The sequence below is a fragment of the Cavia porcellus genome, unplaced genomic scaffold, assembly GCF_034190915.1.
Source record: "Cavia porcellus strain 051 isolate PalLab524CR breed Dunkin Hartley unplaced genomic scaffold, mCavPor4.1 scaffold_528, whole genome shotgun sequence".
In the NCBI taxonomy this organism is placed as follows: Eukaryota; Metazoa; Chordata; class Mammalia; order Rodentia; family Caviidae; genus Cavia; species Cavia porcellus.
The window spans coordinates 1-54,000 of record NW_026948011.1 but is presented as its reverse complement, the minus strand read 5'-3'; the positions used below and the strand labels follow the sequence as shown (position 1 = coordinate 54,000).

The window sequence follows — 54,000 nt, the reverse complement described above, 5'->3', positions numbered from 1 at the left end:
TGCACCTTGAGTTCAGTTTGTGAACAACAATATAGGAAGACAAGCAAACCAATTGAGAAATGTGGAATTTCATTAGCTGGTCTCAGAACCACTTGTATACAAAACCCCACCCCAATTTCAAGATCAAAACAAGAGGCTCTGAACTGGAAAGTTACAGATATTTTAAAAGATAGAATCACAAAAAGATCCTGTTGGAAATCATTTAGCTAGAATCTTATAATAATTTTTGGATGACAAATGTATTCTGCTTCTTTTGTTGAGCAGGTTAATTTTTTTCTTTGGGTACAGCTCATTTTGCTTTTCTCCTGGGACTTCTATCCTGAGTGATTTTCCATTTTTTTCTGGGTGAAATTTTTTCTTGGCACTAGTTAAATGCAAAGCTCAAGATGGCATTTATTATGCCAAGCTACAACACAGCTAAGTTACAAGCCTCAATGTTTTTTAGGGTAAAAACACACATATCTAAAATCCCAGCACTCAAGAGGCTGAAGCAGGAGTGCTGCTTTGAGGTTAGGGCAATTCTACAGTCCATAAGGTGTTCAAATCTAGCTGATATACATAGAGAAAACCTGTCTCAATAAAACAAAACTAAACTAAACAAATAAAACCAAACAAAACAGCTGAATGGAGACTGAATTCTTCAAATCTTAGCTCCATATCCTTGGGATTAATTTTTTATATATACAAATTTTTTGAGACAGCAAATTTGCAACTCACAGCTAATGTAACAGCCAAATAGGAGCACTGATTCTTATGCTGATTCACTGGGAGTGACACTGTGCATGGTCTCTAATGCAGAGCTCATAGTGAGAGCCTGCAGGATCAGCATCCATAAAGCACAGAGGCAGACAAATATCTCATCAATCACTTTGATGTTAGACCAATGATATCTCTTCAAATCTCAGTTAGGCCACTGAGTCCTTTGTTCTTAGTATACTTAAGCAGCATTTTGATATTTGAATTTGTTTAACAGAACAAAACATAAATAACATTAAATATGGTACATAAATAGTAACTCAAATGTTCATGGAAAACTGCTGTATGTAAAAAAAGTATAAACAATGAAACCAGGTGCAAGCTTCAAATTATAGCTCAGTGTCAACAAGTGATCACTTTCCATTCAGATATAAGAAATATATCTTGGGAGGCTGATGCAGGAGAACTGCCTTGAGTTTGGGGCTAGCCTAAGTTACAGAGCTGTCTGAAATAGAGAAACCCTCACAGAGACACCCCACAGACAATGTGAAACTTGAAAAGTGACTGCATAAGACACCTTTGGTTTGCTTTAAAAAGTTATAGCCATACAATACAGAAAAATTCCACAATATTCAACATTTTCTGAGGAACAATGTTGATATCATCCATAATATACAGAAAACACTTTCAGAGCTGGGTATTTAGCTAGCAGCATGAAAACCTAACTGGAAAGCTTGAGATCATGAGTTCGATCCTTGCTACAAAAAAATTTCAAATTTTACCTTCAAGTTACTGGGTCATAATTTAAGATAATCAAAACTAGATCTCAAGTGAATAACAGAGAACTCATGGGTTGACAGGGATGTGGAATACTGATTGTTACCAGAGCTGGTGTTATTCACCTCAAGGAAGATATCATAATTCAACTTTAACTTCATGCTTAGCCTAAGAACTACCTGACTTTCAGTGAAGACCCTCTCTGTTGTATGTCCTGCTATTTGCACACTGTGTCCTGCCGGTCACTTCCACATCCTTTCCATGCTCGTCTGATCCACCCTAAGCAGAAAACCCTTCAAGCCTTAACTATTGATATCCCTGCACAACTTCAATTTAGGGCATCTATTTACACAAATTAGTAAAGTCCATTACAGAGCATTTCCATATTTAAACAATGTATATGATCAACCAAGCTAATAAATCAGCTCTTAATTCAGAGATGACACCCATATTCCTTTCCATTTAGAAGGATATCACGTGTATATGTTCATGCAAACGACTACATTTAGGCATTTTTCAATGAGAATTTAATAGGCAGCCCTTTCTGGAATTTGTCCTTAGAAAGCACACTTTACCGTGCCCTTGGTGACATTTTATATCTGCTTCATTTTTCTCCAAATTCAAACCTCTACCTCTGTTCTCACAAACATAGTCTATGAGCACATGTGTCACATAAAGTATGTTCAGAAATTCTTTGGACTGTTATTTATCATACACAGTAGTTCACCAAGTGTTTGGAAAGCCTTCCCCACTGAAGCACATCACTACACATCTCTGAATTTTCATAATGTTTGCCAACACCTGTCATGGGGTTGGAAATGCGAGAACATAGCATAAATTTAGGCAGTCCCTATAAATACAAAAAAGTACAAGTTTAAGGAGTGCCATTGTGGATATGAGGCCCTGCATTGCATACATTTAGAAACTTTAGAAAATCAAGATTGCTGATCCCTGGAATGAGAGCAGAGACCAAGCTCAGTACTGCTGCTCCAGCTACAAAATGCATCAGAGTCAGGGGCTTCCCAAGCTCCTTCTTCTGCTCCCTATGGTGGAGGTGCCAGGGCAGTAGAAAATTTCAAAGATGATCCTCCAGTCTGGTGCTATCATAGTTAATTCAGGGTTCTGGGGACACAGAATCATCCTTGCTCCCAGCAGGAGAAAAAGGGAAAGTGGACGACCCAAGGCCAATGCTAGAAGACCTCAGGAGCTGAAGCTAACTAAATGCCTGAGTCTACAGACACCAGAACTTCTTCTAACCACTTGTAACTGGTTTCTTCCAATTCCACCCAATTTCTGGGCTCCCATCCAAAGCCTCACCATTCCGTGACTTAGAGGGTCTCACAGGTTCTTTGCTAATCAGGCCTCAGGACATTGAAACAAGTAAATGAGATCCAGCAAGCATTCTGCTCCCAGTTTTGTGTTCCAAACTGGTAAACAATGTCTACGCACTGGAAGAGACCCAAGAGACCTCCTGCCATGGCTCGCTTGATTGGACATTTCATACAGCCCGCCTCTTCATCACTGATTCACTGCTGCTCTACTGTCCTCCTTCTAAGTCAAAAATAAACAGGGAAAGGAACTCCTTCCTGCAAGAGAGGATCCCAAATTATAGACAGTAGTCAGAGACTTCTGTAGCTGGTTGTCTTCAACAGAGTTGATCTCAGCTACACAGAGTAATATGTGTACCAAAGTGCCGTACCTCAGTCTTTTCATTTCCAAATCCATTTCATTTCAAGGATAAAAAGAAAAAATAAACTAAAACTAAATTTCAAAATATGTGAATCAGGGGGCAACACTGGTCTATACATTGAACACTGTCACCCCCAGATCATTCACCCAGAGCACAAGACACCTGTATTCAATTTTCCTAAAATATTGTTATCAGGAGCTGTGTTAGATAATTATGATTAGCAGTGAGACAGGGCTAGGTCCTCCAAGGAGCCCATCCAGAAACCCAGATACAGTGCAACTATGGAGAAAATGGACAACTCCTGCTATGGGCTAAGCCTCAAGGCAGAAGATCAACTAATTCATCCATATCCTATGGACTGATATTCTAAATAGTTCCCTAGCACTCTGAGGAAGTCAGGAGTCACCATTCAAAGAAATGTATCTTTACCCTAAAGACTGACATTCTAAATAGTTCCTATCATCCTGATGAACTAAGGAGTCACCCTCCCATACCCCTAAGGGAAGATTCACTGCTGACTAATAATGCCTGCTTTCTACATGACTCCCTTCCCCCTTTGTTCCCAATTTAATCAACTTTACCTGAACTATTTATCTTATTGGCTACCACAGCTCTGTCCCATCTTATGCCCATCTGCATTGTGAGTTCCCAGTTTTCCCCACCTTCAACCCATCTCAACATAAGATTTTACTCTATAAAAGTCCTTGGAAAAAGACAGTCTTTGCCAATCCAGTTAGGACGCACTTGCTCTCTCTCACCAGCTTTCTTTCTCCAATAATTATATTATCTTGACTTCTGTTTTTTCTAAAATTCATTTTTTGACTTCAGAGAACACATACTCATACCAGACATAGTAGACTGGGAGTTTCATTCCCCTATGGCAATACCAGTATAAATTTTTCTCTTTCTTGAAGTCAGAGAAATCAGTAGATGATTGTATTCTTAAATGTTGATCTCACCTCTTAAGGGACATTTGCACTGAAGGGCTTTATTCCTGCCTTTTAGTTAGTGCTGCTTCTGTTTTCTGAAAGTGAACTGATCTGTAGTTTTGTTTATGCTACCCACAATGCATTAAGGAAATGACTGGAAATTTTCCCTGTGAATTGTTTACCACTAAACATGGAAGAAGACATGTAGCAAAAATACTTTATTTTCATTTCTTAAACTGCAGAATGTACTTTAAACCGTTTTGCCCTAGAATAAATTATAGGGCATCATGGTGGTAGTTCATCAGGGTGAAATGTCAAATTAGGGATGCTTACCCATATGGCTACTTCCTCTTTTTTCCCTGTATACAACTTCCTCATTCCTTTCCCAGGGGCCAAAAGAAAATTCCAATCAGCTCCCTACATGATATCAATGTCAGTACCACCACCACCAAATTTCCCATATACCCTATAATCCGATAATCCACCGGAAAAAAAAGGCAAACCCTTGGTGGCTGTAGGCTCCTCTCCACATTCTTTAAATAGAAAGGACACTGCTACTTTTTCTTGTATTCTGTGAAAGGTTTTGGCCCAGACAGGACTCTGTAGCCAGGAAAGCCTCAGCGGAAAGCAGGAAGCCCCTATCTCTCTCACCCCTAGGAATTTACCAGTGACACCATCTTCCCGCCAATGGAAATTTACCTATGGTGCCAAACCTAAGACCAATGGGCTACCTGTGCATCCCTAAAGTCCTCCTTAGGTTCCACCCCACATTGAGGCTACTTACATAACCCCACCCCACATATCCACTAGAGAGATCACTGGACTCCCGCCGTGGGGGGGTGCCGGTCATCCCTCTCCATGTTCTCAGAATAAAGGCCTCTTTTTGTTTATATTTCTCTTCTTTTGGAAATATTTTTCATCTTTTGGAAATAATCCTATCATTCTGCTTCTCTATTGGGCCATAAAATCCTAACAGTACTGATTCTTGTCTATGTATGGAGCTAATTTACCTCCTCAGTAATTCACATGCTCTATGCTACGAGTATCCAATGGAAATTAATGCAGTGGGCTTTTGATTCACTCTATCAGTGTCAATGCAGTGTGAGTTTACTCCTAAGATAAAAATAAACCTTCATACAATTTTCAAAACAGAATTAAGCATCAAATTATAGCCAAGGTCCTAGAGGCCTACAGATCACTTTCAATAATATAATAAAAGCCTTCTAGAAACTGAAAAAAATACACGTTTTATCTAATTAAAAATTGTTTAAGCAGCCAAACATGTAGAAATTTTTCTGAACAATTATAGGTGAACCTTCTCTTTTATAAGATATAACCTAGTGCCATGGCAAAGTCTAGGTCTTGCTAAATAATACAGTCAAAGCTATTATTTTACACTTATAATGACTGTTGTATACAATTTTAGATATTGCCTGGACTATAATCACTGTGAGTTGTATTAATCACTTGAAACTGCAGGAAAAGAAACAAATTTCAGACATTACAAAAGTATAGTCATGTTAATTTGGCTCATGATAATGGTATAGGGGAATGAAACTTCTTACCTACTATATATCCGGTGTGAGTTTGTGTTCTTTAAAATTAAAGAATGAATTTTAGGAATGATGGTGTTTAAGAATGGAATATATTTACTGGGAGAAGGAAATCTTTTGTCTGAGAGACAGGAAGGGTCTCAGTGGGTTGCCAAAGTCTTTGTCTTTTTGAGGCACTTGTATAGAGTGAAATCACGAGGTTAGATGGGTCCAGGGCAGGGGAAAAATGGGAATCTGAAAGTTAAGCATAAGGCGAAGTGGAAATGTGGTCAACCAATAAGTTTAATTGCTCAAGTAAAATTGATTAAATTGGGAGCAAATGGGAGAGCAAGTCGTAGTAAGTGGGCATGTTTAAGAGCAGAGACTCTTCTTGTAGAGGGTTGGGATGGTGACTCTTGAGTTCCTCAGGGTGATCAGAGAACTGTTTGGACTGTTGGTCCTCAGCACTTCGTTGTATTTAATATACCTTTTGTTTTAAGATTTGGCCCACAGCAGGAAGTGATTGTCTCTTCCAATCCTGCAAGCAATGTGAACTTATTTTCTGGCTCCTTTGAGGGGCCAGCTCTGTTGTTATAGGCAGCTGAGTTAGTTAGAAATATATAGCCAGGGAGGCAGGATCAGGTCCTAGATGTAGCCAGCTCAGAAGCCCACATATCTTGCAGCTATGGGGGAGACAGATACCTCCTGTTATGGGACAGGCCTCAAGAGAAAATACCAAGCAAATGCGTCCATATCATAAGAATTGATTTTCTAAATAGTTCCCTGTCACCCTACTGAAGTCAGGAGTCACCCTCCCAGTCCCATAGAGGAGAGTTACTGCTCTGTAAAATGCCTGCTTTCTATGACCTCACTTCCCCATTTGTCTGCAGTGTAAATGATTTTACCAGAACTATTAATTATATTGGCTAAATATACCTCTGTCCAAAGTTTTGACCACCTGCCTTGTGAGTTCCCAATTTTCCCCACCTTAAACCCATCTCACCCCATGATTTTATTCTATAAAGTTCCTAGAAGATACAGACAACCCACTTATGACCCCTCCTGTTCTCTCAGACAGGAGCTTTCTGATAGTGTTTTCACTGTGGTAAAGGAGAGAATATAAATTAAAAATGGCCTTTATTCTAAGAAAGTGGAGAGTACAGCATGATCACTAGACATCTGCCTTTTTCTGCTGGATACATGGTGAGGGGGATTATATCTACTTTTTGACTTCGGTGGTGCATAAAGGTGGCATTGCTGATGTGCCAGTAGCTGATTGGGCCTCTTTTTATGCCACAGGTAAGTTGCCTAAGGGAGGGGTAAGTGACTTCAGGGTAAATGTCCCCTGGCCTGCTTCCCACTGCTGTAATATCCTATCTAGAGCAAAAATCTTTCAATTTTTTCTCTCAATAGTTTATTCTGCTCTTCACCTCCATTGTTCCTAAAATTCATTCTTCTATTTTATAGAACACAAACTCCTACCAGGCACAGAAGGTCAGGAGATTCATTCCATTATATCACTATCTGACTGCCTATATTTCTAAATAGCACAGATGCCTGTAACATTAAGAATTATTTATTTATTTCACTTAGCATAATTGTAGCAAATAAAATGTACTTAATTGATGTAGTGAAATATCCAATAAAATTGAAAAAAATATTATCACAGTTTCTCTATCTATCATCACCAATCATTTTCATCTTTCAACTATGTGGGGAAAAAATAAAAGCAGCTCTCAGCAAATAGCAATGGTATAGTGCCCAGTTTATTACTCATTGTAGTTACCATGTTATTTTAGGTAATTCATAGATGGCAACAGAAACATTGAGCTTTTTAATGAACAACTATCAATTTCAATAGTTGTACTTATAGCCCTACATGGTTGAAAACTGTAGATTTTTCTTTGGTACCAGGCATTGAACTCCTGACCTTGTGCTTGCCAGGCAGGTGCTTTGACCACTTAGCTCTATAACCAGCCCAACATCTTTAGATTCTAAATATGACTAATAACATTGTTTAATTTGCCATTGACATATTTAATTAAAAATCTTGTTAACCTACATCTTCACAAGTAAAATTATTTTCTTTCTTTGCAGTTTAAAACACTTTTTTTTAGGTACCAGGGGTGAAACACACAACCTAGCACTTTCAAGGCGGGCAATTCTGCCTGCTGAGCTAAATTCCAGGCTCCCATTAAATAATATTTTATTAAATATATAAATATTACTTTATCCATTCAAATAGTATTGTTATTTTACTAGAGGAGACCAAAGTAGAGAGGAATTGATATACAGTCAGAGAGGAAATGGAACCTCAAAGAAGTCAGTGTAAAAACTAAACACAAGAATCCCTGCTAGAGGCAAAACTGAAGAAAGCCAGAAAGGGAAGATGTAGTGACCATGTCTACATGCCTCCTGAAGAGAAAAACAATAGCTTGAAATTTACTACAGTTACCACCACCTCCTCCAGGAAGTCCAGAGAGGCATCAATTACCATACTCAATGACCAGAACAGCTGGACTATTGTTCCCAGAAAATCCCTTGGCATTTTTAACATGCTTTTTCTGGGTGACTTCTTCCAAGTTTGAATAATATTAGTTAAGCCACTACAAGCTTATAGGTTGATTGTAGTTTGAGACCCACACTGTACCCAGATTGTGAGTTTCCTGTATAAATGACCCCTGACAATATGTCTGTGATTTAGACACTGAAGAACATTCCTGAAAATCCAGGACTATCCTCCTCTCTTTTTTCTGAGAAAACTTTTTGAACATCTTTTGTTTTGTGCCTTCAGTCCTCAGTGTTGTGAGCCAACCAACTTGGTGCATTTGACATCAAACAGGGCAGGATTATATTTGTCCTATTTCAATTTGAATATGAAATATCTGCTAAAGGCCATGTTCCAAAGTCTTTGTGTGAAGCTACTTGCTCACTCTGAGTTTAAGATTTCCATGAGCTTTTGGACCTCTTCATTCTAGCAAATTGCAGATTTGTTGGTCGAAGGTGGTCACTGTTGTGCTGTAGCACTATAGGCACCATTTCGAACTCTTTATTTTTCACTGCTGCCCAGATGCTACTACATGGCCAGCTTTCCAAAGTAACATCATTCCATAATTGCCAATTTATGTCAGCTTTCATTCAGCTCTATTGTTTTTGTTTTTATTTAATAGTCTCTCTCTCTCTCTCTTGGTTTTCTACATTTTTCATTATTATTTTTTGTTTTTAAAGACATAGTCTTACTTTGTAGTTCTGGCTGGCCTTTCACTCTCACTGTGTAGGTTAGATTGTCCTTGAATACATGGCCATTCTCCTGTTTCAGCCTCTTTAATGCTGTGGAAAAGAGGTGGGCATTATAACACATGGTGTTTCTCATTTTCTTCCCTCTTTTCACTATTATTCTTTCATTTCAGGGGCACTGACATTTAATCCAGATGCTTGCTTGTGTCAGTAAATCTTTCTGCATCTTGAGGTGAGTTTGTGAACAACAGTATAGGAACTCAATCATCCAAAGGATAAATTTGGGATTTAAGTAGCTGAGATCAGAACACACAACTTGTATACAGACCCCTTCCCCATTTCAGAATCAAAACAAGTGGCCCTGAACTGGATTGTTAAGCATTTTTAAAAGAGAGAATCACAAAAGACATCCTGCTTTGAAACAATTTAGCTAGAATCTTAAATGAATTTTTATTTGACACCTGTATCCTGCTTCTTTTTTTAGGAGGTTACTTTTTTTCTTTGGATACAGCTCCTTTTGTTTTTCTCATGGAACTTATACCCTGAGTGCTTTTTTAATTTTCCTGGGTCAAATACAGGGCACTAGATAAATGCAGGGTGCAGGACGGCATCTGTTATACCAAGCTACAATACAGCTGAGCTACAGTGCCAAGCCTTACTATTTTCTAGAGTAAAAAGCACATAATGTTTGAATATGTCATAACTTGTGATGTTAATCCTTATAATAAAATGTGATCTACAGTCAGGACAAGCTAATCTCACTTGGTCACTCATTGTTTTCCACTGGTCTTTTCCTCATCATCCCTAAATACAAGACTCTCTGAGTTCTTAATACTAATACTCACATTTGATTCATATTCCTACCTGTGACATCTCCTGTTTCTGCAGTAGTCTAGACTGGCATCACCAGCCCATAAGAGATAGAAACTTATCTTGTGATTCCCTATATTCCAATGAGGTTATGTGTTAAATTGGACATATTTCCTTTAAGAGAATGGCAGTTAATGAATACATGAGTATCTCATGACTGTTTCTTCATGTTTCAAATAACAGCATTAATTCTTTCAAGCGTTCGGTGCACACCTGTAATCCCAGGACTTAAGAGGCTGAAGTAGGACAATCTGTTTGAATTTACAGGACTAAGAAGTGAGTCCACAGTCATCCTGAACTGCATAGGGAAATCCTGTCTCAAACAAACAGACAAAAATATCATATTATTGTGGATATCCTTGGGAAGAAGAACTCAACAGTTTGAAACTCTTAGAATCATACCTGTTAGGTTTCATCTGGTGAGTATAAGAGACCAGTAAAACTACCTTCAAGGATATAGAGAAAACTCAAAAAATCTTACTTCAAATTGTCATATAGATGTAATGCATTGCCAAAAAAAAATACCATTAAGATAGCTCACAAATGTAGAGAAAACATTTCTAAAATTCATTTGGAAACAGAAATGCTCTAGGTCACCAAAGACATTGCTGGGCAACAAAGGCAATTCAAGAAGCATCACAATTCCTGACTTGCTATAATACTAGAAAGTTACTATCAGAAAATCAGAATTGTTCTGGCAGAAAAACAGACCTGAGAATCATCCAAAAAGTCTAGAAAATGCAAATAGAACTACAAACACACTCTGCTACCTTGTCTTTGACAAAGGAGCCAAATATGTTCAGTGGAAGAGAGACAGCCTCCTCAATAAATGGTGCTGAAGAAAATGACTTTCCTCCTACTGAAGACTTAAACTGGAGAAATGTCTATCATTATGAAATAAATATGTTAAACTAGATCAAAGATCTAAATATTAAAACAGAAACACTAATGAGGCTTCCTGAACAAAAAACACATTTTAAAGAATCAACTACGGTGACCCCATCTTATTAAAAATTATTTGTACATCAAAAGAAATCACTAACAGAATGAAAAGACAATGCTCAGAATGGGCAGGGGATATTTTTCTATTTTCTGATAATCTTCAATATCATTTCCAAAGTACTATAATTTTCAATATGTAAGTACTTTACTTTCTTTGTTAGGTTCTTTCCAAGTATTTCATTTACTTGGAGGATATTTTAAATGGTGTGGTTTCTGTAACTTCTCTCTTGGTGAGTTTGTTGATTGTGTACAGGAATCTATTGATTTTTGATTGTCAACTTTGTCTCCAGCTACATTTTTGAATTTGCTTATTAATTCTAGGACTGTTTTGGTGGAGTTTTCAGCATCTTCTATTTAGAATATCATATCATCTTTGAATAATGATAATTTAACTATTTTCTATTATATACTTATTCTTATTTCTCTCTTATGTCTAATTGTTTTGTCTAGTGTTTCCAGAGCTATATTGAATAGGAGTGGTCATAGTAGTCATCCATGTCCTTTTATAACTGTAGAATGAAAGTTTTCAGTTATTCTCCATTTAGTATGATGCGGGGTTTTCTTTGTCATTGTCTGAATTTTTTGTCATTTTCTTTTTTATTGGTACTGGTAATTGTACTCATGACCACACAATTGCAAGGCAGGTGCTTATGCCACTGAGCTAAATCCCCAGCCCCGTCATTATTTTATTTTATCAGCTTGAGGTAAAGGTCATCTGTTGTTATTTACTGTAGGGTTTTATCACAGTTCAGTGCTTGACTTTATCAAAAGCTTATTGTGCATTTATTGAGATGATCACCATGTGACTTTTGTTTTTGCCTGTGTTGATATGACATTTAAATTTGTTGATTTGCATGTACTGAAACATCCCTGCCTTCCTGGGATGAATCCAAGTTGGTCAGGTTTTAAAATCTTCTTTATTATTTGCTACATTCACTTTGCTAGTGTCTTGTTAAGGACTTTTGCTTCTATGTTCATTAGGAAAACTGTCCCATAGTTTTCTTCTTTTGGTTGGGTCTTCCTCTGGTGTTAGTATCGGGGTAATACTTGCCTCAAGGCATGAGTTAGGGAGAAGAGCTTCTCTTTCAATATCATTAAACAGCCGTGGCCTTAAATTTTTTTTCTACATTTATTGTAGAATCCAGCAGTAAATCCACCAGGACCTAGACTTTTTTTATGTTGATCATTTGCTTTTCTGTTGTCATTGTTTTTCTTATTTTTCAATGTGCTCATGAGACCAGCTCTCATTCAGTTCAAGTTGGCCTTGAGCTCACTTTGTAGCCTTGTTTAGTCTCAAACTCAAAACAATACTTGTACCTTAGCCTCCAAAGTTCTGTACCACCATGCCCAGCAGCTGATAAATTTTTATTAAATCTTCATTCTCATTAACTGATACTGTGTTTTTCAGAATTTTTATATCTTCTTGGAACAGAATTGGCATTTCATATTTATCTAGGTATCGGTGCATTTCTATATTTTCTAACCTATGAAAGTATACATTTTTCCAGTAGATTTTGATGATCTTCTGAATTTTCACAAGATCTGTAGTTATTTTATCCTTCTGATTCCTCAGTGCATGGTTTTTCAATCTTTATTTTTTTCTTTTTTGATATGATTGTCCAAGGGTTAATCAATTTTGTTTATTCTTCCAGTGAACCACCTGTTTGATTTGTTAATCCTTTGAATATTTTTCTTGTTCTGCATTGCATGACTTTCTTGTCTGGTCTTATAATTTCCTCCCTTGTATGGGATTTGTGTTTGTCTTGCCATTCTTCTTCTGGAAGATTGAGATGCAACACTTCATTATTTGTTTGTGTTCTTTCTATTTCCTGATGTGAGATTTGACTACTATAAATTTCCTTATTTGGACTGCTTTCATTGAATCCCATAAGGTACAGGATTTTGCATCTATATTCTTGTTAGGTTGTAGATATTTTTAAGTTTCTTCCTTTTTTCATCTGTTACCCATTGGGTGTTTAGGAGAGTGTTAAGTTTCATATACTTATGAAGTTGTTGCAACTTTTTTTTACCATTATTTCACAATTTAAATACATGCTTAAGAATACTATCCTTAGGCTGCAAAGCCAATCAAGTAATACAAGGATTAAGTTGTTTTTATACCTCCATTGCTATCAACTCAGCATGTCCTCTAAACCAGTCAGATGGTGGTGGGAGGAGGTGATTGTGGTGCTCCTCTCCCAGCCAATACAGTAGTTAGCTCACAGGAAGTGTAAGTTTCTTGCTTTTCTTCTGAGAAATGGAATAGCTTCCACAGAATCACAACATGGGCATGTTGGCTAGTTTTCCACCATTCCCCTTATGACTTCCACCAGCTCACAGGAAGGGAAAATTAGATTTCTGTTTCTCCTCTCTGACCTGAGATGGCTCCAGAATGTTAATTTTCTCATCAGGATGACTGGGTGGAGACATATCATAAAACCTGCATATCTATGTGTGTGTCCTACAGAAAATAATTCAGATGTAGGTCATTGATTGGATTGGAAATGTCTTGAGGAAAGTTGTGTCATGTAAGAGGATTTGGCATTGGTGAACCAAAAAAAAAATACAGTGCAAAAGAACAACTTCTATATACTTGAATTGTCTTAAACAGGTTTGATACTTGGTCCTGTCATCATCCAACAATACCAGATTTCAGTGCTGAGTCTTTAAAACAGATACATTTTATATTTCATGTTGGGGTCTTTTCTTAGGCACCAAGATGGCAATAAAGGGTCCCAAGAAGGCTCTAAGAAATGAGAAACACAACATGGTCTTCAGGGCTGCATGAGAAGAGTGATCCATGGCAGAGCTCATCACTCTGCTAGCCAGCTGGCCAACTCATGCTGGCAGGAGTTGAGTGGACAATGGAGGAAACCTGATAAGGATCTTGGTAGAGGTTCAAGACCCCTCAGAGAAACAGATGATGCCAACTGCAGAGAACTATCCCACAGAAAATATCTAGGTGGCCTCAGCTGTGGCCTGTCTTGTCCCAGGAGGCATCTCTTCATTCTCAGTTTAATCATGCCTGGGCCACATCACAGCCCTGCATGAGTATTCAGCTTCAATGGCTCTAACATATCCCTCCTTTTTGTTTGGTTAAACCTTAGCTGTTGGACATCTAGAAGAAAAGATTGATAACAATGCAGTATATTAGAGGCAGTAAGCTTAACATTACTATTTTATCTAAACATGAAACACCTTAGAATGTTAAATGAAATGTATTTTCTACTATCCATGGATATTTTAACATTTGAATACCTACAGTGTTAACATTGATATATTTTACATAGGAAATCAGAAATCAGAACCATACATATTGTTGTATCATGACATCCTTGCAATAATCTGAATTTCTATTTTGACATAAAATATGTTTTAGTCAATCACCCTTATCTAATACCCAAGAAGTTTCTTATGTATTATTGACCAATTTATTGACCTTTAGTGGAATATGAATCTTACAAGTCTTTGTTATTAGCTGAAGTATAAACATGAATCAAAAGTCTGCTACCATAAGTAATCCCCATTTTACAATCTTAGAGGTCTATGCCTCCATAAACATAAATATATCTAATATATCATGAATTTGGTGACAATCAACTGTCATAACAATGTGAAAAGTTTACTCAGGCATCTTAAATCAAAAAATGCATTAATTCTTTTGATATTGACCAATGTGAACATTGAGGAGTACATTTCATGACTTTAGTTAAAGTGTCTCCTATAAGGCTATGGAGATCATTGAGGTCTCTGATGAATAAACAAGAACTGGTTAAAAACTTTACCAGGCAGCCACTTTCTGATTTATCAATTAGAGCCCTGTCCAGCAATCTCAGTCATAAGGGACTTTGTTTATTCATCCTAATAATATCAATTTTAAGTAATGAGACTATCAAGTCAATGGTAAATAACAACATATTTCATTCATATACCCAGTCTTTGTGACATTTGGAATAGCTGGCAACAAGGTACAAGCATATTTTATAAATCAGTAAAGAAACAAATCTTTGATTATGTGATCCAGATATGGAAAAAGAGAAAGATTACTGAGCTCCAAATGAAAGGAACAGTTGTTCACCGAGTGGACAAGTGGATAAACGTACACAGACAATCTGTGCTGATTCAAACAAACACAGAAATAAGCAAAGAGCTTGTGGAGGTTTTTGAGAACAACTTAAGTTCCTCAGAGGCCATTTGTGTACTTGTTCAATACTCCTTTGTTAAACTAGCTCATCTCTTATACCCAGTGCTCCCAGTGCTGGAACACCTGTACACCCCAAGCACTCGGGGTCCTTCCCAGAGGTTTTGGGCCACTTGATCACTCTTGTATGGGCATGTTTGCTTTCTGCTTTATAAGCTTGAACAATCATTAGCTCAGGGACTCCCAACAACAGCTTACAAACAGACTAAACAAATACACAACTGATACATGGACAGATGGACAAACATCTTATAAAATCAGAGTGTACTTGAGCATATCCTTAAGCCCAATAACAAAACCTTCCTACAAGGTTAGAGTCTACAACTATAAATCAACTAGTTCACCTTTTTATAGACCAACTAGCTGAGATCCTGTAAAAAGTATCCAAGGCTTGATTCAGGGAGAGGTGAAATGGTGGAACTATGTTGTGTAGCCTGTGGTGACAACTCATTCCATGCAGAGCAAACACAAAGAGCAGAATTCCATACAAGGCCTTGGCAATAACACAGAAATGTTCCCTCTTCCCCAGATCAGCAGGGGCACCAGCCCCTGCCCACTTGAGTCTGGAGATGTTCTGTATAATACAAAAGGCTTTGTCAGAGATATAGCCTGGTAAAAACATATTTGAATTAAGTAATAAGCCTTTTTGGGAAAGAGAAGTGACTTACAGTAAATAGCACCATGGACAGAATAGTAAGAACCTGTGCAGGAAGTGCATTATTCTCCTTTAATTGTTTCAAGAAGAGATTTGAGGTTATAATGAGCTTGTTAAATGATTGCTTGGCCAGTGGCATTATAGGGGATAAAATTACATGAGAAATGTTCCATGAGGAACAAAAGGAAGCAAAAGCCTGTGAGGTATAGGCTGGACCATATTCAGGTTTAAGGAAGGAAGATACACCCATGACTGCAAATGTAGCCAGGAGATGTTGAATTACATGTTGGGCAGATTCACCATGCAGTGGTGAAGCACAAATAATACTAGAAAACGGGTCAACAGAAACATGAAGAAATGAAAAGGAAATCAAGAAACAGTGTGTGGCATGTTTACCAAGGTTCATTGCAGCAGAGGCCATGAGAGTTGACAGCATCACAGGGAAAAGGGTGAGGTATGGCAGCACAATGGAAACCAGTGGAAATAAAAGCTTTAGCTTCAGAAGGTACAATGTCAAACAATTTATGCAAGGAACAAGTGTATTGGTGAAAAACGACAAGGCTTTGTTTAGTGTTATCAAAAAGAGGATAGACTATAGAGTAAACCCAAGGCCAGACTGAACTGTATAGAGAGAACCTTCCTCAAAAAGGCCAAAGGAGTGGGGGGGGGGCTGTAGAGTATATGCAATCCTTGATCAGAAATCGCATTACCTTTTAAAAAGCCAGGTAGGGCTTAATGACCACATTTATGTAAAGGAAAAAGTGCAGCATTGTGAGGGCAAATAATTTGTACATGTAAAAAGAAGATACTAAGTGTGAGCCCATGGCCACAGGAGAGATAAAAACAAGATAAGTGAGATAAAAACAGAAGGAATAAAACAGAAGAAAACTAGCTCAATTCTTACACTCCACGCTCCCCGTGCTGGAACACCTGTTCACCTCCAGCACTCCATGCCCTCAGGACATTTCCCAGATGTTCTGTGCACCTTGAGCACTCCTGTATGGGCACTTTTGCTTTCTGCTTTACTGGTATGAACAATCAGAAGCTCAGAAACTTTCAGGACCTGCTTGCAAACCAACTGGACAAACACGCAACTGATATGTGGACAGACTGACAAACATAAAGTCAGAGCACGCTTGAGCATATCCTTAATCAAGCCAAATTATAATACTTTCTTAAAAATTTAGAATTTACAGCTACAAATCAACCAGTTGGATTTGTAATACACCAACTAGCAGAGATCTGGCATAAAAGGATCCAAGGCTTGATTCAGGGAGAGGTGAAATGGTGGAATTATGTTGTGTAGCCTGTGGTGACAACTCATTCCATGTAGGGCAAACACAATAAGCAGAAATCCACACAAGGCCTTGGCAATAACATAGAAGCATCCCATGTTACCCAGTTCAGCAGGGGCACCAGACCCTTGAGTCTGGAGGTGTTTTGTATGATACAAAAGGCTTTGTCAGAGATATAGCCTGGTAAAAACATATTTGAATTAGGGAAGAAGAAAACCTTGTTGGCAAAGAGAAGTCACTTACAGTAAATAGCACCATGGACAGAATAGTAAAAATTTGTGCAGGAAGTGCATTTTTCTCCTTTAATTATTTTAAGAGAAGAGATTTCAGTGAATAATGAGCTTCTTCAATGATAGTGTGGCCACTGGGATTATAGGGGATACAATTTACATAACAAATTTGCCATATGGAACAAAAGGAAGCAAAAGCCTGTGAGGTATAGGCTGGATCATTGTCAGTTTAAAAAAGGAAGATACACCCTTGACTGCTAATGCAGCCAGGAGATGTTGAATTACATGTTGGGCAGATTCACCATGCAGTTGTGAAGCACAAATAAAAACAGAAAATGTATCAAGAAAAACTTGAAGAAATGAAAAAGTTTTAAGGAGGAACACTGTGTAGCATGTTACCATAAGTCACTGGAGCAGAGGCCATTAGAGTTGACAGCATCACAGGGAAAAGGGGGAGGCATGGCAGCACAATGGAAACCAGTGGAAATAGAAGCTCTAGTTGCAGAAGATGGAATGTGAAACAATTTGTGGAAAGAACAAACTGATTGGTGAAAAAAGGTGGGGCTCTCTTTATTGTTATCAAATGAGGATAGACTACAAATTTATCTCAAGATCAGGCTGAAATGCTTATAAAGACACTGTTGAAAAGACCTTGCCCCAAAAAAGAGAGAATAGAATATTCAGTGCTTGATCAGTAATAGCATTATCATATCAAACAACAGGTAGGGCTTAATGACTACATATATGTAAAAAAAAAGAGTGGCATGTTAAAGGCAAAGAGGAGCCTGTGAGATGTAAAAAAGAGACAATAAGTGTGAGTCTATTGCTACAGGAGAGACAACAAGAGAAGAAGATAAGTGTGAGATAGTATTATGAGAGGCAGTAACTAAGTTAAGGACATGGGTTGAAAAAATTTGCAAAGGAAGGATAACACAGAGAGCTCACTGCATTGACAAGAGGTTTGTGGCAGTGAAAAAAGGTGTTTTCAATTATTACAAAAACATATGTTACAGCTTCATGATGGGGGGTTCCATCAGTGAAGACAGTGAGAGCACTATTTAAAGGGCTGCTAATGCAATAAGTTTGAAGAGAAAAGGGAAGTAGAGTAAATAGAGACAAACAATGATCCTGGGGCATATCAAAAGAAACGGAACCAACATAGACAGCAAAGCCACTTGCAGATTTTTTTTTTTTTGGTCCCAGGGATCAAACTCATGACTGTGCACTTGTAAGGCAGGCACTCATGCCACTGAGCTAAATTCCCAGACATGAGTCTTGCAGAGGGAACAGCAGAGGACAGCAAAAAGGAAAAGTTAGCCTTGGTAAGTGGTAAGACAGTATTGATTAAATCAATTCCAAGGACTATAGGTGTTCCAGTACATCCTCAAGTGATGAGAGGGAATAGCACTGACAATGGGAAATAAAGTATTGCCAGGTGAGTGGAGTAAAACAAAACCATCAGCTCCAGTGTGTAGCAATCCTGAAAAGAAAAGGTTGTCAATAGTTAAACAGAGGCCTCAGCATTCATCTCCCAGGGGAATAGCAGTAGCCACCACAGTGGAGCCAAGTGCTTGATTTCCATGAGTAACATCATAAGTTTTAGAGAAGACAAGGCAAGACAATTAGCTGGGTTACAGATTCAAAAAAATTAGTTGAATGTGTAAGAGAGATCACAACTGAAGCAACAATATGCCCGTATAACCAGCATTACTGAGGCCAAGGATAACAAAATGCCTCTTTTTTGATGCAGGTGAATAGGAAAGAACTGGCCAGCTGTCCAGGAGGTAAAGGATCATGAAAAGTAGTAGGAACTTCTAAAGCATACCAGGGAATTCCAAGCTAGTGTCAAGTATCACAGAAACATCTTTTAAAGCATTTTTGTAGCCTTGATTTGCATTTTTGTATGTTAATTGCTTTAACAAGATAGAGGCTACTGCCTTGTTGTCCACCTGGCTTTCAATAGCTTTATTTAATCTTCATAAAGTCAAGGAAAGGTTCAGTGTCCTCCTGTTTAATAGTACTAAAGGAACCTTGTGTGTCCACTGCTTCAGGGAGTCTTTTTCAAGCTTTTAAAGCAATTGAGGATAATAGCCTGAGGGTGGCAATTAACTTGTTGGCATATATCTGAAAAATCTCTCTCGCCTCAAAACTCAGCAGCTCCTATATGAATATAGCAATCAAAATTATTCATAACTTGCATGTCCTCAGCACCAGTATGCTCTTAAGCCACACCTGATGTTTGGCTAGAGTGATAATAGTATGCACTGAGAGTTTCCAGTTCAAAGGGGTCATTTCACAACCATGAACGATATCCTCAATAATGCCAATTACAAAAGTACTTTTAAGTCCATATTCCTTGACAGCCATTTTAAACTCTTTATTTTTCTTGGTTTTTTTTTTTTTTTTTTTTTTAGGAACATGGGATTGAACTCACAAACTTATGGGTGTCAGGCAGCCTCTTAGGCCACTAAAATTACCCCCTGTCCCTTTTAAATCTTTAAATAGAATACTGCAATCTTTCAAAGTGGGGCTCTTTTCCTGTTGATACAAAACAGGTCAAGCAATTAATTTGCCATGTTTACCTTCTTGGGCCATCTTCTGCATGGGAGGTCGAACAGATGAAAATTTGCCTAGAGGTTTTACAGGGTTTGCATCTTGTGAAGGCAGCAGCAAGTGGAAGAGGCGAAGCAGCACAAGTGAGCCATCCAAGAAAACTGGGAAACCAGCCGTTCCTCCCTGCCAAATGTCACAGCATCCCAGCAAAAATACCAAGTGTGCAAGACAGAAATCAGAGCTCAAGGCTCCTCAGTGCAGCAGTTTGTGTATTTTTTCCCAATCTGTCACAGTAACCACACCAACCTCAGAACACCAAGGACAATGATCATGAATAGCCCACAAGATTTGCACCAAACATGGCCCACCTTCCTAAGGAAAAGCAGTTTTGCATTATGTTTCTGTTGCACTTCAGACACAGAAGTCCCCATGACTTAAATGATGAAGGGATTTTTTTCAAAGAAAATAAAAGTAATTTCCAAACAAAATAAAATAGACATGCTTTTGGGTCCATTTTATGCCCCAGGAACACAGCAATGTGAAGTGACATTCCACAGCAGACATCCCCACTGTAGAGTCCCTGTTCAGGCAGTAATTGTTGGGGTCTGTGCCTAGACCCCCCACACCCCCAAACAGATGCATGGCCCAAAAGAGGGAAACAAGTGACACAATCTTTAGGGCTGCAGGAGGACTAAAATCCTTGTCAGACCTCAAAAATCTGTTAGGTGTATGGCTGACTGATGGCTGGGCAGGACCTATTTATTCAGAGCAAGCAAGGAGTTGAGTGGACAATTGAGTAAAGCTGAGCAGGATCTTGGGAGAGGCTCAAGGATCACTCAGAGCAACAAATGATGCTAATTTAGGAAAACTATCTAGCCTTATCTTGCTCCCTTAAATGTCTCCTCCTTCTCAATTCAATCATGCCCAGGCCATGCCACAGGCCTCCACAGGTATTCAGCTTCAATGGCCCCAACATTTTTACATAAATTTGCAGGATTCACAAGTGCATGTCATGCCAGTCTCATTCTAACACTGCCATTTTCTCTCACTCCCAGACATGGCCTTTCAATTGTACTGAATAGTGATAGACTTTGTCCTGTCTCATCACATTTATGCTTAGTCACCATGCTCAACAGAAGAGAATATATCATTCTGAGCCATGAGATGCTGAGGACAGAGTAACACTTTTCTTTTGGTCAATACTGTTTCTCAGCATGCATAATATTTTCATGATAAATGAGTAAGAAACTCATGGTGGTAATAATAAGGAACAATTAACAGTGCAAGATGCTGTAAGAAAATGAGAAAAGACTCATTAACTCAATTGAAGAGTAAAATTGCATTTTACCTAGAGTTGTTTGAATAACACAAATAGGTTAAACAGATAATGTTAAAATAGCATTGATGGCAGAAACAATAGTTTGATGCAAAGACATGAGGGCCTGCTGACCATAGAGACATGGCATTGTTACACACTGTCTAAATGTAACCAAAAAGGAGGAGGGAGGCTCTGAGAAACTTATCCCTCTTGTGCTTGTAGAAGTCTACTAAAATGTTGCTGAACCACTTAGGTTCAAAGCTAGTTCTAGATGGAATAAGGCTAGCCTACATTTGAAATTCCATGAGTTCAGATAGGTCTATAGAGCTGTGATAATTGATTATTGGGAAATCAAATTATGCATCCTACATTTTTCTTCACATCAGCAAAATCAGTAAAAGATCTGAGAGACTTGCAAATTAGTTTTTGCAGAATGAAAAATTTATGCAACATAGAATTTCACCACAAAACAACCCAATATATCAGTAGCTACCATAATTCTCTTTCCTTGAAAGGGTTGAATATACCTTCAGATACAATAGTAACAAACACGACAAAATAGTATAACACCATTAAAGAGAATGAAAGTATTACAGGGTATTCAACCAAATAATAGAAAATAAAAACTCATTACCATATTATCTCATTGGCCATAAAAGATTTGTTTATACTATCACACACAATAAAATCCAATAAAATACATGATGGAACCAATGGAAACAGAAGGACAAAAGAATGGTAGCACTTCAAAGCAAGATGATATTAAATTAGCAGTGCCTATTACAATATCTTGTTGTCTTCAAAATAGCTGTTCATGCCATCACAGATAATAAAATAAAACAACCCAGGATAAAACCATTCCAACTAAAGAATGGGAACATTATATGTCTCCAAAGCAATGTAATGGGGACTCATGATTACCTTAAACTCTTATGTACTTTTACCATTTTTTACAGTAGGGAGACTATACAGTATTTATACATGTGAGTTTGATTTATTTCAGGTATGAGTAAGGTCTCAAGTTGCATCCCTTTATTTATGAATATCTCAATGTGATCATTCTTAATAGCTGAGTAGTACTCCATTGTGTAAAAATAGCATATCATTTTTATCCATTTCTCAGTTGATGGACACTTAGGTTGTTTCCAAGATCTGGCTATTACAAATTGTCCTGTCATAAAAATGGGTGCACATATACCACTGAGGTATGATGTTTTCAGTTCTTTTGGGAATGTGCCTAGAAGTGAAATAGCTGGATCAAGTGGGACTTCCAATTCCCCTTTCATGAATTCTCTCCCTACCCCTATGTCTTCAATATTTATATCCTATTTATCTTCCAACAGATTTACTGTTTCTGTTATAATGTTAATATATTTGATCCATTTACATTTTGGTTTAGTACATAGTGATAGGCATGGGTCTAGTTTTAGCTTTCAGCCTATGGAGAGCCAGTTTTTCAGGCATAATTTATTAAAGAGACTGTCGTTCTTCCAGTGAAAATGTTTGATTCCTGTATCAAAGATAAGATGGCTGAGTGTGTTTGTTGTTGTGTTTGTACCTTCTAATTTATTCCATTGATCTATAGTTGAGAGTTTATTCCAATACCATGTTGATTTTATTATAATTGCTTTGTAGTATAACCGACTCAGGGACTGTGATGCCTCCCACCTTTTCTTTACTGCTTAGAATTTTCTTTGCTATTCTAGGTCTCTTCTGGTTCCAGATTAATTTTAGGAGTGATTTCTCTAGATCTATGAGGTATGTTGATATTATGTTCATTGGGATTGCAGTAAATCTGTATTACAGTTTTGGAAGAAAGGCCATTTTCACAATATTTTGTTTTCCCATCCATGAACAAGGGATGTCATTCCATTTTCTGGGATCCTCTTTGATTTCTTTTTCAGGACATTATAATTTTCCTTATATAGATTTTTAAAATTCTTTCGTGAGATTAATTCCAAAGTATTTCATTTTTTTGGATGGCAGTGTGAAGGGTGTGGCTTTTCTTATTGCTCTGTCAATGAATTTGTTGTTAATGTGTAGGAATGCTATAGATTTTTGAGTATTGACTTTGTATCCAGCTACATAGCTGAATTTATTGATTATATCTAGGAGATTTCCAATGGAGTTTTGGGGGTCTTCTATGTAGAGTATCATGTCATAAGTTAACTTCCTCTTTTCCTATCTTTACTCCATTTATATCTGTCTCTTTTCTAGTTGCTCTGGCTAGTATTACCAGTACTATGTTGAATACAAATGGTGATGAGGGACATAATTGTCTTGTGCCTGATTTAAGGTAAAGGCCTTCAGTTTTTGGCCACTTAATATGATACTGGCTGTTGGTTTGTCATAGATGGCCTTTATCATATTGAGGTAAAGATCATCTATTCCAATTTTCTGTAAGGTTCTTATTGTGAATGGAAGTTGCACCTTAGGAAAAGCTTTTACTGCATCTATAGAATTGCTCATGTGATTCTTACTTTTGGTTTTGTTGATATGGTGGATTACATTGATTGATTTACATATGTTGAACCATCCCTGCTTGCCTGGAATGAATCACACTTGGTCGTGGTGTATAATCTTGATGACTTGCTGCATCCTGTTTGCCAATATTTTATTGAGCATTTTGCATCTGTGTTCATTAGGGAGATTGGCCTGGAGTTCTCTTTTTTACTTGGGTCTTTCTCAGGTTTTGGTACTAGAGTAATATTTACTTCCAGGAATGACTTAGGAAGAATTACTTCCATTGTGACTTCATTGAAGAATTTGAGGTGTGTCAGAATTAAGTCTTCTGGTATTTCTTGTAGAATTACACAGTGAATCAGTCTGGGCCTGGGCTCTTTCTATGCATAAGCAGAACTATTATATTTTCAATTTCATTAATAGAGATTGGATTATTCAGCATTTTTACATCTTCTTGATCCAACTTTGGTACTTCATATGTTTCTAGGAATGTGTCTATTTCTTCTGTGTTATTAAAACAATGAGAGTGGATGATTTTAATGTAGGTGTTGATGATGTTTTATATTCCCCAAGAGTCTGTAGTGATTTTGTCTTTTTCATTCCTTATTGCATGAACTTGAGCCTTTTCTTCCCTTTCTTAAATAAGGTAGGCAAGGTGCTTATCCATTTTATGTATTCTTTCACAGAACCAACTCTTTGTTTCACTGATTATTTGTATTGTGTTCTTAGTCTCTATTGCATTAATTTCTTTTCTGATTTTTATAATTTCCTCCTTTCTTTTGGCTTTGAACTCCATTTGCTTTGGACTTTCTAGATATTTGATGTGTAGCATCAGATTGTTTATTTGTATTCTTGTGGTTTCCTGATATGCGAAGTCAGTGTAATAAATTTTCCTCTGAGGACAGCTTTCATTGAGTCCCACACATTCCAGTAAGTTGTATGTGCATTTTTGTTTGCTTTTAGACATTGTTTAAATTGTTCTTTAGTTTCCCCTGTGACCCACTGATTGCTCAAGAGTATATTATTCAATTTCCATGTGTGTGTGTGTGATTTTTGCAGTTCCTAGTTTTATGGCACAATGATCTGATTACATGCATGGGATAATTTCAAGTCTTTTGCATTTATTTAAAAATATTCTGTGGGCTATTATATAGTCTGTTTTAGAGAATGTCCCATGTACTGCTGAGATGAATATATGTTCTGATGGTGTTGGCTGGTACACTCTGTATATGTCCATCAGGTCTGTTAGTTTACAGATGTGATTCTGTTGTGTTATTTGTTTGCTGAATTTTTGTCTGGCTCATCTGTCCCTTGGTGTCCAAGGTGTGTTAAAGTCTCCTGTTATAAATGTATTATTGCTTATTTGATTTTTCATTTCTGTAAATAGCTGCTTTTGCATAATTCTGTGTTCTAGAATTTGGTGCATATATATTTACAATAGTTATCTCTTTCTTTTGATGTTTTCCCCTAACTAGTATGTGGTGACCTTCTTCAAACCAGGAATGATTCTAAGACATAAAGAACCCATGTCAAGGACTGTCACAAGTTTACCTGGAGATCTAGAGTCACTGCCAATTTCTCGTGCATGTCTATATCAAGGTTGTGTACTAGGAAGGGTCAAAGCTCAGCGCTGGAAGCTACAAATTCTGTGTCCTTGGGTGCAAGATCTGTGCCATCAGGCTGAGTGATCAGTACTGGAGCCAAGATATAAAGCTCATGATAAGGGCCAGAGTTCTGTAAAAGAGAACAGTAGCTATGCAAAGTAAAATGGGGCCCTGACTCCTCTAATGATGATGATGGCTGAGTTCATATCTGGAGAATCACTGCTACCAGCTTCTCCATGAGAATGAACAGCCTAGCACCTTCCTTTCATTTCTCCTTTGATGCTGTTTGCAACAATTCTTCAATGCATGCTCTGTTCCCAAAACCATGATGACTCAGTTCACTGGCTGGTCCAAGTTGACCATTACTAAGTGACCAAACCACCACTTATTTAGATACTTGTCTTTTTCATTCCTTATTGCATGAACTTGAGCCTTTTCTTCCCTTTCTTAAATAAGGTAGGCAAGGTGCTTATCCATTTTATGTATTCTTTCACAGAACCAACTCTTTGTTTCACTGATTATTTGTATTGTGTTCTTAGTCTCTATTGCATTAATTTCTTTTCTGATTTTTATAATTTCCTCCCTTATTGCATGAACTTGAGCCTTTTCTTCCCTTTCTTAAATACTTATTTAGATACTTAAATTCTAAAACAGACTTTATGGGGGATGAGGACTTATCTCAGCGGCATGAGCATCTGCTTGGCAAGTGCAAGGTCATGAGTTTGATCCTCAGTACAAAAAGAAAAAGGACTTTGTACCACTTCATATCTTAAAGTATTCATCTGGTCCACCTCACATAAGCAACAGTGAGAACATGTGAAGTTCATTGAAATGAAATATTAAGGAACACAAACCTTCACAATGTATTCTTTACATGTGCCTTCACATACTCACACAGAAACTATTTGGTCCATGTCCCGTCTGCATTTGTTGTACTCTAATTAACTGCGGGAATTTGTGTGAAAATGTAGATAGGGTTATCAACTCTCTGATTATACAAGGAAATTTTAAAAATCTTATTTAAGACAAGTAGAAAAACAAACCAATATATACACGTGTACACGTATGTTTCACTGCAGGACACTGACAGCACTGAACGTAGGACAGAATGTCATGAGTCTGGTGTTATGCACATCACCACCTCAATAAGGTTACGGTGGCTACAGATAATGGGCCTAAATGTGCCAATATATTAACAAACAAAATAGTTGGAATGAAATGTACTGAATATGCATTGTATTTAATATACCAAATCTAAACTGGACCTGGTGGCTTGTGCGTGTAAGCCCAGTACTTGAGAGGCTGTGGCAAGAGAATTGTTTGAGGCCACTCTGGGTTATAAAATGATCTCAAAGCCAGCCTGAACAGCATAGCAGCATGCTGCCTCAAAAAGAAAAATATATCAAATCTAATGAGCACAGAGTAATTGTGATGGCCTTGTTACATTACATGCTTATACTGACCTGTAGTCTACTAGGAAAAAGCTAATTTAGGGCCCATTTCATAATAAAATATCATATCACTTACTGAATGGAGCACACTGATGAATATTTGTTATTTATCGTTGGTATTTGGTGGCTGACAGAGCAGTGCTTGCTGCTGCACTCCGCAGAAAAAAGTGACTATTGCTGCAGGAAACAAGACTGCATGAATCACTGCAATATGTCCTTAACTCTCTGGGAAAGAGACCCACTAAGGAAGCACTGCACTGAGCAGACTTACTACATTTGGTCTTTTGAATACTTTGAACACTAACTTCAGTAGTGGAAGATCAATTCACCTACACTTCCACCAACAAAGTTAAATAGTTCCTTTTCTCCTGCAGTCACATGTACATTCTTTTGGTCTTGTGGTGATTTGTTCTCCCTGCAATGAGATGGTGATCCTATTTGCATTTCTCCTTTGTATAAAAATGCTCAATAGTTCTTCAGGTATTTCTTGGCAATTTGTGCCCATTATGAAAAGTGTGTATTCATTTTATGTTCCTATTGACTATATGCTAGCTGTCAAGGAGTAACATGCAAAACTTCTCCCATTCTGTAGATTATATTTTCATCCTTTTTTATTTGAATTCTGTTTTTGGCTTCTATTTTTGTGCAGGAGTATAAAATCTTACATAATCATTTTTGCTTGTTTTTGTCACCCTATCTTATTTTCTATACAAAACATCAGCAATAGCATTAAGTAAAAAACTTTTTTTTAATGCCTCTACATTCAGAACATGGAATGCCTGGCTCATTCTTCTTTCACTATGTTTTACTCTAATAGAGGCACATTTGAGACTGCTGCACAAATTATCATAAAATGTACATTTCCTGAGTGAAAAAAAATCACGATTTACAGTAGTGATTCTTTGGGTGAGGAGAACAAATCCTTCACTTTCTTACATTTAATAAATATATTCTGCTCTTCACTTTTGTTGTTTCCAAAATTCATTCTTTGGTTTTGAAGAACGCAATCTCATAGCAGACATAGTCAGTGAGGAGTTTCATTCCCCTATATTACTGTCTGGTTGCCTATATTTCTAACTAACTCAGCTCCCTGTAACATTAAGAATTGTTTATCAATTTCACTTAGCATAATTTTAGCAAATAAAATATACTTAATGAAAATAGTGAAATATACGATTAAATTGAAAAAATGATTATCACAGTTTCTCTACTTAGCCAAACATTTTCACCTTTTAAGTCTTGCAGTACAAAAATGAGCCCATCCAAATGGTGTCCAAAAATGGGGCAAGACATGTTTTTCAAAAAAATGCAAGCTGAATTATTTTGCCTGGTACCAGGGACACAGTACAGCTGGAGTTTGCAAAGCTGTGTAACTCACTTAAAACTTTTTCAGGCTTATTGTAGAAAAAAGAATTACAAAGTGAATGGTTTATGGGTGTGGATGAAGGAATGAGAAATCCTTGATCCACTAAGGAATGTGGAAGAAATTTTTTTCACTTTGCAGAGGATAGAGAGGTCTCAAAACAATTTGCAATCCTTTGTCAACTAATTTTAGATAACATCTGTCCTTTGCAGAGGGTAACCATGTTTAACATATCTATTAGTTCACCCAGGAAGATGGCACACACAGAAAAGTATGATGGCACTACAAGTTGTAGAAAATAGTTGCGTTTGCAAAGGTAACCAACAGGCAATTTGGTCATACAACTTGGGTATTGGCAAACACAACACAAATATAACGAAGCTCTGTTTGTTCATGTATAACATCAAGCATGTGGTAAAACAAACAATAAAAACAACTTTAAGAAAATTGCTATAGTATAGGGGACAGTATATCATTCACTTTATTTACCATGTTATCTGTAGGTATTTCTTAACCACAAAAGAAACATTGAGCCTTTTAACTATCAATTTCAACAATTGTGCTCATAGCACTGCATGGTTGAAAGATGTAGATATTTTTTATGGTACCAGGGAATGAACTCAAGACCTTGAGCTTGCCAGGCAGGTGCTTGCAACTCTGAACTCAATATCCTGGCCCAATAGCCTTAGATACTAAATATGAATTTTAGCAAAATTTATTTGCCATTGACATATTTAACAAAAAATCTTGTTAATCTACATCTTCACATGTGAAATTATTTTATTCCTTGCATTTTAAGTTATATTTTGTTTTCTGAACTGGGTATCAAACTCACATGCTAGCACTTGCCAGGCATGTGCTTCTGCCTGCTGAGCTAAATAACTGGTAAATAATATTTTTTAAATGTATAAACATCACTTTATCCATTCAAATAGTATTGTGATTTTTTCAAAGGAGGTCAAGGTAGATAGAAATTGATATACAGTCAGAGAGGAATTGGGAACCTCTAAGGAGTCAATGTAACAACCTAAACACAAGTATCACTGCTAGAGGCACAGCTGAAGAAAGCCAGACCTGAATGAGAAGATGCAGTGACCATGTCTACATGCCTCCTGAAGAGAAAAATAATAGCTTGAAATGTACTACAGTTACCACGACTTCCTCCAGGATGTCCAGATAGGCATCAGTTACCTTACTCAATGACCAGAAACACTGGACTATTGTTCCCACAAAATGCTTATCTCTTTCTACATAGCTTTTCTGGATAACTTGTTTCCCTGCTGGATAATATTAGTTAAGCAGCTATAAGCTTATAGATTGATTATAGTTTGAGACCCACATTGCACCACATTGTGACTTTGCTGTATAAATGAACCTTGACAATAGGTCTGTGGCCAAAACACAGAAGACCACTCCTGAAAATCCAGGGCTAATTTTTTTTCCAAGAAAACTTCTTGAACTTCTTTTGGTTTGTGACTTCATTTCTCAATGTTGTGAGAGAACCAACTTGGTGCATTTGACATCAAACAGGGTAGGATTATATTTCTTCTATTTCAATTTGAATGTGAGACATCTGCTAAATGCCATGTCCCAAAACCTTGGTTATAAGCTGCTTATTTGCTCTTAGTTTTGCATTCACATGAGCTTTTGGACCTCCTCAGTCTAGTAAATTGCATATGTATTGGAGGAAGGAGGTCACTGGTGTGCTGTAGCACAATAGGTACCATTCCTAACTCTGTATTTGTTATTACTTCCTGGATGCCACCACATGACTAGCTTTCCTCTGCCACATCATTCCATAATTCCCATTTTAGATAAGTCAGTTTTCATTCAGCTCTGTTATTTTTGTTTTCTTTTAACAATCTTTCTCTCTCCCTTGTTTTTTTCAGGTTTTAGGTGCACACCTATACTACCAAAACTTGGGAGGCTGAGGAGGGCTAATTAGTGTGAATTTAGTTGACTAAGAAGTGAGTCCACAGTCAGTCTGAATGGCATAAGGAAACCCTGTCTCAATCAAACAGAAAAATTGTCATATTAATATGGATATCTTTGAGAATGGGAACTCAATAGTTTGAAACTCTTAGGACCATATCTATTAGCATGCATCAGGCGAGTATAAGAATCCAGTAAAACTACCTTCAAGGATTTGGAGAAAATTCAAAAAAATCTTATTGCAAACTGTAATATAGATTTATTGAAATTCCCATCAAAATACTATTAGGAAAACTCACAAATTCAGAGAAAACATTTCATTTGACTTTTGTCTTTGCCTGTGTTGATATGATATTAAAATTTGTTGATTTGCATGCACTGCTGTTGTCACTGTTTTTCTTTTTTTACATGTTCGTGAGTCAAGGTCTCATTATGCAGTTGGTGACATTCTGCTCACTTTGTAGCCCTGGTTAGGTTGAAACTCACAACAATCCTTCTACCTCAGCCTCCCAAGTCTGGGATTATAGGCAAGCACCACCATGCCCAGCTGCTGATAAAATTTTAATTAGATTTTCAGTCTCATTAACTGAAATTGCATTAACAAGAATTTTTATTTCTTCTTTGGTCAGCTTTGGCAATTCATATATATCTAGGAATCGAACCATTTCTATAATATCCAACATAGGAAAACATAAGCTTTTTAAGGAGATACTGATGATCTTCTGAATTTTCACAGGATCTGTAGTTATTTTACTGTTTTCATTCCTCAATGCATGGTTTTCAGGTTTTCTTTTCTTTTTTGATAAGGTTGGCTAAGGGTTTATCATTTTTGTTTATTCTTTCAATGAACCAACCCTTTGATTCATTCATTCTTTTATTATTTTCTTGGTCTACATTGCATTAATTTCTTCTCTGATCTTTGTAGTTTCCTCCCTTGTGTGGGTTTTGGTTTTGTCTTGCCATTCTTTTTCTGGAAATGAGAAAACATCAGATTATTTTTTTGTGCTCTTTCTATTTCTTGATGTGTGATTTCACTACTATAAATTTCCCTGTCAGGACTGCTTTCATTGAATCCCATAAGATCCAGGACTTTGCATCTATATTCTTGTTGAGTTGTAGATATTTTTAAGTTTCTTCTTTTATTTCATCTGTGACCAATTGTTTTTTTAGGAGGGTGTTATTTAATTTCCATATATTTATGAAGTTTTTTCCAATTTCTTTTACCATTATTGCCCAATTTTCTTGCACTATGGTGAGGTAAAATGCATGGTGTAACTTCATTTCCTTCATATTTACTTCAACATGTTCTGTGGACTAGTATATATGGTCTGTTTTAGAGAACCTCCCATGCACAGCTGACAAGAAAGCTTTTTCTGATTATGTTGGGGCACATAGTTGGTAAACATCTATTCAGCTCATTTGTTCACAGATTTGGTTCAGCTTTCATATTTATTTGCTGGTTTTTTGACTAGTTCATCTATCTGTTTGTGATAGTAGGGTATTGAATCTTCCTGTATCAATTGTGTGAATTATTTGATTTTTCATGTCTTTTAATAATTGTCTTATGTAGTTAAGTGCTCCTGTATTAGATGCATACATATTTGTGAATGTTATCTTATCCTTTTCAAATTTTTCCCTTAACAAGTATGGAGTGAGGTTCTTTATCTTTTTGGTCATTCTTGGTTTGAAGTTCATATTGTCTCCAAAGAGAATAGCTACTCATGCTTTTTTCTGGGTCCTTGTTACATGAAAGATTGTTTTCCATCCTTTGACTTTGAATTTCTGAATTTCTTTTTGCCTTAAACAAGTCTTTTGCATACAGCATATTTTTGGATCTTGTTTCTTGATCCATTCTCCCCATTTACTTCTTTTGGTAGGTGAGTTGAGGCCATTTACAGTGATATGTATTGGTTTGTCTTTGTTTTAATGTTGTTCTGCTGTTGGTTTTCTGCTTTTCTCCTAGGTTTAATTACTTGTCCTGCCTGGTGGTTTTTGTGCTTTTCTTGGAATTGTGGCCATTTTTACCTCTCTATGTAACTTTCATTATTTTTTCTCAGTTCAATTTGGAAGTTGTTCTTTGTGATGGAAGTATCTTATGTTTCCACTAATTTTGAAAGTTTTCCAGTATACATCAAATGTAGATTGGAAGATTTTTCTTTCAAGACTTTTACTTCTGTCCAAACTCTTCTTCACTTGGATATTTGTGTTGAGAATACTGAGGTAGGTTCATGAATAAAAATATAGGATTCCGAGCAGCCCAACTGATATATTTGGAATTTAATTAACTGAACTCTGGACTAGTCATATACAGACCCTGCCCATTTCAGAGCCCAAACAATTGGCCCTGAACCGGAAACTTACAAACTTTTAAACAGGGAAAACCAACAATGTGACATCCTATTGGAAACTATTGAAGGAGAATCTTCCATTGATCTTTGGTTTACACCTGTATCCTGCTTCTTTTTTTTTGAGCAGGTTAATTGTTTCCTGTAGGTGCAGCTCATTCTGCTTTTCTCATAAGACATGTACACCAAGTAATTTTCCATCCTCCTGCATCAAATACAGTGCACTAGTGAAATGCAGAGCTCATGATGGTGTCAGTAATGCCAAGCTACAATGAAGACTACTGTGATTCTGATGGGCTTTCAATTATTAGTGATCTGTGATTTTTCCCTACCCACTTTTAATATTGTGTTCATGTGCTGAAATCTAGAATCTTGAATATATCTTGGTGTAGTTTCAGTTTGGTTACATCTATTTGGAGTTCTATACGCTTCATTTGAATGTGTCAAATTTTTTTCTTTCTTTCTTTCTTTTTTTTTTTTTTTTTTTTGTGCTTGGCATTGAACTCACAACCTCTTCCAAGCAAGCACTTATGTCAGTGAGCTAAATCCCTTGCCCTATATGTCACATACTTTCTCCGTACTTGGGCTGTTTTCTGCCATTATTTTTCTGAAGTTGTTTATAGTATTTGTCCTGTGTCCAGCTTTCTCGTTGACCCCAATCAATCTCATATTATTCTTTTTTGCTTCATTTTGTACCTGTTGATTTCTCATAGTCTCTTCCTAGTTTTATGATAGCATTCTTTTCATGACCACTAGCAACAATTTTGTCTTCAAAATCTGAAATTCTAACACTCTCTTTTGTTCAGTCTTTTGCATATACTTTTAATCTCTTACAGGTTTATATATCACATACATTTTAATCTCTTGAATTTCTGATTGAATCTGTTTCATGGATTCAATTTTTTTTGCTATGTATGGCAATTTTTGTTTTTCATCATTTTTCTAAGTTTACACATTCTTTTAGTTGTGTGTTCTCTAACAAATTTGACTTAAAGCATTATTTTTAATCTGATAGAATTTCTCTGTAAACTTTTTGGTATTTACAATTCTGTTGTTATCATGGCAGATAGCTCCAGCTTTTGACATGCAATTTTATCTATCTCATTGTGCTTTGGGCTAATAACAAGTGGGGTGAAAGACTAGGGTTCGATTTTGCTTCTGTATCTTGTCATTTTCTATTTTCTCTTTCATTTTCTTTTCTATGTGCTCCAATCTCATATGATATATTGCTTTATTACTAATATTGAGGCTTATTTCAAGGATATCCTTCATATATGGTTGCATTTTTATAGCTATCCCAAGAATGCATCATCCTAATGTATATAGGATGCAAAATTCACCTGAAGTTTAGCCCCTAATTTTTGTTGGTGGACTGTGAAGCTGATTATGACTCCCTGCAATCACAGTGTTATCCTACATGAGAGAACTGTTTATAATATATTACTAACTAGCTAAAATAGTACAGTTAATAATAGCACTTGTCTCAACTTCAGCTTAACTACTAACTATGGCAACCATACCTGGCTAACTCCACAGGATGAAACTCTGTGAATATTTAATGAAATCAAAAATACACCATGCACTTTTATGCTTTTGTTTTCACGTTAGTGTAGTTATTTTACCATTTTATAGGGGAATAGAGCATTTATGTGGATAGAGGTTGTCTAAAGTGATGAATGAGGTCATACACAGCACAGTCAAAGCTGGAGGTCAAGAATGATTACCTAAGTTTTGGGAAATTTAAGGAAACAAATGAAATAGAAAGTGAGAGAATAATCAGAAAAGACACAGTTATGGTTTGTGTTTGGATAGACCTCCTCAAGCGTCATGCAATCATGGAGGCAAATCTAGTATTTGTGATTGGTTCATTGTCCTAGTGCTGGGAATTTGGTGTGAGTGCTCCACCTGCCCAGGTGTGGGAAGTCTTTTCAGAACACAATGTAAGAGAAGGAAGGAGACATGTGTTTTCCTCTTTTGTCCTTTAGCTTTTGTCATTTTCAGCCAACATGAACAGCTGACCCCAACCATGCCACTCTGCCTTTAAAGCCAGCTAAGTGTGAATTGTTATCTCCAAAATTTGTAGTTAACTAAAATTTACTTAACTTTGAACATCAGGAATTTTGTCTCAACAATAAGAGAAAAGTAACCAAGAAAGGCAGGGACAATATAACTCACTTGAAAGTTTAAATTCAAGACTAATTGAGGAAAAAGAGAAAGAGAATCAATTGAAGAAAACAAAAAAGAAAGGAGAGAAGGGTTATAGCTGCAGTTCCATTGGGTTGATTTCCTTAAGGTAAACTTGCTCTTGCCTTTCTAGAGCAGGTGTAGACTTTCCAAGTCAGACATAAATAAGTCAGACATTGCTACAGTTCTCACCTGGAAATACATCAATAAGTGTGCTCAGATTTCTACACTGCTTCACCTGGGGACAGCAGAACTCAGAGAGGGAGGGCATTTTACAGTATGTATGGTCAATCCACTAGTAGAGCATAATGTATGTGATATCATCATTGAGCAGTATGGAATGGGGCAGATAGATTCATTGTTAAAATTTTCTCAGAATTTTTAGCCAACTAGGCCATTTTACTTTTTACAGGTTAGAGTTCATATCAGAGCACATATACACATCTCCAGCTGTGGGGGATGAGGTGTCACTTTGAAGGCCCCAACCCCCTCAAACCTGCAGTAAACAATAGCCCCCAGTATGCGAGACAGAGGTAGGACAGGAATGCCTGTTCTCAGTGAGATCTCTCACCCTCTGGAAACCATACTGTGTGAGCTGGCTTTGCTTTGCAGAAGTCTTGAGGAAGTGGCTGGCCACCCTTTGTGACACTAGCAGCAAACAAAATTAACATCATTCTTGGGCTAATGAATTTCCTTCTGGGCTAGAGGAGTTAGGAGAACTGGTTGTGGTTGTTTACTTCACTTAGATAGTTTAGAATAAACATTGTAGTCTGTCACATTGTAGCTTGTCACAAAGAATGCCTTTTCACTACTTAATTGTCTGGGCTCTGTGAACTGATCCGGTTTACTATATAGGAATCTTAAAATAAAGATTGTGTGTGCAGTGCAGTGCAACGCGGTGCAGGCAGTAAAAGTGCCGTGTCTCTTCTGTTTTCCTTTCCGAGCGCTGCACCCCCCATGTCCCGGTCAGGCATGTTTGCGTGTTTGCCTTTCCCGGAGTCCAGAGTACACTAGATACTCACGATATCCAACCATATTTTCTTGAGAAATGTTTCAGTATGTTGCTATTGCCCAGCAATGCTGCAAACTTGTAAATGTGCAACTCCTTTGTGTAAGCTCCCCTGAATGCTAAAATTACAGGAGTGCACCACCACATCTCTCTATGGCACATTTAACTAAAAAACTAGGAAAACATAAAAGCAAGATACTAATTATTAACATATCTATTACATTCCTTGAGCACCAGTGTTCTACACAAGAATCAAAAGTGAGAAGAAAGCCACCTGCTGCACCAATGATCAAAGGACACATTCACATTCACACAGGTAAATAACTTTTCCATATAGAGGATGATATTGACTGCTGAAATGGTGTGCCACAGTGAATCCTGGTGACCATGCAAGAAGTAGTAAAATTTCAAATCTGGGATCTGACCATGGCCAGCTGCTCTCTTTTCCCACTGGCAAAATGTAACATCTTATACACTAATATTTACTAGAAGAAGACCCTTACCTGAAGTCTCTTTAAGGATCTCACTAAACTGCAAAATTCATCACACCTTTCTCCAGAATTTACAAGAATCTATCTCAGCCTGACAACAAATATTTCATGTATACAAATTAGAGATTTAAACCCATATGCATACGCATGTCAAAAACAAAAATGTAGAAAGCCCAAGGAAATTAGGTTCACAATCTCAGAAAGGAAATATGCACTCAATGGCTGTGGCTTCTGCCTTCTTCATGACTTTTACGTATGAGTCTAACATTCCAACAGTCTGAAGCATTTCATTCTTTGCATTTTTTAGTGTTCTGTTGTTGTTATCTCCAGCTGGAGGCCACCTACCTGGAATATGACTGTCCAGTCTGCACCAAGGGACATTCATTGCTTCTTCTCTGTCAGCTCCACTATAACCTCATGTTGAAGATGTAATCAATGCATATCACATCAATATTTACAGATTAAGGCAAGCATGTTGAACTCAAATCTTTGAATATCACTCTGTGTCCATCCATGATTCATGTTTTGTTACCTAATAAATTAGAAATAAAATACTGATACTATACATGGGCTTTAAAAGGACAAGTAGATACAGTTTTGAGACTATGAAGAGATCCACAAAAAGTGATATGTCATCAAACCGGTTTGGAGTACAATATCTCAAACATAAACTCATCTGCTTCCTTATCAGTAGTTTTCTAAAGGTTCAGGTGATGCTTGTGTAGTAGTGCTCTCTGTCTGGTGATACTTCTGTTGTCTTTGCCATTAGACGCTGTTTTTCTGCCTCATAACCATTACCATAAACCCACATATTCTTTTCCAGAGCATATACTGAACATCTTAAAAAGGCATTTTCCTTTCAAAAATGTATCCTTCTTCCAGGTTTATTCCTTCTCAGGTTCAATCATATCCCATATGAAACCAATGTAGTGATCTGAGAGTAAGTTAAAAAAATTTTAAGAAAACATGTGATATAGACTTTCGAATGGAAGAGTAGATATTCTTGGACAGTGTACATGCATTTTGTCATTTGACAAAGTGTTCTGTCATGTGACTTCTCCAGACTATTTCTGACTTTTCGTCTGTTGTTACAAGCCTGTAATGTAGGAGCAATGTGCCTTTCTATTAAACTAAAAGTGTAATGTCCCTTATTTGATGAACATGATTCCATGTGCCTAATGTATGCTTCCAACAGTAGATAGTAATGAAACACACACACAGCATATTATATACATACATACCTATCGAAGTTTAAATGATAAGTTATGCAAGGAATTTTACTTGATGCTGTAATGGTAATTTGAATTATAGTGTAACTGGTGCCCAGTGAATGTGCTGTCTTTCTATGAATGTTGCTCTTGCTACTGTATTCATGTTTCTTTTCATGATGTGACATCACACAGTAGCTATGAGATAAATTGAGACTAACAATGGATCATAGGGGCATGAAATTTAGTGGTACTGTCAATGGCACAAGATTTTAACCTTGTAATACTTGGTTTGGAATTTTTAATATTAGCTCCTGCTGCACTGACAGAATTAACATGTGCATAAATAGCGAATATGATTACCTTGGCTGCTTCCATAACACTCAACAGACCTACTGAATATGCCAGAGCAAATCTGAAACCTCAAAATACAGGCACCCCTTAGTCAAATTTTTTGGTAGATGAACCTGATACATTTTTTTTCAGGCATTGACTCATATGCTTGTGATCAACACATGTTTGCCCAGTGCACTTGTGGCTTTCCATTTTCACAGTTACAATGTAACTTCACAACCATAATTTGGGATTCTGTTTATTGGAATCAAAATCTGTGAGTTTAGTAGAAACACAGGAAGGATGATGAAATCTATATGTACTTGTATATTCAGGAAGCTGCTATATATAGTTGACTGACTTTACCTACACAAATACTGTGTATAATTTTACATTTATTAACAAAAACAAAGGATCAGTAATTGGAAAATGAGAGATATTTGACAAGTGGAAACAGGATAAGGAAATGATGGAAGGGGAAAAGGGAGATCAGGAAGTGAAATAAAAAGTTCAGATAGGCTGAATGCATGTACAATATTCTGATAACCAATGTAAAGATACAGTACAACTATGTATTAATATAAATTTTACTCAGATTTTCTTGCATTTGGATTATTAATCTTTTTTATTTCAAAGAAAATAAAACCAAATAACCCAGTAAAAAGTCAAAGAAAGCAAAACATGATAGTGATACAGGATTTCAAAACAGGATAATATGAAATCAACAATGGTTCACAATGGCTCTTGTTATCTTCAAAATTGCTGCCCATAGGTGCTGGGGATTAGCACAGGGTTTAAATGCCACTGGCAAGTGTGAGGCCATGAGTTCAATCCCTAGTACCAAAAAAGAAACTACTGCCCTTAGCATCATAAGATCAAACAATATGAGAGAATAAAACCAATCAAAATAAGATATTAAATAAAATAAGACAGAGAGGCCTGGTGTCCTGGGGTAAGTGCCCCTTGCACTTTCCCCCCAGCCCAGCTTGTTTGGTACCCTCGCATCTTCTGGGTGCACTGGAACTGCTAGGCAGGTCTGGGGTACCTGCATCTGCCTCCCCATGTGCTTGGAGGACTGTGGAGTTCTAAGCAACCAGGCAATGTCACCAGTTCCAGAGGCCCAGTGTCCTGGGTAAGTGCCCTGCACACTTTCCCCTGATCCCAGCTTGATAGGGACCCTTGAGCCTTCCAGGTGCACTGGAACTGCTAGGCAGCTCTGGGGTGGCTGCAATAGCCTCCCCGTTTTGGCTGTGCTTGGAGAACTGTGGAGTTCTAAGCAAGCAGATGAGCGCCACCAGTTCCAGAGGCCCAGTAGCCTGGGGGAATGTGGTGCCCGAGTCCCAGGAGCTGAGGGCATAGAAGTGGATTTCCAACAGACCCTGAGGAAGCTTTCAAATAATACTTGAAACACAGAAATATGGGAAAGTGACAAAACAAAAGACCAAATTACTATCTCAAACCTCCAGGCTATCTCAAGAAACTTTAGGAGTGATGTATACAGAAGAAAATATATGCCACACACCTCAAATATTAGACATAATAGCAACTGAAATAAACAAGAAGCTCTGGGAAGCTTTAAAGGAATTCAAACAAGAAATAATCTCCCAAGTAAAACAAGAAGTGACAAAAGAAATGAAAGAGATGTTGAATATATCTAAAGAAAACACAGTTTAAAAATTGGAGGAACTAAACAAAAAGATAGAATTCCAAGATGAGCAATATAAGAAACAAACAGAGTACACAAATCAGATGCACAGAGATATACAGCAAATCAAAAACTCCACTGAAAGCTGTAAAAGCTGCCTCAAAGAAAGTAAAGATAGAATTTCAGACCCCGATGACAAGATTGTAGCTAATGAACAGGAAAGGAAAGATCTTTTAAAAACAACAAAGAATCAGGAAATAACAATTCAACAACTGCAAGACAGCACAATGAAGAACAAAATAAGATTGATAGGGATTAATGAAAAAGAAGGGGATGACACAAAGCATGCCAAGAGGATATTTAGAGAAGTAATAGCTGAAAATTTCCCAAGCATGAGATCAGAAACTGACATCAGGTTCAGTGAAGCATAAAGAATTCCAAATAGTCATAACCAAAGTAAAACTACAGCCAGACATATAATAATCACCATCCCAGAAATCCAACACAAGAATAGATTATTAAAAGCTGTCAGAGAGAAAAGACAGATCACTTATAAAGGAAAATCTATCAGAATTAAAACAGACTTCTCAACACAAACAATAAAGTCAAGAAGAGCAAGGAGTGAAGTAGTCCAGATCCTAAAGGAAAATGATTTCCAACCTAGATGGATGTACCCTGAAAAATTATCCTTCAAAATCGATGGTGGAATAAGATACTTCCATGACAAAGAATAGCTGAAGAACTTAATGATCACCAAGCCAACCCTGCAAAAAATATTGAAAGACAGTTTAGATACACTTAGGAAAATCCACTAAGCAAAGCAGATAATTAAAACAGAATAGAAAGATAAAGATGCAACAGCAGAAGATAACATGTCAACAATAAACCAACATATAACAGTAATAACCATTAATGTAAATGGTCTCAATGCACCAATTAAAAGAAACAGACGGGGAGAATGGATCAAGAAACAAAATCCAACCATATGCTGTCTACAAGAAACCCATCTAACACAGAAGGATATTCTCAGACTGAAAGTCAAAGGATGGAAAACAATACTTCATGCAACAAGAAACCAAGAAAGAGCAGGAATAGCCATTCTGTTTGAAGACACAGTGAACTTTAAACCAATAATGATCAAAAAGGACAAAGAAGATCACTACATACTCGTTAGGGGAAAACTTCAAGAGGAAGAGATAACTATCTTAGATATGTATGCACAAAATTCCAAAGCACCCAGTTTTATAAAACAAGTATTAACAGAAATGAAAAATCAAATTATCAGTAACACAAATGTAATAGGAGGCCTTAACACACCATTGACACCAAAGGACAGATCAACCAGACAGAAAATCAGCAAAGAAATAACAGAACTGAATCACACATGTGAACAAATGGACTTGATAGAAATGTACAGTGTTCCATCCAACAACATCAGAATACACATTCTTCTCAGCAGTACATGGGTCATTCTCTAAAATAGACCATATATTAACTCACAGAACACATTTAAATAAATGCAAACAGCTGAAATTATACCTTGCATGTTATCGGATCATACCGCTTTGAAATTAGAAATTAATGATAAAAGATAACGCAAAAATCCCACAAATATATGGAAACTGAATAACACACTCTTGAATAATCAGTGGGTCACAGGAGAAACTAAAGAAGAAATTAAAAAATATCTACAAGAAAATGAAAATACAAATACAACATACTGGAATCTGTGGGATGCCATGAAAGCCATTCTCAGAGGAAAATTTATTGCACTCAGTTCCCACATCAGGAAAACAGAATGAATACAAATTAATAACCTGATACTACACCTCAAACAGCTAGAAAAAGAAGAGCAAATCAAGCCCAAAGCCAAAAGAAGAGAGGAATTTATAAAAATCAGAGCAGAAATCAATGCAATAAAGACTAAAAAAAAAAAAAATCCACAGAATGAATAAATCAAAGAGTTGGTTCTTTGAAAGAATAAATAAAATTGATAAGCCCCTCGACAACCTTATTTTAAAAAGGGAAAAAAACCTCAATTTAATGCAATAAGAAATGAAAAAGGTGAAATCCCTACAGACTCTATAAAAATACAGAAGATTATCAACACCAATTTGGAAAACCTGTTCTCTCAAAGGCTTGATAAAACACAAAAAGTAGACAGAGTCCTAGCAACATATGAAGTACAAAAGCTAAGTCAAGAGGATGTAAAACTGCTGAAAACCCAATGTCTATTAATGAAATTGAAAATGTAATTAAGTCCCTACCTACAAAGAGGAGCCCAGGCCCAGATGGATTCACTGCAGAATGTTACAAGAAATACAAAGAAGAACTAAAGCCAACACTCCGCAAACTCTTCAATGAAATTGAAGGAGAAGCAATCCTTCCTAAGTCATTCCTGGAAGCAGATATTACTCTAGTACCAAAACCTGAGAAAGACCCAGCTAAAAAAGAGAACTATAGACCAATCTCCATAATGAACACACATGCAAAAATCCTCAATAAAATATAGGCAAATAGGATGCAGCAAATCATCAAGAAGATTATATATCATCACCAAGTGGGATTCATCCCAGGCATGCTGGGATGGTTCAACATACATAAATCAAAAACTGTAATGCACCATATCAACAAAGCCAAAAGTAAGAATCACATGATCATTTCTATAGATGCAGAAAAAGCTTTCGATAAGGTCCAACATTCATTTACAATAAGAATCTTCCAGAAAATTGGATTAGATGGTCTTGACCTCAATATAATAAATGCGATCTATGACAAACCAACAGCCAGTATCATATTAAATGGCCAAAAATTGAAGGCCATTAGTTTAAAATCAGGCACAAGACAAGGATGTCCTTTATCACCAGTCCTATTTAACATAGTACTGGAAATACAAGGCAGAACAATTAGACAAGAGAGAGAAATAAAAGGGGTAAAGATAGGGAAAGAGGAAGTTAAATTATCATTGTTTGTAGATGACATGATACTCTACATAGAAGACCCCCTAAACTCCATTGAAAGACTCTTAAATATAATAAATAAATTAAGTAATGTAGCTGGATACAAATCAATTCTGAAAAATCAATAGCATTTCTATACACCAACAACAAATTCACTGACAGAGTAATAAGAGAAGCCACATCCTTCACACTAACAACCAAAAAATGAAATATTTAGGAATTAATCTTACAAAAGAAGTGAAAGAACTATACAGGGAAAATTATAATACACTGAAAAAAGAAACTGAAAATGTTCTCAGAAAATGGAAATACATCCCTTGTTCATGGATAAGAAAAATAAATATTGTGAAAATGAACATTCTCCCAAAACTCTAATTCAGATTCAATACAACCTCAATAAAAATACCATCAACCTACCTCATAGATCTAGAGAAATCACTCCTAAAATTCATCTGGAGTGAGAAGAGACCTAGAATAGCAAAGAAAGTTCTCAGCAACAAAGACAAGTCAGGAGGCATCACAATCCCTGACTTGAAGTTATACTACAAAGCAACCATAGTAAAATCAATGCTATGGATTGAGAACTGGTGGTCAACTTAATGCCAGCTGGATTATATCAGCATGGCACTGAATGAAGTTGCTCCACCTGAGGAAAGTTTTCAGGATAAATAGGTGTAGAAGAAGGGAGATGAGGGTTGAGGTGTTAGGGAGCCATTGTGGGTTCTCCTACGATTTGCTGTCTGAGCTGTTGGTTCCCTTGGAGAGGTTTGGTCCAATCGAGCATTGCTTCCTGGCTTTGGCGGGGGAGACATATGCTGCTTGGCCTCCAGGATGAATTTGTCATGCTGCTTCCTGGCACATACCTGACAGTGCTTGTCGTCGGAGGAGCCCAGGGCCTCCGTGTCACTGAGGACACCTGTGGTGCCTTTCAGGATAGCCCTGGTCTTTGTTGTGAGTGTGACTTATGAGTATGGTCTCAAGTTGCGTCCATTTATTTATAAATATCTCAATGTGATCATTCTTTATAGCCCAGGAGTACTCCATTGCATAAAAAATACCACAACCTTTTTTATCCATTCTTCAGTTAATGGACAATTAGGTTGTTTCCAGATCTGGTTATTACAAATTGTGCTGCTATCAACATGGGTACACATATATCACTGTTGTATGATATTTTCAGTTACTCTGGGAATATGCCTAGAAGTGGAATAGCTGGGTCGAATGGGAATTCCAATTCCAGATTCTTGAAGAATCTCCAGACTGATCTCCATAATGATTGCACCAGTCTAAACCAGTTCCTTTTCCCCCACAGTCACTCCAGCATTTGTTGTTGGTAGTTTTCTTGATCCTGGCCATTCTTTCTGGAATGAGATGGAATGTCAGTGTGGTTTTAATTGGCATTTCTCTAATGATCAATGATGATGAACATTTTTTCATGTATTTATTTGCCATTTGTATTTCTTCATCTGAGAACTGAGTATTCATCTCAGATGCCATTTTTGGATTGGGTCTTTGAATTTTTGGAGTCTGATTTTTTTTTAAAATTTCTTAACATGTTTTAGAGAGAAATCCTTTATCTGAGGGACAGTTCACTAAGATTTTTTTCCCAGTTTGTGGGTTTTCTTTTCACTCTGCTGAATATTTCTTTTAATATGCAGAAACATGTTAATAATATGTGATCCCAGTTATTGATTCTGCGAAGTATTTCCCATGCACTTTGATTCCTGTTCTTGAATTTTCTATCTACCCCAATGTCGTCAAGATTTTTACCTAATTTGTCTTCCAACAGATTTAGTGTTTCTGTCAGATCTTTGATCTATTTAGAATTTAGTTTAGTACATGGTGATAGCCATGGGAATAGTTTTAGTTTTCAGCATATGGAAAGCCAGTTTTTCCAGCACCATTTATTAAAAAGACTATTGATCTTCCAGTGAACATGTTAGGCCACTTTATTAAAGATAAAGTAGTTGAATGTGTCGGTAGTTGTGATTGTATAATCTAATCTATTCTATTGATCGTCAGATCTGTTTTTATTCCAAAACCATGTTGAGTTTATTACAGTAGTTTTGTCATATAACTTCAAGTTAGGGATTGTGATGCCTCCTGCCTTGCCTTTGTTGCTTAGAACTGCTTTTGCCATTCCAGTTCTCTTCTGGTTCAAGATAAATTTTAGGAGTGATTTTTCTAGATCTATGTGGTTTGTTGATGGTATTTTTATTGGGATTGCACTGAATCTTTATAACAGTTTTGGGAGAATGGCCATTTTCACTATATTTATTCTTCCTATCCTTGAGCAAGGGTTGTCTTTCCATTTTCTGAGACCAACTTTGATTTCTTTTTCAGGGTATTATAATTTACCCTATATAGGTATTTTACTTCATTTCTGAGATTAATTCCTAAGAATTTCTCTCTTTTTTTTTTTTTGGATGCTAGTGTGAATGGTGTGGCTTCTCATTTTTCTCTCAATGATTTATTTGTTTGTGTATAGGAATGCTATTGATTTTTGGTACAGACTTTGTATCCAGCTACATTGCTGAATTTATTATATCTAGGAGACTTTCAATGGAGTTTTGGGGGTCTTCTATGTAGAATATCATGTTATCTGCAAATAATGATTATTTAACTTCCTCTTTCCCTATCTTTACCCAATTTATTTCTCTCTTTTCTAATTGCTATGCCTAGTATTTCCAGTACTATGTTGAATAGAAGCAGTGATAAGGGACATCCTTGTCTTGTGCCTTATTTTAAGGTAAAGGCATTCAATTTTTGGCCATTTAATATGATACTGGCTGTTGGTTTCTCATCGATGGCCTTTATCATATTGAGGTAAAGACCATCTTTTCCAGTTTTCTGTAAGGTTCTTATCATGAATGAATTTTACAAAAGCTTTTTTCTCCATCTATAGAAATGATCAGGTGACTCTTATGTTTGGCTTAATTGATATGGTAGATTACATTTATTAATTTATACATGTTGAACCAACCCTGCATTCCTGTGATGAATCCCTTGTGGTCATGATGTATAATCTTCATGATGATTTGCTGCATCCTGTTTGCCAATATTTTATTAAGGATTTTGGCATCTTTGCTCATTAGGGAAGTTGGGTTTTCATTCTCTTTCTTAGCTTGGCCTTTCTCAGGTTTTGGTCCTAGAGTAATATTTGCTTCCAGGAATGACTTAGGAAGAATTGCTTCCCTTTCAATTTCATTGAAGATTTTGAGAAGTGTCAGCATTCAGTCTTCTTTGTATTTCTTGTAGAATTCTGCAGTGAATCCGACTGGACTTGGGCTCTTCTTTGTAGATAAGAACTTAATATACATTTTCAATTTCATAAATAGAAATTGGGTTATTCAGAAGTTTTACATCTTCACCCAGCTTGGGTAATTCATATGTTCTAAGACATCTGTCCATTTCTTCTTTGTTGATGAACCTATGAGAGTCGAGGTTTTGAAATAGGTGTTGATGATCTTCTGTATTTCCACAGAGTCTGTGGTGATTTCACCTTTCTCATTCCTTAGTGCCTGAGTTTGAGCTTTTCCTTTCATTTTTATTATAAGGTTGGGTATGATCTTACCAATTTTATTTGTTGTTTCAAAGAACCACCTCTGTGATTCATTGATTTTTGGATTGTTTTCTTAGTCTAAATGACATTAATTTCTGCTCTAATTTTTAAAATTTCCTCCCTTCTTTTGGCTTTGGGCTCCACTTGCTCTTGTCTTTCTAGATGTTTGAGGTGTAGCATCAGGTTGTTTATTTATATTCCTTGTTTTCCTGATGTGGGAACTCAGTGCAATAAATATTCCTCTGAGGACAGCCTTCATTGCATCTCCCAGATTCTGGTAAGCTGTACTGTGTTTTTTATATAATTATAATTGTTTTTATATAATTTAACTATGTGTTTATCTTGGGTGTGAAAATGCATAAAGGCTTTCCCACATTGGTGACATACATAGGGTTTCTCTCCAGTGTGAATACTTTCATGTTGCTTACAACGTCCACATTGGGTAAAAAGTTTCCCACGCTGCTTACATATATATGGTTTTTCTCCAGTGTGAATTCTTTCATGTTCCTTACATTGCCCACTTGTGGTAAAACCTTTCCCACATTGCTCACATACAGAGTGTTTCTTTCCAGTGTGAATTCTTTCATGGTTCTTACACTGTCCACATGTGGTAAAACCTTTCCCACATTGCTGACATAAAAGAAATTTTTCTCCAGTGTGAATTCTTTCATGTTTCTTACTATTTTCATGTTGGGTAAAAGCTTTCCCACATTACTTACATACATAGGGTTTTTCTTCACTGTGAATTCTTTCATGTTTCTTACACTGTCCATGTGCGGTAAAAGCTTTCCCACATTGCTTACATACAAAGGTTTCTCTCCAGTGTGAATTTTTTTCATGATTCTTACAATCTCCACCTGTATAAAAAGTTTTCCCACATAAATTACATACATATGGTTTCTCTCCAGTGTGAATTCTTTTATGTTTCTTATAATCTCCACATGTTGCAAAAGTTTCCCACATTGCTCACATACATATGTTTCCCTCTATTTTGATATTTTTCATGGATCTGAATATCATAGTTTGTGTCTGTTTCTTTCACAACCATATTTTCTGGAGTACAAAGGAATACTTCTTTATACTGATTGCAAGATGTAAGTCCATAGTATTTTCCTACCTTGTCATTTCTGTAAAGAAATAAATTACATATAGGACTGATAACTATATTACTAAGTTTTTGTTGGGTATTTAAATAGAACTCTTTGCAGTCTAGCTGTTTGAGACCCCACTTTATATGCTTCAATTTTGTGTCTTAAGCAACTACTTACAAGTGGATATCATGTAATCATCAACATGTTACTTCTTATTTATTTTTTTTCTTTGAGAGTAGTATAATTTCTACCCATTTTCTGTATTTAGTCTTTCTTTAAATAAAATTTAAAATAGGAAAAAAATCACACTGAAATGGGTCTCTGTACTAATGACTGCCTTAATGACAAGTTCAGTTTTGATGCCTGCTAAGAAATTCTGACAATGAAGTAACTGAATGCCTTGCAAGATATTTGGAAAACAACCATTTCCAAAAGAGTGGTATACATTTGGGAATCTTAAAAGTTTGTATATTTTGAAATGCAAAACATTTAGCTTCACTTTGGGCATGGGTCTATATGTGTATCACATATTGATCATTCTGATTTTTCCCCAATAGCCATCTCCTTTCTGTCCTTAGCCTGTAGTTCCCTTATCCAAATGATCAGGCTTACCTTTCTGTATCAACTCTCTTTCATTTCACCCCACAATTTATATTTTGGTGTCTCATCTAACAGAAACACTGTGACCTTTTACATTTTGTAGCTGAGCTATTTCACTGAACTTGATGGGAGGAGCAACCAATTATTTTTATGGCAAATGACATTACATTATTTATTTTTCACTGATTACATAGCACATATTTTATTGTTTTCCATACTCAAAATCAGCCACAGGTGTCAGCACTAAATGTCTAGCTTCTTTATTTTAAGAGATTTTCACTGATGATTAAGCTTTTAAGTTTGAACTTGAATTTGCCATTCTGCAAAATCTTATTCCCAGGGTGCTGGGTTTACAAGAATGCACACTCACACAGAAACTATTAATATTTTCCTTCTCCACAAATCCAGTGATAGCTAAGCTGCTTCAAGGCCTCATCTGTTATAACTTGATCTGCTTTGCATATGAATAAGCATGTATCTGTATTTTATGTTTGTTTTGACTCTTTTGAAAATACAATTCAGGAGAAGTATGATGGGATCAACTTCTAGAGACTACTGCATAATGATTTTCAGTGTAACTTCACTTAACATAACACCAGTCTACTAAGAATTTTAATTAGAAGGGACTGATTCTCTTGAGAATGGCTTTGAAACATGAGCATTCATTTATATTTCAAATTGTGCTGCAGTTTTAGCAATTTTTTGATAATGATTGTTTTGTACTCAAATGTATACATGGGTAGGTAAACTGAAGGTCGGATCCTATCAAAACTCAAAGTGTATGTTTTTTATACTCATTTATATGCAATTTTATACATTTTCAAAGGTTTCCTCCATCACATCTCTGTAGACTTTCTTTTGGGATGGACTCAGCAAAGTCCACTCCTCACTGCTGAAGTTCACAGCCACATGAGAAATACACATGTATTTCTCAAAAGAAGTTTGAGACTCAAGCCTGGGACATCTTAAATTCTCTCATAAAAATGTGAATCAAAAACTAAGTATGGTCATGCATATCTTTAATCCCAGCAATAAATAGGCTGAAACAGGAAGGCTGCTGTGAGTTCAAGGCAATTCTAGCCTACATAGGGGGTCCAAATACAGCTGATATACATAGTGAAAGCCTGTCTCAATAAAACTAAACTTAACAAATCTTAATTCCATGTCTCTGTCATTAATTTTGTGCATATACACATTGTTTGAGACAGTAATTTTGATGCTAGATTGCAACTCATTTTTAATGTAACAGTTAAAAAGGAGCATTGATTTTGGGCTGAGTCACTGCAAGAGTCCCTGTGCACTGTCTCTAAAGCAGAGCTCACAATGGGAGGCTGCAGGACCAGCATTCACAAAGCACAAAGGCAGACAAATATCTCATCAATAACTTTGATAGATTACAGATGATATCTCTTCAAATCTTATTTAGGCCACTGAGTTATTTGTTCTTAATATACTTAAGAAGCATTTTGAAATTTGAAATACATTTCATAGAACAAAACATAAATAAAATGAAATGTGGTACCTAAATTATAACTCAAATGTTAATGGAAAATTGTTTATGTAAACAATGTATAAACAATGGAACCAGGCACAAGTTGTAAATTATAGCTTAGTGTCACCAAGTGATTACCTTTCACTCAGATATAAGAAATATATCTGGGGAGGATGATTCAGGAGTAATGCCTTGAGATTGAGGCCAACCTCAGTTACAGAACTGTATGAAATAGAGAGGTCCTGACTGTAAAATCCCACAAAGTGAAACTTGAAAACTGACTGCATAAGACACTTTTGGTTTGATTTCAAAAACTATAGCTGTACATTATAGTAAAATTCCAACAACATTCAACACTTTCTGAGGAATAATTTTGACATGTTCCATAGTATACAGAAAACATATTCATTGCTGGCTATTTAGCTTAGTAACATGAAATCCTGCCTGGCAAGTATGAGGTCATGAGTTCAATCTGTGTTTCAAAAAAAAAAATCAAATTTCACCTTCATGACACTGAGGCATAAGTAGAGATAATCAAAATTACATCTCAAGTATGGAACACAGAATTCATGGGTTTCAAGGATGTAGAATACTGATTGTTGCCAGAGCTGGTGTTATTCACCTCAAGGAAGCAATCAGAACCCAACTTCAACTTCATGCTTATCCTAAGAACTACCTGATTTTCAGTGAAGACCCTCCCTGTTGTATGTCCTGCTATTGGCACCCTGCATCATACCAATCACTTCCACATCCTTTCGATGCTCCTCTGATCCACCCTAAGCAGAAAACGCTTCATGCCTAACTATTGATATCCCTGCAAAATTTCAATTTAGAGCATCTCCTTTACGTCACTTAGTAAAGTCCATTGCAGAGCATTTCCATATTTAAACAATGTCTATGATCAACCAAGCTATTAAATCAGCTGTTAATTCAGAGATGACACCCATATTCCTTTCCATTCAGAAGGATATCACATCCATGCAAATGTCTTAAACTTAGGCATTTTCAATAAGGATTTAACAGGCATCCCATTTTGGAATTTATCCTTAGCAAGAACATTTTACCCTGCCCTTGATAACACTTTCATATCTACATCATTTTTCACAGAATTCAAAACTGTATGGCTGTTCTCACAAACCTTGTCTTTGAGCAGGGGTGTCACCTAAATATTTAACTATGTTCAGAAATTCTTTGCATTGTTCTGTATAATACACAGGAGTTCGCCAGGTGCTTGGGAAGCCTTCCTCCACTGAGGCACACCACTACAAATCTCTGAATTCTCAGGACCCTTTCCAAAACCTGTCATAAGAATGGAAATATGAGAACATACTATAAATTTACGTGATCACTATAGATACAAAAAAGCACAAGTTTAAGGAATGCTTTTGTGGCTATGAGGCCCTGCATTACAGACATTTATAAACTTCAGACAATTAAGATTTGCTGCTACCTAAAATGAGAACAGAGACCAAGTTCAGTACCATTACACCAATTACAAAATGCATCAGAGTCAGTGTCTCTCTAATATCCTTACCCTGTCCACTATCGTGGAGGTGCCAGGGCAGTAGAGAATTTCAAAGATGATACTAGAGTCTGTTGCTGTCATAGTGAGGTCAGGGTTCTGGGGATGCAGAATCACCCTTACCCCCAGTAAGAGTCAAAAGGGACAGTGGATGACCCATGGCCAATGCTGGAGGACCTCAGGAGGTGAAGTTAACTAAATATCTGAGGCTCCAGACACCAGAACTGCTTCTAACCCCTTGTAACTGATTTTGCCCAATTCCACCCTATTTCTGTGTTCCCGTCCACAACCTCTGCATCCTGTGGCTAGAGGGTCTCCAAGGTTCTTTGCTAATCAGGCCACAGGATATTGAAAGCACTAAATGAGATCCAGCAAGCATTCTGCTCCCAGTTTTGTGCTCAGAACAAGTAGATAATGCCTAGACACTGGAAGAAACCTAAGAGACCACCTACCATGTCCTGCCTGGTTGGACTTTTCATATAGCCCGCCTCTTCATCACTGATTGACTCCTGATCTACTGCCCTCCTTCTGAGTCAAAATAAACAGTGAAAGGAGCCCCTCCTTGCAAGAGAGGACCTCAAATGATAGACTGTAGTGCAGAGATTTCTGGAGTTGGCTGTCTACTACGGTGTTGATCGCAGCTCGATAGTGCAATATTTCTGTCAAAGAGCTTTACCTCAGGCTTTTTATTTCCAAACCCATTTGGTTTCAAGGATAAAAAGAAAACATAAACTAAAACGAATTTCAAAACATGTCAAACAGGGGAAAACAATGGTATATACATTGTACACTGTCATCCCCAAATCGTTCACCCAGAGCACAAGACATCTGTATTCAATTTTCTGAACAATAGTGTTATGGGAAACTGCGTTAGTCAAATACCACTGGCAGTGAGACAGGGTTAGGTCCTCCAATGAGCCCATGCAGAAGCGCAGACAACTTGCAACTATGGAGAAGATGGACACCTCCTGCTATGGGCCAAGCCTCAAGACAGAAAATCACGCAAATTCATCCATACCCTAAGGACTGATATTCTAAATAGTTCCCTATGACTCTGAGGGAGTGAGGAGTCACCATTCAAATAAATGTATCTCTATCTCAAAGACTGATATTCTAAATAGTTCCTATGATCCTGGGGATGTTGGGAGTCACCATCCAAACCTCCTAAGGGAAGAGTCACTGCTGTCTAAGAATGCCTGCTTTCTATGTGACTCCTTTCCCCATTTGTTCCCATTTAATCAGCTTTATCAGAACTATTAATCTTATTGGCTGCCATAGATCTGTCCCATCTTATGTCCATCTGCATTGTGAGTTCCCAGTTTTCCACACCTTCAACCCATCTCACCACATGAATTTACTCTATAAAAGTTCCTACAAAGACAGTTTTTACCAAACCACTCAGAAACACTTGTCTTTCTCAGACAGCTTTCTTTCTCCCAATAAGTATATTCTACTCTTAACATCTGTTGTTCCTAAAATTCAGTTATTGATTTCAAAGAATACAAACTCATACCAGACATAGTAGCTCAGATGTCTCATTCTCCTATAGTAACACCGTATAAATTTTTCTCTTTCTTGAAGTCAGAGAAACAGTAATAGTTGTCTTCTTAAATGTTCATCTGACCTTTTAAGGGACACTTGCATTGAAGGAGTTTATACCTTCCTTTCCGTGCTTCTTCTGTTTTCTGAAAGAGAACTAATCTGTAGTTTTGTTTATGGTATATACAATGCATTAAGGAAAAGACTAAAAACTTTTCTTGTGTGTTGTTTACCAACATCCATGGAAGAAGACACATAGCCAAAATACTTTATTTTCATTTCTTCAAAGTGAAGGATGTACTCGAAAGTGTTTTGCCCTAGAATAAATCACAGGACATCATGGTGGTAGGTCATCAGGGTGAATGGCCAAATCAGGGATGCTTACCCATATGGCTACTTCCACTTTTTCCCTAATTACAGCTTCCTCATTCCTTTCCCAGGTGCCCCAAAAAATTCATTTGGAGTGATCTTCTCAAGTGCATGCTGACCACAGTTAGAAAATCCGAGAATCTACTAACAGTGTTAATGGGATTTTGAGTCCTACTTACTGTGAAAGAAACTGCAGGCTAGGAAGGTGGCAGGCAGCTTAACTAGAGTGACTCTTTCTATGAAGTGTCTGAAGACCAAAGCCGAACATTTTATTCCATGAATACACAACATTGCTACCAATTGCCAACTCAGGATAATATACACCTGTAATCCCAGCACTCTGGGAGGGGGAGGAAAGATGAGGAAAGTTTTAAGCCTAGCCTGGGACACTTAGAAAATTAGTGAGACCATGTCTTAAAATTTGTACAAAACAAAAGCTTTTACAAATGTAGGAAAATATTGATCATTAAGAAATCTCAGAAGTCACTGAACAAAGTACATTAACCACTATTAATCTATACTTATTTTATCTTTTATAGACTTAAAAAGTGTATCTTTGTATGATTCTTATTATTATTTCAAAATAAAAATAGTAATCACTTGCTCAAATTCTGGTTCTAAATATAAATTTAGGACAGAAAAAAAAACCAGAATGATCAAAATCTCTTCATACTGAACTACCCAAATCTTAAGAGGATATATTCAGCAGCATATCTGCAGTCATCTAAGTAAAAAGCATTAAAAAATTGAAAGAGTATAAACAGCAGGAAGCACATCAATGTATCCGTGATGGTAAACCTTATGCTAGGTGTGCTGACCAAAGTACACGTGCAAAAGAACCTCACAAAGATTTGATTTCTCACTAGAAAGGCGATTTTTGACTTTTCATTTTTATATTTTTTTCACTCTCTCTTTCTTCTTTCCTTTTTTCTTCAGACAGGGTTTTGCTATGCAGTTCAGTCTGGCTTTGATCTTCCCTTGTAGTCCTGGATGATCTCAAACTCACAATCTTCCTGCCTCAGCCTTTGGAGTCCTGGAATGACAGGTGTGCACCAACACCTCTGATTGTGCTTTCCTTTTTAAATTTTCTCCAAAACAAAATTGCTCAGACTTATGTGATATTCTCAAAGTTCATCAGGTTGGTTACACAAAATCAAATCAGAAAGCACTGAAAACACTGAGGGAGTTTTGAAATCCTTACCAACATCTAACATAACACAACAGAGCATAGCATAGTACAGCATAATAACACAAAATAAAATAATAAAAGGAAGCACATAACTCTACTTTAAACATCTGCTTCCAAAGATACAGTAAGAATTTCTAAGTTATCCATACACCAGCAATATGTTGCATTTTCTTTGAAATAAATGTTGGTATCCACTCAAATACTTGTGTAAGAATGGGTGTGGCAGCTTGCTTTCTTTGTCCAACCCGGAAACATAACAAATGGCCATCACAGGATGGGTGACAGGTACATGAAAAGTCAAATTTGCTTGGTTCAGCCCCATAATAGTGGGAGGTGGCAGCACAGGGTGGCAGCATGGATACACTGCTTCAAGGAGACCAACCAAAGAGTATTGCAACTGAAAAGGCTCAGTGCCACCACCTCTAGGAAAGGCAAACTACCCATCAGCGACACAAAGCCTATGGTCTGATTGGGATGGGAGGAAAGGAAGTGATAGCAGCAGCTATGAGACAAGTTCCCCAGGAGCTATGCACATGTGTCCTTCATCAGTACGGGATGATGATGTCACCTCCTCTTGTATGCACCACCTGCTGCCCCCCCCACAGGAGGTCAGAGTGTGGAGTACTACAGTGTATGGCTGAGTTAAACATCTAAGGATGGATA

General features: G+C 36.9%; 2 long non-coding RNA genes across 2 annotated transcripts; both read right to left on the bottom strand.

Annotated features, from left to right (window-relative positions):
- Positions 1-8,810: 8,810 nt before the first annotated feature.
- Positions 8,811-42,641, bottom strand: LOC134475191 (uncharacterized). Its single transcript, XR_010046196.1, has 3 exons — positions 42,391-42,641; positions 36,173-36,359; positions 8,811-13,851 (listed from the first exon to the last, which is right to left on the bottom strand). It is a non-coding gene; the product is annotated as an uncharacterized LOC134475191 (long non-coding RNA).
- A 2,259-nt stretch (positions 42,642-44,900) lies between these two features.
- Positions 44,901-53,979, bottom strand: LOC134475190 (uncharacterized). The gene is made up of 2 exons (XR_010046195.1): positions 52,013-53,979; positions 44,901-51,925 (listed from the first exon to the last, which is right to left on the bottom strand). It is a non-coding gene; the product is annotated as an uncharacterized LOC134475190 (long non-coding RNA).
- Between the last annotated feature and the right edge of the window lie 21 nt (positions 53,980-54,000).